Here is a 72,089-nt window from a genome sequence, read left to right on the forward strand (position 1 = left end):
CCTACCTTCTCAAGGGAGTAAGAATTTAAAGGAAATTCTCCTACAAAAGAAAAGAAAAAATGAATAATTTTTTTTTCGAAGAAGTTGGAGAAAAATGGGAGAAAAAGAGATGAAAAGAATAAAAAAAAATGGAAATGAAAGAAAAAAAAATGGAGTTTGCAAAAGAGATAAAATTCAACTTACTCCCTTATTTGAATTCCTAATCTTCATTTGTAGCCATGAGCCAAGGCCTAACATTACAAGCATTGCAAATCCTATTGACCAAGTCATAGTTGTCCAATATACTAGTGGAGAATGATTGGGAGGATCTAGCCTATGGACAATCGATAAACACTTCCATTGAGTATGAATCTTGATCAATTTTACACACACCTCATTGCATCAAATATTTATTGGATATTCCTTTCTTGAATGAAAATGGCTTTGAACCCAATCTTTACCGGAAAAGACCTCTTGATTTGTGTTTGTAAAAAAAAAAAATTTGAAATCGATTGAGAATGTTTTTAAACATGAGTTGAAGATATTAGAAGTTAAGAAAATTAACCGATTGCATGATTTTATCCGGATGAAAAATTGGTTGGATTGATTTGACTTGTTAATGCATGAAGAGTTTGTTAATTTATCTTGAGGCCAAGTTCTTTAAAATATTTCATGATTTGTTTGTTCGTGTTGTTTTGTTTTGCTTGAGACTAGCAAAATATTAAGTTTGAGGGAGTTTGATAAGTGCAATTTATTGTACTTTTATTACTTGTTTTTAACTTAGAATTTTGTGATTCTTGAGCAGGTTCTATGTGATTTGTTGTTGTTTTTGTTGTTGTAGTTTGGAAGTTTAGAATAAGAGTTTGGAGTAGTAAAATGTTGAATTGGAAAGTGCAAAAGATAAAAATTTCAGAAACTCCAGCGCACCCGCGCTAACACAGGCACCGCACCCGCGGTAATTGAAAATCGAATTTCAGAAGTTCTGCCGAAGCTGTACCGCACCCGCGGTCCTTGTTCTAGCGCACCCGCGGTCACTGAAATTCGAAAATGAAAGTTTTCCCCGAAACTCCAGCGCACCCGCGGTGACATCTTTACCGCACCCGCGGTCGTTGACAGACAAAGTCCGGAAATTCTGAAATTTGGTGTGCTGCGCATGGGAGTTGATGACTTTTGTGTTTTCCGTGCAAAGACTTGTCTAGGACTATAAAAGGCTTCTATTATTCACTATCTAGGTTATTGGGGGAGCCAAGGAAGGAGTGGAGGCTGCTGAAAAAGGATTGAAGATCAAGTTTATCAAGTTCTTGAGAAATCTTTTGCACAAATCCGGGGACGGAAACTGCACTTCAAACTCTTGTTCTAAGTTCTTCTTTCTTTTATTTTTCATTTGATATTTCTTGTTTTGTAACTATGTTTTGTTGTTTTGATTGTGTTATTATGAACTAAGTTTTATTTCTAGAGGAATGATGGAACAAAACTAGAAACCATGTGTTGGAATCTATGAAATAAGTTATTTAAGTTTTTCATCTTGTTCATTTGTATTATTCCAATCTTAATGCTTTCAATTTATTGGCCATAAGTTGAATGATTTATATGTTTACAATTTATCACACGGAAGAGGAAATTATAAACAAGAAAAGGAACAAATACATCAATAGTATTTATAGAGTTCGGGAGGCCTATAATGCTATTGAAGCCTATAGAGAATCTAGCGCTTGAAATGTTATTTATTTATAGATTGTTGATGAGAATGTCACAATTCATTTTTAGATAACCAATATATACTTATTACTTGGAAAAATGAGTAGATAATATTAGGATTCTTGGCTAATGAATAAGAAGAATTTAGAATTTTTATAACATAGCTAATAGGAATTACACATGGTGGATAGTTGCGTGAAATCAAACCTCTAGATCTTTTATTCCATTGTTATTTGCTATAAAAAAGTTTGGTGTTATATTTTACTTAAATCCATTTTTTATTTAGTTATTCTTGCAAACAAATCTTTTAAGTGATTTTTCTAAATAAAATTGAGACTATTTTAATTACAAGCATTAATATACATTTAAATACATACTCCTCGTGGGATCGACACTTGTACTCGAAAATACATTTTATTATAACTTGACGTCATGCACTTGCGAGCAATTAAGAAAACACGCAACAGTTTGTTGGAGTTATAGTATTTATTACTACTTGGGTTGAGTAAGCTTTAATTTCAATTTTATGAGATAAATGTTTATACGAAGATGTGGGTGAAATAAAAGCAAAAATGGGACCTAGTGGTGTTCAACATAGGTTACCAATGGGCGAATGTTAAGATTTCTGGAAAAAAAATAATCGAAAATCGTGATATGGTGATTCTAGAACTCTATGGGTGTTATAAGCGAAGTTGAATTGTTAGAGTAAGTTTATCGCTCACAGGGATAACTTATTAAGTTTTATATGCTAGTACTAACTTAGCACTAAGGATACGTAAGAAAGCGACATTTGTTTCAAGGAGGAAAGTCTAAGGTCTTAGGCCTAAACTATATTGTAATTAGAAAAGAAATAGTTTAAGCATGTAATTGGGGCTTGAAGGGCTTTAATATATAGGTAGAAGATCGATATTGTATAACTGGGTTTTATGGATTAACCTTACTCGAGGTTTAAGTTTTTCAACAATTTTACATTCGAGATGTACTTGTAAATAGTAAGTTACGTAAGTTTGGTGCCGTAAGATAAAGATTCGATTCAAGGATCTTAAGCTAATATTATTACGGGATTGAGATAAGGTTTGACTTTTAAGTGTATTACCGATGATAGAAGTCGATCAATAAATTTTGGTGCTAAGGTTTCCTAAGTCGAACTGCATAAATGCTAATGTAATAGGTAGATGAACATCTTGTGGATAGTATAAGGAAAGTAAGATACGATAAAGTTTGGGCACCCACCTCTAGCATGAGGAATTGCGAGATAAGTCAAATTTGAGGTCTTAGTAGAATAGAACTAAGTCTCCATAAGCCGTTTTAAGTTGCGATTCTCAATCAAGGATTTTGGTAGACAATTTAATAAGGATTGAGGAGACGTAAGGACAACTTAGCACTCATTTTATCAGAGCAGCGCAGCCGAAGTGCGGAGTATTGGGATACTAGAATTAAGGGTCTAAACTTTTTGTTTATCGAGGATGAGCGAATTTTGGGGACGAAATTCAATTTAAGGGGGGTAGATTGTAATGTCCCAAAAATTTGAAGGTCCACGTGAACCACATGCATGCAAGTTATTAAATTTCTTTGGTATTTTATTAAATTGTTTTAAAGCATTAAATGCATGTTTATTTTGTTAATTATGTATTTAATTATTTTTATGCATTTTATGCATAATTCATGTATGGTAGTAATTATTTCATGAAATTTTAAAAGTTCATGCATTAGGGTTTCTAGATGCATTTCACGTTTGATCGAGGAACGAAGACCGGGAATTTTCAGGAAAATTATTTTAATTATATGATTTATTTTTATTAACTAATATAAGGTGTTTTTAAGAGTATTTTTCAAAAATGGGATTTCATTGTGTATTTTTATCCGCACGATTTCATTTTTATCGGTACGTAAATTTTATCAAATCGGGTGACTTTTTAAGGGTTTGGCTAATATTTTCAAAATCTTTTCAACAGGAAATATTTTTCGGGAGTGTGTTTGGATGTAATGGGCCTACTTTTAAGCTTATTTGCTTAATACTCTTTTTAATCTTTAAAATAACAAATTAGGCCCATTAATTGATTTGTTAACCATTTAAATAATGCTAATCACCCCTAAACCTAAATTAAATCTTCATCAGCCACCCACACCCCTCCACTCACAAACCTCCTCGTGTATTGCTGCTGCTAAGGTTTTGGTGTCTCCATTTCCCTTGATCAAGCAAAAGCTTTTCCCTTCGGCCGTGCATTCCTCGATCGTTTGTTCAAGATTAATCACCAAGGCACGCACTGTACATTATTTCTGCATATTTCACGCTATAATACATGTTGTCTTGTGTGCCATTCATGTTGTTTCTCGGTTCCTGCATGGTTTTTACGGGTGTGCTTCGGTTGAGGAATGAACTTGTATTTACATTACACCGAACTCACGTTTTGTGATCTTTGTGTAAGGGGCATGCGTCTACTGAGACTAGAGGGCTGAGGCATGTCACGGTTTGAGGAAAATAGCACTGGAGTCGAGGCTTGAGAAGAGTTGTTGTAGATCGAAGGTGGAGTCCCTTGCATGGTTTGCCGGAACGGTCGCGGCGCGGCCGGAACGCCCGTTCTTGAACGGGAACGGGCACTGACGTTCCAAAGTTCCATGGCAAATCGATGATTGCTTTGTGTCATCGTTATGTAGATAGAAAACGCCGTGTTATCGGTGGAACGGCACGGATCAGCGGAACGGCATGGAACGGAACGTTAAAAGGAAAAAAAATAACGAAGGATAAAAAAAAAGGAATACAGGAGGGATCATTAAAAAATATATGATACATTTAAAATTTAATTAAATAAAAAAGATTTTGACTTTTTTAAATCGAGGAAGCGCTGCTTTTCACACTGTGAAGAGCTCGACCCACTCTTCTGGGTCGAGTGTCGATCTAGATGCAAAATATCTTTTCAAATAATGTGTCCAAGTGAACCTACATTTGTGAGATATCTTTTCAAATAATGTGCATTGCCTTGTCGTAAAGTAGTTTATTATTTGATTTAAAAGCACCGTGTAATGCTTAAATTTACCATTTTCTTGATTTGCATATCACACACATATCCATACTCAATTTTGTTGCTGAAATTATGCCGTATTCAGAATTATAAGGTATGAATATATTGTGTTTTATTTTGAAGTTATACATTATATTTCTTTATCTTTTGTATTTATAATTTCGAAGTTGTTGAAATTTGATAAATAATTAAATTGATTGTAAAATATTGATTTTAGAAAAGTAAGCTTTGAAGAAATTTGATTCCAATTTAGGTTAACATATGTACCTCCGATTGAAATTTTTTTCAAAAGTTTAATTGATTATAACCCAAAACTTTCTTAAAAGTATATTTCAATTTTGAGAGGGTTGTGAAAATTTCGATATAACAAAGATATGTTTTGTGATTCAATAAGGGTGAATAAAATTTAAAAGATATATTTACTATATTGTTTTAATCAAATAATCTATTTAAATGATATATATATTTTGATTTACATATTTTTAAATATTTTTTCAAAATTTTCAATTTATATTAATTTTTAAAAAATATCCGTGCCGTGACCGTTCCGCGAAATGTCATGAGAACTGGAACGGTGACCTCCGTGACGGTCTCCGCGACTGCGATTGCGAACCATGGTCCTTTGTATGTTTTGGTTTAGGGGAGATCGTGTACAAGGGTTGGGCCAGCAACTCCAGGACCATTTCGAGCCATGGACCAGACCCTGATGGGTCTGAGACAGGGCTTGGAAGGGCTCGGCACCTGCTGGAACAGCCCCCAAGCGCGATTGAGCGGTGGTAATGAAATGGTCGCGGTTGTGCTCCTTGGTGCCTAGCGGTCGTGGGCTTTGTGCAGCTTGCATGGGGTTGGAGCCGTGAGTCTAGTGTGTCAAGTAGGGTCCCAAGGTGGTCAAGGGGAGGTCGGTTCATGGCTGGTACGTCGGGTTTGGCTAGTGGCGTGAGTTTTTGGGAAAAGGAGTGCTCGAGGGTGAATATTGAGAAGGGCCGAGAGTTTTGCGTTGTGCTGGAATTTTTACCCGTGAGTTTAGGGGCCTGGTGACATTGTTCAAGGACTTTTAAGTGTTTTTAAGGTGAGATAAGAAGTTGAGAAAGTTTTGGTTAAGTTTCGGTTCGATTAGGGTTAAAACAGGGACCTCGGTGCAAGTTTTAAAACGAAACGGTTAAGTTGTGAATTTGGCTTGAATTTACGTCTAGGAATGCTTTTAAAAATGTTTTGGGACATTTTAAGGAGTTTGGTAAGCTTCTGGTCAATTTTAAAGGTCCAGGGGTGAACGGTAATTTTTGGGTTTTCAGGGGCAAAATGGTCATTTTGCACCCCGGGCAAGATTGNGTTTTGGGACATTTTAAGGAGTTTGGTAAGCTTCTGGTCAATTTTAAAGGTCCAGGGGTGAACGGTAATTTTTGGGTTTTCAGGGGCAAAATGGTCATTTTGCACCCCGGGCAAGATTGTGGTACTGGCAGCGCCCTGAGCACAAATTTATAATATTTTAAATGTTTATGTATCATGTTTACGATTTTTACGCTATTATGATAATTATGGTGCATGCTTGGTTTAAAGAAAAAATTACGTATATGCATGTTTTTATTTAAATGATGAACATGATGACACGTTGTTTAAGGAAGTGATTTAGCTGTTACTAATATGATGAACATGTAAGGCCGGGATTCAGTGGGTGGGTAATGTTGTCGCTGATGATCCTCGCCGCCGGGTACCGCGGTTACACGTAGATGGATCCATCGACTGACATGATGATACGAAAGTCACAGCTAATGAACGGAATTCAAATTAAGAAAATTAACATGTATATGTTGACACGATGATACATGCTATGATGATTATCATGTTTTGACAGGTCACGATTATGCATAAACCCTAAAAAATATTTTTAAAAATACGACGTCCAAGGACCGTTTCTATTGTTGAAACAAAAATTTTAAACTTCTGTTGCATCCTGGATGCGAGTAAACGGTGCCGCAATGTCTTTTTCCCACCCTCCCCATTTGTTTGTAGAATGCAAGGATGCAACGTATAAACTCGAATAGTATATAATAAAAAAAATTTGAAGATATTGCCCGAGAATTGTTTTTCCTGTTTCTTAATTCTAAAATAAGAAGTTTCGTCCTAGAATTTTGGATAACGATGGGATAGACAAATGAAGAAGGTAGATATAGATTTTCGGTTATAAATGCATTTGGAAAAAAAAAACAAGGAAAAAGAAAAATATTGTCTCAGTTGAGCAACAAATTAGAGTTAAATGCGTTTGACATTGCTGAAGAAGAAAAATAAATACAATTTTATGAATATTGCCCTTTAATAAATCATTTATAAAATTTGTTCATGCTTGAGTTCAACTTTAATTTTGGTTCTCTTTAATATGAGTATTTAATTAGTGATATGATGCAACAGACATTCTCCTTTATTCTCCTCCTTAGGTGACCAGCCATCTTTTTCTTAGCTCAATTGAAACTCTCCATCGACTAGTGGTCAAGTTCATTGATCAAGGACCATTCGACGCCTACTTTATTGTGTTACAAAGGAACACTACGTATTTAACATTTATAATTAAAATGGTTGAGGAGGAAGTTTGGGTAAGTTTATTTTTTTTATTTTAATTTTTTTAGAGTTTACATCTAGTTATATTTGGCTTTTTTGGAATTGTGCCTTTTTCCTAAATTTTCTTACACACGTGCAAGTGATAAATTAATATACTATTAGTTCTTGTGGTAAAATTGAAATATCATTTATTGAGAAAGAATCATTTTAAATATAAGTAAAGTTTAAACTCTCATTTCAAATGTGTATAAGATGCTATCAAGGAATGCCTCAATGATGCAGAGATGCATAATATAATTGATGGAACTCAATTTGTCCAGCCAGATTATATGGTTCTTAATGGCTAGACATTCATGTTAGACTATTAGTGATGAGTTATGGGTGGTTGCGAATCAACGACCGTTGAGATTTTCGAAAATGGAGTATTCACTAATAACTGGGCTTGATTTTTAAAAGACTTTCATGCAGTTATAGAGATGATGAAATTTCGGGATAGACATTTTGTTTGAAATGAAAATGTATAAGGGAAATGATAAAAACACTTAAAGGTAATATAAATTTGGAAAAATTGAAATTAGCAGGTTTGTACTTTGGTGGTGTTGTTCTTTGTCCAATTCGACAAAAGAATGTTCCTCAAGTTGACGATATAATTTTGCTACTGGAATTTTGTTGTTTGAAATAGGGTCAGTATTTTGACAATAATTTATTTAACATTTTAAATATGTTCGATTGTAATTAACTATTGGAATTTTGTTGTTTGAAAAATACATTTGGTAATTAATGTGTTGGCACCTAAAAAATGGAACTACAAGCCTCACACATTGTAAACGTTCAATTTCATGATTCAGACCCTAATTTATCGTATTTTCTACCATTGTTGTCAGAGAGACACTGTAGGAGCACTGTTTTCTAGTACCCAAGATGCAACAGAAGTTTAAAATTTTTTATGTTTCGACGTCGAAACGGCCCTTGGGCATCGTATGTTTAAAACCATTCATAAGGTGTTAGGATTTTATACCTATGCGTATATTATGCTTGGACTTTAAATTATTCCGAGTTTAAAGCAGAGATAGTCTTTCTTGTAAATCCTTACGAACGGAACTCCGGTTTTGACCATTTAATTGGGTCTGTTAGAGTAGATTTCCGGTAAGCCAACTTGTAGCTCGGGCTTTATTGACTCTAATGTAAAACAATCTTTATTTTAATAATATTTTACGATTTTATTCGATTATGGTATTATACTTTATCTGTATACATATGCAAGCTGCATAGATAAAGTCGTTGAATATACAATAGGTACCATGAGGTATGCGTCGCAACGTAAGATCATGGAACTCATTAGGAACTGTACCGTATATTTTATACAGGTTCCTTGTCGAATTAGCTGCCTAAAACAAGGATAAAAGTCGCTCGAGCTTGAGACTAGCATCTGTGATGTAAACGCCATGTTTCATTGGCAAGGACATTGAGATGTCTATTCACACAGATGGGTGATCATATAATGATATACTGAACAACCCTCCCTCGGACTATCCAAGTGGTTCCCACTTATCGAGTGGAATAGTCTACATTTATGGTTGTACACCATTAGTCCTTTGATCCGAGAAAATGTAGGGGCTATACGTACTAGCATGCACTTTGATCCGTTTTGTAATGCCCGAGATTCTCGTTGGAGACTTTTGAATTGTGATATATATATATGAAATGTTGCATGAAGAAGTGACCGCAACCGCGCTTAGTATTCTACCGCACCCGCGGTTGTAACTCATGAAACGTGAAGAATTACAGTAGGGTCACCGCACCCGCGGTCCAAGACATACCGCACCCGCGGTCGTCGATTTTGAAATGTTGAAGGATTGCCGTAGCTTGAGCGCCCCCGCGATGTAGAGGTAGCGCACCCGCGGTGCTCTGTGCGAGAAATCCACCTTTACTTCTCAAGTTGACACATGGCATGATATATATATAGACTTAGTGCTGATTCATTTCTTCCTCATTCAGCAGACCAGCAACGAGAGCTCCAAGCTTTTCCTCTTCTCTTCAACACTTGGTTGTGACAAATCCGTTTAACCAAATTGCGATCCGAGACTAGATTTGTGCTCCTCTCTTCAATAGCTTCGTAAGGATGTCAGTCTTGTTTATTTCCTACCTGAAGTGAAGTTTAGATGTTGGGGAAATTTTATATGATTGAGATTATGTGTTCTTATGATTATTGTGAACGTATATTCGTAACCGGATCGAAGAACAGATATAATATGCAATTTTTACAGTTTTTAGTATGTATTGAGTTGAGATATGCAGATTTTAAGATAATAATGAGTATATTGTGCTATTTATGAGTTGAGGATGTGACTTGTTGATATATGTTGAGATTTGAATTGATCGCTATTGCAAGATCACGCCGATATGCCGTCGAATTGTACTGAGATTGAATAATGATTTGTACAAGACTTGTTTGAGTTGTATATTGATAGAATACATCTATACATTGGCATTTCAGATTTGATATTGACTGATTCGACACCAAACTTTCGACTACGACAAAAACTACGACAACGAAAGGTATAATTCATGTGAATGCGGGAAGATAAAACTCGAATTAGACTTGATTTGAGTTTCTCAAAATCACATACTAGATTGTTTACTTTTTTTTATGTGTACGCTTTGTCTATTGATTTATATTCAAGCATTTAAGATAGGAGAGTCATTGGCAGAATTGTCAAATTTCTAGATGTTCGGTGGTATCGACGCATAGGAGCAGATTTCCTCCGATTGTAGACACTCGATACAGACAGGACCGAAGTCTAGGAATAAGACGTACCGCCACCACGATTGGGAGAGTAGGTGGGAGACTTGTTACGTCTTATTCACACCGGGATCCCTAGACTTAGATATGAGTCGAGTCAAAGAATAAGAGTCGAAGAGTTTTATCTGTATTCACTAATGTGTCATAATTACTGATTTATGTGTTATGATTTTGTATTTAATTGCATGACATGCATGTATACATGTTTTATACTGGGATTTGTTCTCACCGGAGTTTCCGGCTATTGTTGTGTCTGTATTTGTGCATAACAACAGGTGGGGCAGGATCAGGGTCGAGACGAGGATGATTGAGAGATGATAGCATGGTGATCACGGGCGTAGCAGAATAACTAGTTGTTGTATTAGACATGTATTAATACTTTTAAATAATAGTTTGATTGTATGAATGAAACAAGACATGTATTTGCATTTAATGAAATGCAATAAATCTTATGTATGTGTAGTATGTTAAAAGCAAATTTTTGACCCACGTTTTCTAGCAAAGATCCATTTAATCCCAAAGATAATTGAGTTAGAGCCCGGGTCCCCACACGTTTACCGACTCCATCGAGGGTCATCAGGTGGCGAGGTTGAGTGTAGTTTCGAAATACGTAGGAGCAAATGCATTGTAGTTGGGGACTCACCGTTCGCCTACGGGTGAAGATATCCTATGTGATCTGATGAGTTAATAGTGCAAGGAGTCTCTGGCCAGAGCAAAAAATGTGATTTAGTGAAAGGTGTTTTCCTAGTTGCACATACCATGACACTATTATTTCTCAAAGATAAATCACATCGTTGTCGAATTCATATGCAACTCTTGATATACCAATGGTTGCAGATTTGACCGAGATATATATGTTGAAGGGACCGTATTGTACGTTAAGACTAAAGGTTCTTTTAGGCACTATCAGTAATACCCAAGGGATCATGAGGCGATGCTACTAGACGCTCTTACCATGATCCAATGGTTGCAATCAGAAATGAGTTCTGACATTCTTGATCAAAGAGTTGATGAAAAGAATGGGAGAAACCCGAATAAGAATCAATATTTTTCTTAATCACATGGAGATGTAAACCCACAGCTAGCTGTATCTTTGAACCATTGAGGGTCACACAAGTATCGAGTTTTGTGTTCTCGTTGAGATAGTCAAATTTCAAGAAGTTATAATTTGACGACTATAGTTTGATGGAGATCAAACAAGAAGCTTATAAAGGAGTTTATGAGTTGATTCCATATGATGGAAGAAATGGAAGTTAGCATGATTGCTAAATAAGGAAGGAGAGTAGAACTGCTTGTTTTAGTAAAGGAGTTCACTAAAACTAGCAGCTACCAAATATGGTAACTGTCATATATGATAAATTTCAAATTTGGTAAATTAAAATTTTGATTTTCGAAATTTTCGATTTTCATTATATGAATAAGATTTGTATACTTGGTACATCGGTGCTCTCAGATCGTCGATCGAGGTTATAATGAGTTCGGAATCATTTTTATGTGAATTTTGAATTCACTGATTAAATGATTGTGCTAGTAGTGGTGACTAGTAACATGCACAAATTCTCATATATGTTCTAGAAGAGTCTAAAATTAAATTAACCAAAGACTTAATTTATAAATTAAATAATGGCTATTTAATTTAATTAATGTATATATTTATTTTATATGGTGATATAAAATATGTGTATATAATATTACAATATCATGTATTATTAAAAGTTAATAAATTCATTATATATATTAATTATATGAGAGTTTTTATGTAATGAAATTATTAGAGTCCTAGTGGGAGAGGGACACCTAATTGGATTAGGAGTCTCACTCTATATATACACCACTAGGACTCATAATATACACACAAGTTTTTGCACACAAAAACAACTCAAAATTTTTCTCTCCATCCTCTTTGAAAGTCACGGCAACCCCATTAAATTGTTGGAGGAATTTTGGCCACAAAAGCAAATTGGATTTGCTTAATTGTTGATTAATAGTCAATAATTAATTGTTAATAATTGGTTAATAATCAATTAGCACAAGATACATGATTTAGAATCATGAAGTCTCGGCCACCTTGAAGAAAATTGAAAGGAAATTTTCGGCCACTTGTTTCTTCTGTCGTCGTGTGCTTCCGACGTTTCATCGACTCCGGATTTTGGAAATTCGGAGGCTACAATCTCAACGCACAAATCGCTTGCGATTTCTAGTGCCATCCAAGTGAGGAACAAAGTTTTCGATCGTGGACCTAATTAGGCGATCAAAAGAGAAGAGCCGTTCGTATAGATTTACAAGAAGGACTATCTCTGCTTAATATCCGGAATAGTTTGGAGTCCAGCGTTAAAAACGCAAAGGTATAATCCTAAACGTCCTATGAATGTTTTAAACACACGACGTCTAAGAACAAAATTTTAAACTTTCGTTGCGTCTTAGGTGCGAGAATACCATAACTCAACAGGGTCCACGATCGGAAACTGTTTTTCTTGTTTGAATTGCACTAGAAATCGCATGAGATTTGTGCGTTGAGAATATGACCTGCGAATTTCCAAAATCCTGAAACGGTGCATTGACGGCGGCACGACGTTGGATGAAACGAGTTGGCTGAATTTTTCCTCAAAAATATTGGGGGTGGCCGAGAGCTTCAAGGTGGGAAGGAGAGGTTTTATGTTGTGTTTTGTGCGCAAGAGTTTCATATATCCCTTGTGTGACCCCTCATGGTGTATTTATAGAGCGTGACTCCTGATCTCATCATGAATCCCTCTCCCACAAGGACTAGGAGTCCTTCTGGTACTAAGGCTCTAAATTTCATTATATTAAATTCTCAATATATAATGTATTTATCAACTTTTAGTAATACATGTTATATTATTATCACATATATACATATATTTTATATCACCATATAAAATGTATAAATATATATAAATATATTAATTAAATTAAATAATCATTATTTAATTTATGTGATTAACTCATTAGTTAATTTAATTCTAGACTCATCTAGAACATTTATGAAAATTTGTACATGTTAATAGTCACTACTACTAGTACTACCGTAAATTATAAATTCACTAAATAAATGTTTCTGAACTAATTATAACCCTGATCGACGATCCGAGAACGTCGATGTATCAAGGATACAAGTCTTGTTCATATAATGAAAAACAAAAATTTCGAAGATCAAAATTTCTATTTACTATATTGGGCAGCTGTCAGTTTTTGTGAACTCTTTCACTAAAACAGACTATTCCACCCTCCTTCCTTATTTAGCAATTAAGCTAACTTCCATTTCTTCCAACCTATGGAATCAACTCACAAACTCCTTTATAAGCTTCATGTTTGATCTGATCTCCATCAAACTATAGTTGCCAAATTCAGCTCCTTGACTTTTGACTTTCTCAACGCGAACATAGAGTCCGATATTTGTATGATCCTCAATAGTTCAGGGATACAGCTATATGTGGGTTCACATCTATATGTGATTAAGAATAATATTTATACTTTTTCGGGCTTACTCTAGTTAGCCCCATTATTTTCATCAACTCCTTAATCAAGAATGTCAGAACTCATTTCTGATTGTATCCATCCGATCATGGTAAGAGCGTCTAGTAGCATCGCTCCATGATCTTCTAGGTATCACTGATAGTGCCAGCAATAACTTTAAATCATGGCTAGCGTACATCACGGTCCTTTCAACACATATATCCTGATCGAATCTACAACCATTGGTATATCGAGAGTTGCATATGAATTCGATAACAATGTGATTTATCATTGAGTACTAATGGGATATCTTCACCCGTAGGCAAACGGTGCATCCCCAACTACAATGCATTTGCTCTTACGTATTTTGAAATTACACCCAACCTCGTCACCTGACGACCCTCAATGGAGTCGGTAAACGGATCAAAGTACATGCTAGTACATATAGGCCCGACATTGTCCCCGGTCAAAAGACTAATGATTTACAACTATAACCACAGACTATTCCACTCGATAAGTAAGAACCACTTAGACAGTCTGAGCGAGAGTTGTTCAGTACATCATCATATGATCTCCCATCTATATGAATTGACATCTCAATGCCCTTGCCAATGAAACATGGTGTTTACATCACAGATGTTAGTTTCAAGCTCAAGCGACATTTATCTTTATTATAGGCGTCTGATTCAACTAAGAACTTGTTTAGAATATACGGTACACTTCTTAATGAGTTTCATGATTGTACGTTGAGAGGCATTCCATATGGTACTTATTGTATATTCAAGGACTTTATATATGTAGCTTGCATGGTATACAGATAAAACATAATTCTATAATTGAATAAAATTTTAAGTATTATTAAAATAAAGATTGTTTTACATTAGAGTCAATAAAAGCTCAAGCAACAAGTTGGTTTACTGAAAACCTAATCTAATAGATAAAATGTATATTACTATGCAGATAGTAGCACTGAAAAAGTAGATGCTCCCGTAGAAAGCAAAAATCTTTCGAAAATACGCAAACCTTGAAAGTGAATGCATGTGACGAACAATCACCTTCACTTCATGAAGAAAAAGGTTGACCACATACGTAGACACATTGATTCGAGTGCCTCTGTTGGAGAGGTTCCCACTGTCCCAAATTATTTTATCCAACTTTGAGATTATATCGATGAGAAGTTTACAAAATTGCAAGAATAAGTGGATGAAAGATTTACAATGTAGAGCCCAAAAATCAATACACGTAAAACATATGCATTTATTTTAGATTGTTAAATTATTTATTTAAGTTTAAAATGATTTTTTTACAATGCATGATTTATGATTTGCAATATTTTAAATTATTTATGCTTATGTGATGCACATTAAAATATTTTCTTGAGTTTAATGTTTCATGCGATTATTCGATGCGGGATCGAGGAAAAGAGACCGATGACGATTAGGCGCTTTTAAAATGTGATATTTTATTTTAAGTCAAGAAAATGACATTTTTAAAAGATTTATTAAGTTTTTAGCATTTTTAAAACCTAATTTATTTATTAGGTGATTTTAAGATTTTAAAACTTTTAAGGTTATCAATTGTGTACTTTTTTTTAATTTGAGGATTTTTGTAAAGTTATTGTGTCTTAACATTTTAATTATTAATTAAGCAATTTTATTACCCCTAATTAAACACACACACACATCCATCGGTTTTCTCCTTTGCGCACACACACACATTATTTGCTTTCATTTTTTTTGAGAAGAAAAACCTAGGCTTTTTAGTGCTTTCAGCAGCAGCCACCCTTCCCTTGTCAAAGTTCTGTAGATTCACGTTGGTTTTCTTCAAGAAATCTGTAATGCCTGAAATTTTATTACGGTAATTTGAGATTAATTATCGATAAATTGATTTGCTTATAGCCGGATCATTACGAAAGTTGAAGTGGAATAGCATGAGTATGCTTGGGTGCGTGACCAGTAGGTCTCGCGCATATGCGCGGCATGAGGGCACGCATATGCGCGAGCTGTGTGAGAACCAAGATGCGCGGAGAGAACGTTGCGCGCATATGCGCGTCGTGAGGGCGCGCATATGAGCGAGGTGGCCAGTAGCCCAAGTGCCGAGACAGAGATATTGGCGCACATGCGCATATTAGGTGCGCGCACATGCGCGAGCTGCCGAAGAGCCAAGAGTTCGGACCAGAACATTTGGCGCATATGCGCGACGAGATAGCGCGCATATGCGCGCGCAGTTGAGTTGCCCATGCGTCGAGGCAGTAGGTCTCACGCATATGCGCGGGACTTGGGCGCGCATATGCGCGAGGGGCTTTTGGCGAAAATTCAGAGGAGGACACATATGAAATGGCATGCAATATATATAAGCTTATTCCCTTCATTTCAGAAACGAGACAACCGAACAAAATTCAGGGAAAGCTTCATTTTCTTCCTTGCTTATACTCGTGATTTTGAAGATCCGTCTATCAGATTTGCAATCCGAATACAGTTCTGTACTCCTCTCGACACGAGCTACAGCTGGACGTAAGTTTTATTGAGTTCTGTTATCATTTGAAATTATGGTATTGGAGGAATTATGATTTGATTGATATATGGTGTTCTTGATATATTAGACATCATAGAATCGAAGTCAGATCGAATAACAGGCTGATTATGGAATTGTTATGATTTTTAGATTATATTGATTGAAATTGGACAGATTTGGATTATCGATTGATTATAGATTGTATCGGATATTGATTATGAGTTAAGATTGATATTAGTTGATAGTTGTATTGCTGGATATAGTGAGATTGTGCAATTATGCCGTTGAAACAAGAATTTGATTTAGTTCTGATTATATCCAGTGTTGATTTGAGTGGTGTATTGATATTATACTCCTCGATATTGTCATTGCCAGATTGAGTATTGACAGGCTTTGAGTTCGAGACTTCGACAGAGTCAGATCGACAGAAAGGAAGGTATAAATCAATGTTAATCGGGAGATTGACTTAAGTCAGATTGGACTTGAGTTTCACTAAACCACATACTTGTATGTTATTGTTTTCATATTGTTGTATTATTTAAATGAATATGCTTAGTCTATTGATTTATAGAAAAGCAGAGAATAGCAGATAGCTATTGAGTGAGAGTCGCTGACAGAGGTGCCAGATTATTACAGAGTGATCATTGGCCCATTGCACATTGTCAGAGTAGGCATTGGCAGATATGCCAAGTCTATGGCGGATATGCCAAGACAATGGGTATTTGATTTATATCGATGTTGCTTAGGAATGGATCGATTCCTATCGCGGAGATTCGGTATATTGTAATATCCAAGAACCGGGATCCCTAGATTTGAGATGAGTCGAGTCTGAGATGACGAGTCAAAGAGTTTTATCTGTATTCACTAATGTGTCATAAATTATGATTTATGTTTTGTGATACATGGTTTATGCTTTTGTATTTGAATTTATGCATTGCATGTATACATTGTTTATATTGGGATTATATTCTCACCGGAGTTATCCAGCTGTTGTCTTGTTTGTATGTGTGCATGACAACAAGTGGGACAGGATCAGGGTCAAAAAGAGGATGAGAGAGAGGACAAGTTAGCGTGGTGATCCGGATTCAGAAGTAGATAGGTTTCGACACTTGATATATAGTAGTTGAACCCTAGTTTGACTTTGTCGAACGTTGTACAAGATTTGTACTTTTATACTGATATATATATTAGAATGATTCCATTACATTCCGCATTTTAAAAAAAAAAAAATTTTTGACCATGTTTATCTTAATTGATTGAATTATTCCCAAAAAATGATTAAGAAATGAATTAGCGTCCGGGTCCCCACAGGAGGTGCTATCAGAGCTATAGATCCTTTAGATTGAAATAGAAGCTAGTGAGCGAGGTAGAATGAGTTTTCCTTCCTTGCTTTTGACTGCTAGCATGTTTACTGCTTTTATACATGTTGACCTGAATTATCTGATTTGATTGGTAAACTGTATTAATTGAGAATGAATCAGAACTGATTCTTGATCAGCAGTAAGATGATCGGAGGGGGGACTGAACTGAAACAGATTTGTTGTATTGGGTTACTAATCCTTTTGATAATCAGATATGCCTCCCCGAAGAGTACTGGAACAGGGCAGTACTTCGGCTAATCCGATGGATGTTACAGCAACTCCGATGGAAACGCTACTGAAGAGATTTCAGTATTTCAAACCACCAACCCTGAAAGGAACAGAGACTTCTGTTGACTGTGAGTGTTGGTTAGATGACATTGAGATGCTGTTTGATTCATTGGATTACACTGATGATCGCCGAGTCAAACTGATTGGATACCAATTACATGACGTTGCAAAGAATTGGTGGATCACGACAAAGAGAGCGTTGGAGCATCGAGGTACGAATATCACTTGGAATGTCTTTAAAACTGAGTTCTATCAGAGATTTTTCTTAGTGTCGTACAGGAAAGATAAAGGGGAAGAGTTTGCGAATTTGAGACAGGGTCAGTTGAATATTGAAGAATATGTGGGCAAATTCTCTACATTGTTCCGCACGTTGCTGAGAATGATGAAGCTGTTGCTGATCAGTTCATCAATGGCCTGAATCTTGAGATTTTTACATTGGTGAACACAGGGCAACCGAATAACTTTGTTGATGACCTGAACAGAGCAAAAGGAGCTGAAGCTTGTCTGATGAGACAGAAAAGAGCTTCGTATGTTCCTACAGCACCGAGACCACAACAACCTTCTCCCAGATTTGAGAGTGGTAGCAGCAGTGGTGGAAAGAAAGAATTTCTGAAAGCCAGAGGGAAGCATTTTAAGAAGTCTGGCAGCAGTTCTTCTAGCTCCAGTAGTTCACGACAGAGCTAGAGTTATACCGGAGTGTACTGCAGAACTTGTGGAGGGAGACATCCGACCGAGCAATGCTAAGGAGTGATTGGTAGTTGCCGTATCTACAAACAGCAGGGACACTTTGCCAGAGTTTGTCCACAGAGAGGTTCCCAATGATCTCAAGGAGCAGAATCAATTGGATCAGTGGCTCAGACTGATAGACGATCATCATCTGTACATTCTTTTCAGCCACCACCATCCACCCAGTCACAGCAGAGGCCAAGAGGAAGCCAGACAGTTAGCCAGCCTCCTAGACAGCAGGCCAGAGTATTTGCTTTGACAGAGGAGCAGGCTCAGAAAGCACCAAACGATGTTGTTGCAGGTAACTGTTCTTTATGTGGTTATCCTGCTTACATATTGATAGATACAGGTGCTTCTCATACTTTTATTTCTGAGCGATTTGCATTGAGTCATGCATTAACTGTCGATTCCTTAGCTGCTGTCATGTCTGTTTCTTCTTCGTTGGGGAAAGGTTTGATATCCGTGAATTCGGTTAAACATTGTACACTGCAGTATGAAGGGCATGAGATTGAGTTAGATTGTATTGTGCTTGGGTTGTCTGATTTTGATTGTATTATCGGTATTGATATGTTGACCAAGTACAGAGCTACCGTTGATTGTTTCCACAAGATTGTGATATTCAGACCTGACATGGCTGAAGAGTTGAAATTTTACGGTAAGGGTTCTAGATCTAGAATTCCTTTGATATCTGTTGTGTCTACGACTCGATTGTTACAGAAAGGAGCAGAGGGGTTCCTTGTCTATTCAGTTGATTTACTAAAATCAAGTCCATCATTGGCGGACCTGCCAGTGGTGTGTGAATTTGCTGATGTCTTCCCAGATGAGACTCCGGGATTGCCTCCAATTCGAGAGATAGATTTCAGCATTGAATTTGTACAAGGTACAGTTCCGATTTCTAGAGCTCCGTACAGAATGGCACCAATTGAATTGAAAGAATTGAAAGAGCAGTTGGAAGATTTACTGGCCAAGGGGTACATTAGACCGAGTGTTTCTCCTTGGGGTGCTCCAGTACTGTTTGTTAGGAAGAAGGATGGGTCAATGAGGCTTTGCATTGACTACCGGCAACTGAACAAGGCAACGGTAAAGAATAAATATCCTTTGCCTCGTATCGATGATTTATTTGATCAGTTGCAGGGTTCTTCTGTTTATTTCAAGATCGATCTGAGATCTGGATACCATCAGTTGAGAGTCAGAGATTCTGATATCTCGAAGACAGCGTTCAGAACCAGGTATGGACATTATGAGCTTATTGTCACACCGTTTGGGTTGACGAATGCTCCAGCTGTTTTTATGGGTCTGATGAACCGTGTGTTTCAGAAATACGTCGATGACTTCGTGATTATTTTTATTGATGATATTCTCATTTATTCGAAGAATATGATTGATCATGCTGAGCATTTGAGAATTGTCTTAAGAACTCTGAGGGCTGAGAAATTGTATGCCAAACTATCGAAATGTGAATTTTGGCTGAGACATGTTGTGTTTTTGGGACACATTATATCTGGAGATGGGATTTCTGTCTATCCTAGCAAAGTCGAGGCCGACATCAGTTAGCCGAGACCGACATCTGTACCAGAGATACGCAGTTTTATGGGTTTAACGGGCTATTATCGCAGATTCATCAAAGATTTTTCCAGCATTGCAAAGCCAATTACACAGCTAACCCAGAAGAATGCACCATTTGTATGGTCTGAAGACTGTGAGTCCAGTTTTCTTGAGTTGAAGAAAAGATTGACCAGTGCTCCAGTGTTGACTATTCCGTCAGGTACTGGTGATTTTGTTGTGTATTATGATGCTTCTCACAGAGGATTGGGTTGTGTTCTGATGCAGCGAGGCCAGGTCATTGCTTATGCCTCGAGACAGCTGAAGCCACATGAGACTCGCTATCCAATTCATGATCTTGAATTGGCCGCGATTGTATTTGCTTTGAAGATATGGCGACATTACCTCTACGGTGAGAAGCTTGAGATTTATTCTGATCACAAGAGTTTAAAGTATCTGTTTTCGTAGTCAGAATTGAATATAAGACAGAGAAGATGGCTTGATTTGCTGAAAGACTTTGACTGTGAAATCAAATATTATCGGGGAAAGTCGAATGCAGCAGCTGATTCACTGAGTCGAAAGGTATGTTCTTTATCCTTATCGACAATAGGTGTTTCCAATTTTATAGAAGATTGCTGTTTGTCTGGATTGATATTTGAGACAGATCATAGACCATTGAGATTATGTGCTGTTCAAGTCGAACCAGAGCTGATTGTAAAAATTAAAGCGGCTCAGAAAGTTGATCAGAATGTGCAGAATTCTATATCGATGGTCAGAGCAGGGCATCAATCAGAATATCAGGTACGTGACAGTGTACTGTATGTGAATAATCGATTGGTTGTGCCAGATGTTTCAGAGTTGAAACAACAGATATTGTCAGAAGCGCATAGCAGTCGATTTAGCATTCATCCTGGTGGCAGGAAGATGTATAATGACTTGAAAAGACAGTTCTGGTGGTAACAAATGAAAGCTGATATTGCAGAGTTTGTATCCAGATGTCTGAATTGCCAACATGTGAAAGCAGAAAGAAAGAAACCCGAAGGTCTACTGCAGAGTTTATCTATTCCTGAATAGAAATGGGATCACATTTCTATGGATTTTGTGACGCAGTTACCGAGATCCTCCCGAGGTTGTGATGCGATTTGGGTCGTAATTGACAGATTGACCAAATCTGCATGTTTTATTTCGTACAAGATGACGTACAGACATGACCAGATGGCAGAGATTTATGTCAGAGAAGTGGTCAGATTGCACGGAGTGCCGAAGTCAATTGTTTCAGACCGTGATCCTCGGTTTATTTTGCACTTTTGGCAGAGTTTGCAGCAAGCTCTAGGTACGAAGTTACATCTGAGTACCGCATATCATCCACAGACTGACGGACAGTCAGAGCGGACTATCCAGACACTGGAGGATATGCTGAGAGCTGTAGTGCTTGATTTTAGCACTAGTTGGCAAGATGCATTGCCACTTTGTGAGTTTTCGTACAACAACAGCTATCAGACGAGTATTGAGATGGCACTGTTTGAAGCGTTGTACGGTAAGAAATGCAGATCCCCTCTTTATTGGGACGATATCTCTGAGGTTCCTGAGATTGGACCTTATATGATCAGAGATATGACAGAGAAAGTGAAGCTGATTCAGAAGAGAATGAAGACAGCTCAAGGTAGCTAGGCCAAATATGCCAATGTTCGACGAAGACCGTTGGTATTTGAGGCAGGAGACAGAGTATTCTTGAAGATTTGACCTTTTAGAGGAGTTGTCAGATTTGGCAAGAAAGGGAAGCTGTCTCCACGTTCTATTGGGCCGTATGAGATTCTCGAGAAGATAGGAGATCGTGCCTATTGACTCGCTTTACCGCCTTCATTATCTGGGATACATGATTTTTTTCATGTATCTATGTTACGGAAGTATCTTCCCGATGATTCTCATGTTATTCAGCCAGACGAGACCGAGCTTGATGAGGCACTGAGCTATGTTGAGAAACCGGTTCAGATTATCGATCGTAAAGAAAAACAACTCAGAACGAAGACAATCCCACTTGTGAAAGTGCAGTGGACTCGTCATGGAGTTGAAGAAGCTACTTGGGAGACTGAATCAGATATGAGACAGGAATTCTCAGATTTATTTATCTGATGTAAGTATTTATTTCAGCTTCTATTAATTTTGCCTGTTTATTGTATTTGATATGATTGCCTGAGATTTCGGGGACGAAATCGTGTCTTAGAGGGGGAGAAAAATAATGCCTAAAATTTTATTACGGTAATTTGAGATTAATTATCGATAAATTGATTTGCTTATAGCCGGATCATTACGAAAGTTGAAGTGGAATAGCATGAGTATGCTTGGGTGCGTGACCAGTAGGTCTCGCGCATATGCGCGGCATGAGGGCGCGCATATGCGCGAGGTGAGTGAGAACCAAGATGCGCGGACAGAACTTTGCTCGCATATGCGCGACCTGAGGGCGCGCATATGCGCAAGGTGGCCAGTAGCCCAAGTGCTGAGACAGAGATATTGGCGCACATGCGCAGATTAGGTGCGCGCACATGCGCGAGCTGCCGAAGAGCCAAGAGTTCGGACCAGAACATTTGGCGCATATGCGCGACGAGATAGCGCGCATATGCGCGCGCAGTTGAGTTGCCCATGCGTCGAGGCAGTACGTCTCACGCATATGCGCGGGACTTGGGCGCGCATATGCGCGAGGGGCTTTTGGAGAAAATTCAGAGGAGGACACATATGAAATGGCATGCAATATATATAAGCTTATTCCCTTCATTTCAGAAACGAGACAACCGAACAAAATTCAGGGAAATCTTCATTTTCTTCCTTGCTTATACTCGTGATTTTGAAAGATCCGTCTATCAGATTTGCAATCCGAATACAGTTCTGTACTCCTCTCGACACGAGCTACAGCTGGACGTAAGTTTTATTGAGTTCTGTTATCATTTGAAATTATGGTATTGGAGGAATTATGATTTGATTGATATATGGTGTTCTTGATATATTAGACATCATAGAATCGAAGTCAGATCGAATAAAAGGCTGATTATGGAATTGTTATGATTTTTAGATTATATTGATTGAAATTGGACAGATTTGGATTATCGATTGATTATAGATTATATCGGATATTGATTATGAGTTAAGATTGATATTAGTTGATAGTTGTATTGCTGGATATAGTGAGATTGTGCAATTATGCCGTTGAAACAAGAATTTGATTTAGTTCTGATTATATCCAGTGTTGATTTGAGTGGTGTATTGATATTATACTCCTCGATATTGTCATTGCCAGATTGAGTATTGACAGGCTTTGAGTTCGAGACTTCGACAGAGTCAGATCGACAGAAAGGAAGGTACAAAACAATGTTAATCGGGAGATTGACTTAAGTCAGATTGGACTTGAGTTTCCCTAAACCACATACTTGTATGTTATTGTTTTCATACTGTTGTATTATTTGAATGAATATGTTTAGTCTATTGATTTATAGAAAAGCAGAGAATAGCAAATAGCTATTGAGTGAGAGTCGCTGACAGAGGTGCCAGATTATGACAGAGTGATCATTGGCCCATTGCACATTGTCAGAGTAGGCATTGGCGGATATGCCAAGTCTATGGCGGATATGCCAAGACAATGGATATTTGATTTATATCGATGTTGCTTAGGAATGGATCGATTCCTATCGCGGAGATTCGGTATATTGTAATATCCAGGAACCGGGATCCCTAGATTAGAGATGAGTCGAGTCTGAGATGACGAGTCAAAGAGTTTTATCTGTATTCACTAATGTGTCATAAATTATGATTTATGTTTTGTGATACATGATTTATGCTTTTGTATATGACTTTATGCATTGCATGTATACATTGTTTATACTGAGATTATATTTTCACCGGAGTTATCCGGCTGTTGTATTGTTTTATGTGTGCATGACAACAGGTGGGACAGGATCAGGGTCAAAGAGAGGATGAGAGAGAGGACAAGTTAGCGTGGTGATCCGGATTCAGAAGTAGATAGGTTTCAACACTTGATATATAGTAGTTGAACCCTAGTTTGACTTTGTCGAACGTTGTACAAGATTTGTACTTTTATACTGATATATATTAGAATGATTCCATTACATTCCGCATTTATAAAAAAAAATTTTTTGACCCTGTTTATCTTAATTGATTGAATTATTCCCAAAGAATGATTAAGAAATGAATTAGCGTCCGGGTCCCCACAAAATCGAACCACAAATCGTTATGGATCAACCCTTGTATTCTCTCCGCTTCGGTATCGTCATGTTGAGAGTTTTAAAGATCAAAGACATGTATATTATGTTGTTTTTGCATCGATCTTGTCATATTATATGTTTTAATGTTTATTATGTGTAAAAATTCATGTATGTTGTGCAAGAGTTTTGAGTAAAATTGGTTGGAATGATTTTGAAACGATTTTTAGATCTTAAAAATCGAGTTTACTGTTATTTTTATTAATGTGAAATTTTGGTTGATTTTCTGGAAACGTTTTCAACATATAAAACGTAGTACTTTTTGATATCTTCGATTTGACAGTAAATTCGTAATTTGTAGACAAGAAATGAGTGAGTTATGATCGTTTTTGTGGGACTGCTCAAACTGCGATTTCATAAAAATGTGTTCTTGGCGTGTCCTTGAAGTTGTTTGTTGCAGGCTTCGTTGGGAACCATCGGGTGATCGCTGTTGCATTTAGGTATACTGGTATTATGTTTGGTCGACTTTTAGTGCTTCGTTTCGTGTCGTTAGGCACTTGGTTGCATTAGAAGTCGTAGGAAGCTTGTTGTGTCAAATTTCGGGTTTATGGGATTGTGATGCGTCGAGGTTTAGTGTCATTGCTCTGGGACATTTGGGGCATCTTTATAGAGTCGAGTCAATGCCATAGTGTCCTAAGATGAGTCTCGATGTGTTGTTCACGGTCCGTATAATCGAGTTAGGAGAATTAAGCCTCATAGTCGCGAATTCCAGAGCACCTGGTGCCCGAGCGGTAACATCTTACCGCTCGAGCGCCACTCTCACTGTCAGGTTCCAGTAAACCTGGCACCCGAGCGGTAAGATGTTACCGCCCGAGCGCACCGCCAGTTTGAAAGAAGTTAGGTTCTTTTAGTTTTAAGTTTAAATAGTGGGTCCGTGTCTTTCGTAGCTTGGGAAATGTTCGTACTTCATATCAAGATTTTATTCGGGGTTCGATGTCATGGTTTAGTACGATGGTTAAACGAGGTCAAGTCCCGAGTGATTTAGCACGTCCCAATTGATATTTTGGTGGTGAGCACGACTATTACGTCTAAGTAATGGAAGTTAAGTGCATGGAATTGTGTTAGTATGTGCAACAGAGGCCCCAAGCGAGACCCAACGAATCCCTCAACGCAATGTAATTATGTTCGACGTGGAAAAGAAAAATGTTTTATGTTTGAGGTATGCTAAATGTCTTTTGACCAATTATGAATGGGTTTGGAAGCCAGTGAACGTGGCCGCTAACCTCTCCATCCCGGTAAAGCATGACCGGGTTTAGATCAGAATTGGAAAATAGTAAAGCATGATCAGGGACCAATCCACCCGGTAAAGTATGACCAAGGATTTTATGTATGTGGTAGAATGGACATCCCTGTGAGCCCAGTTTTATGGTTTAGTTTGATCAGCCCCATTTATGTATGGGCCAATTGCTTTGAAACATATCTCTACGCAAAATGATAATGTTATGTATGTCCAAGTATGTATGTTGCAAGTATGTTTATGGAAAGTTTTACGATATGATGGCATGTCTATGTTTATGCAAGCACGTTCAAGTTTAAGTATGTATGTCCTACTTTAAAATGCATGTGGTTTTATTATGTGTCATTTTTTATTCTCAGTTTATGCATGTTGAGTCTTTAAACTCATTAGACTTGATCGATGTAGGTGAGGACGAGTACGAGGAGATGAGGGGTGGGGAGCAATGAGCCGACTCGGTCTGCGCAGGAGGCTAAACACGAGGATCGCCTACGTTTTTAAGACTTTATGCATGTTTCAAATATTTTTATTTTCATGATATTGTTTACGATGTTTAAACGATTACTTTTTGAAAACTTCGGTTGTAGTGTTTTATCTCAAAATATTTTTAGACGAGAAGATTATCTTTATCGAAATTTGAAAGTTTATTATTTATTTAAGAAATTTTTTTTATTTTTTCGCAAATTTCAATTAGTTTAAAAATACGGTACATTACATACAAAGATCGAGGAAATGATTGAGGAGGTATCTACAAAGGTAAAAAGACAAGAAAAAATTATAGCAAAGACACCACGTCGGTCAACTAGTATACTTCTAGAAGAAAAGAGAAGAAAGATTTTCTATCTCAAATGTATTAATTAAGTCTTACCTTCAGAGGATAAGCCACACGTGTTAGTGAATATATTTCATTTACGAAAATCTTAGCGGCCGTTGATTTCCAACCATCCACGATTCATTACTAGTAGTCTTACATGATTGTCTAGTCATTAAAAACCATATAATCTGACTTGATAGTTGTAATATCCTACATGCTTAATTAAATTACCAAATTGAGCTTCATCTGTAGAGCCCAAAATCAGTACACGTAAAACTCATGCATTTATTTAAATTATTTATTTAAGTTTAAAATGATTTTTTAGCAATGCATGATTTATTTCTTTGCATTATTTAAATTATTTATGTTTTGTGATGCACGTTAAAATGTTTCTTGAGCTTCATGTTTCAGCCGATTATTCGATGCAGGATCGAGGAAAAGAGACCCACGATGATTTTGGTGATTTTAAAATATGGTATTTTATTTTAAATTATGATTGGGACATTTTAAATGTTTTATTTAGTTTTTAGCATTTTAAAAGTCTTTTTGGTTATTAGATGATTTTAAAGTTTCAGAATTTTAAAAGGTTTATCAATTCTGTATTTTATTTCAATTTTTAAGATGCTAGTATTTTGTGGAGAATTAGTATTTTGGTTAGTATATTAAGTGATTATTAGTATTTTAAATAGCATGCTAATTATCATTTAAGCCATTTTATCCCCTAATTACCCCTTAACACATGCACACACACATTTACACACACAACCTTAACCGTCCAGCACACATAACACACACATACACATTTCATTTCAATTTTTTTGAAGAAGCTTAGGGTTCTTTGAACAAGAACAGCTGCCCTTTTCCTTTGTATTCTCCCAGCACTTCCCGTTGAGTTTCTTCAAGAGAATCGAGCCATAAATCGTTACGGATCAACCCTTGTATCTTCCCCGCTTCGGTATCGTCGTTTCGGTAATTTTAAATATCAAAAGGCATGTATAATCTTTTGTTTCTGCATCGATCTTGTTATATTATATGTTCTTATGTCTATTATGTGTAAAAATTCATGTATGTTGTGCAAAGTTTGAGCAAAATTTGTTGGATCGCTTTTGAAATGATTTTTGGATCTCAAAACTCAAAATTTGCTGTTGTTTTAAATACTGCGACTTTTCGGTCGATTTTATGGAAAAACTTTCAACATAAAAAACATAGAACTTTTTGATATCTTCGGTTTGACAGTAAATTCAAAATTTTTGAATAAGAAATGAGTGAGTTATGAATGTTTTTGTGGAACTGCTCAAACTACAATTTTCTGAAAAGGTGTTCTTGAAGTTTTATTGTTGCAGGCTTCGTTGGAGATTGACGGGTGATTGCTGCTACATTTAAGTATGTTGAGTATGATGTTGGGATGGTTTTTGGTGTGTCGGTACGCGTCGATAGGCAGTTGATTGCATTAGAAGTCGTAGGATGCATTTTGGTGTCAAAATGTCGTGTTTACAGGTTGTATTGCGTTGTTTGGTGTGCGTCGTCGTTTGGGACGTTTGTACGGGTTTGAGTCAATGCCATAGTATCCTAGGATAGGTCTCGAGGTGTTGGTTCACGGACCATATGATTGAGTTAGGAGGAATAAGCCACTAATGTAGTGTTTTTCCCTTGATTTACCCTTCCCGCAGGTACACGGACCCAAAGCCGGACCCTTACACGGGGTCCATGCCCTTGTTTCTTTCGAAATGTAAATTCCAAGTGCCTACGCGGACCCGAACCCGGACCCTTACACGGGGTCCGTGTCTTCCAAAAAAAAAAGGATTGTTTTGGGGTTTGATGTCATGATTTAGTATGATGTGTAAACGAGGTCAAGTCCCGAGAGATTTAAAACGTCATAAGGAAATTTGTCATTTTGGGTATGAGCATGACTAATACGTCTAAGTTATGAAAGATAAATGTTTGAACTCATGTTAGTACGTGCAGCAGTGGCCCCAAGCGAGATCCAACGAATTCCTCAATGTCAAGAAAGTATATTCGATGTGCAAAAGAAAATATTTTAAGTTTTTAAGGTATGCTGAATGTCATGTGACCAATTATGAACGAGTTTGGAAGCCGGAGAACGTGTCCGGAGACCTCTTCAACTATGAACGGGTTTGGAAGTCGGTGAACGTGGCCGATGACCTCTCCACCTCGGTAAAGCATGACCGGGTTTAGATTAGGATTGTAAAGCGGTAAAGCATGACCAGGGACCAATCCATCCGATAAAGCATGATCGGGGATCTCATGTATGTGGCAGTGGATTTTCCCTGTCAGCCCAGTACTGTAGTTTAGTCTGATCGGGCGCATTTATATATGGGTCACTTGCTTTGAAACATATCTCTACGCAAAATGATGAAGTTTATGTATGTTCAAGTATAGTTTGTTTATGAAAAGTTTTACGTTGATGGCACGTCTATGATTATGTTACTCTAACTTACCGTATTTTGAACTACTTGAAATTTGCGGAAAAATTAAAAATTTTCTTAAACACAAAATAAACTTTCAAATTGCGTTCATCTATAAACCGTTCCACCAAAATATTTGAAACAAAAGATTACAAATAAAATCTGATAAATAAAAACACATGTTTAAATATCGTAAATCATAACATGAAATCAGATTATTGAAATTTTAATGCTTAAAATCTTAAAACATGGGCGATCCTCGGGTTTAGCCCCTCTGCACAGTCCAAGCCGCCTCATTGGTCCCCACCCCTCGTCTCTTCAACATCTTCCTCACCTGCATCGATCAAATCTAGTGAGTCTAAAGACTCAACATGTATAAACTGGAGATAACAAGTAGTACGTAATAAAGCTACATGCATCTTTAAAGTAGAGCATACATACTTGAAACATGAACATACATACAAAGGTTTGAACATGCATACATAACATAGACATGCCATTAACGTAGAACTTCTCTTAAACATGCTTGCATCATACATACTTGAACATACATAACATCATTTTACGTAGAGATATGTTTTAAAGCAAGTGACCCATACATAAATGTGCCTGATCAGACTAAACCACAGTACTGGGCTGGCAGGAAAAATCCAGTACCACATACACGAGATCGCCGGTCATGCTTTAACGAGTGGATTAGTCCCTGGTCATGCTTTACCGCTTCCCAATCCTGATCTAAACCTGGTTATGCTTTACCGGGGTGGAGAGGTCTTCGACCATGTAGAACCCGTAACTTAGACTACGTATAAGCCATGCATAATTTCTAGTATTTAAATAAAAATGATTTTCATTGCATGAGTATTTAAATTCTTTTCTTTAAATTTATTTATTTTACGTAGTAGTTAATTGTCACCTTTTCAGTTAAATAAGTGAGGCCGGACTGGAGATGGAGTATAGAGATAAGTTAATAAAGACTTATTTAAGAAATGGTAATTTAGCATGTTAGTAAATATAATTTAAAAAGTTGGCACGCATGCAAGTTATTGAATTTCCTTGGAATTTTAATTAATTTTTAAAGCATTAAATACATGTTTATTTCAGTAAATTGTGTTTAATTATTTTTATGCATTTATGCATAATTCATGCATGTTAAAATTTATTTCATGTTATTTTATAAGTTCATGCATTAAGGTTTCTAGGTGCACTTCACGCCCGAACGAGGATTGGAGACCGGAGAATTTTCACGAAAATTATTTTATTACATGATTAATTTTTATTAATTATTATAAGATGTTTTAAAGATATTTTTCAAGAATTGGGAATTTTTGGGTATTTTTACCCGCATGATTTTTAATTGTTACGGTACGCAAAGTTTATCAAATCGGAGGACTTTTTAAGAGTTCGGCTAATATTTTCAAAATCTTTCAAACACGAAATATTTTTCGGGAGTGCGTTTGGATTTAATGGGCCTAATTTTAAGCTTCTTGGACTTAAAATCATTTTTTTTCTTTTAATTAGTAACTTAGGGCTCATTAGCTAATTGTTAACTATTTAATTACTACTTAATTAACCCTAAACCTATCATTCCCCACCCCACCAGCCGACACCCCTCATTTTCAGAACCATTCCCCTCGGTTTTCACAGCAGGAAATTCAAGAAAGCTTCGGCTACCATTTTCTTGCAAAGAGAAATTCCTCCGGCCATCGTTCTTCGATATCCTCGCGTATATACATCATCAAGGCACGCTTTGTATTATCTCTTGCTGCATCATACACGTTTTTATATGCTGGAGAACGCATTCATGCATGACAATTCCGATCTAACCTAGTTCATGAAGAATTTTCGGTTCTGGCTTATGTTCTTGCACTTTCTTGATTGCTACTCACTAATTCCTTGATATTGTTGCAAGGGGGCTGTCGTGCGGTGCGCTGAGGGGTTTCTTATGCCGTGGGTATGCTGTCATTAGGTTGGGTTTGAGCTGTAGGGGCTGTACGCTAGTAGTGGTGAAGGCAGCAAGGGGTTTGTCTCGGTTTTGGGGTAGATCGCGTGCCAAGGACCGATCCAGCAACACAAGAACTGATCTAAGCCATGGATTAGATCCTTAAGGATCTGAGACAAGGCCTGAAATGGGCTCGATACTTGCTGGAAGGCGGGATCGATCGGGTGAAGGGTAGGATCGATATGTGCTTTTGGTGGCTTCTCGGTTTTTTTTTTTTTAGCTAGAGGCTTGCATGGGGGCGGTGGTTTGAGTCGGTTGGGTACCTTAGATTCTGATCTAAGTCCCTGGTGTGTGGGCTCATGATTGGTGCGTCGGGTTGAGGGTAGAGGCGTGAGTTTTGGGAAAGGGTAGTGCATGAGGTGGCGTAACAAGAAGGGCCGAGAGATTTGTTCATGTTCTGAATTAATAGCCGAGAGTTTTGGGCCAAATATTGTGGTATTTTGAGCTTCATAGTGTTTTTAAAATATAATAGTAAGTTGGGAAAATTTCGGGTAAGTTTCGAGTCGTTTCGGATTAAAACCGGGACCCCAGTCCAAGTTCTTAAACGAGTAGGTTAAGTTCTGATTTTGGCTCGAATTTACATCTAAGAATATTTAAAAAAAAAATATTTTGGGATATTTTAAGGAGTATAGTAAGCTTCGGGTAAATTTTAGAGGNGGTTAAGTTCTGATTTTGGCTCGAATTTACATCTAAGAATATTTTTAAAAAAAAAATATTTTGGGATATTTTAAGGAGTATGGTAAGCTTCGGGTGAATTTTAGAGATCCAGGGAGAAACGATGATTTTTGGGTTTATAGGGGCAAAATGGTCATTTTGCACCCGGGGTGAGATTTTAGTCCTAGCAGCGCCCTGAGCACAAATCATGATATTTTTAAATGTTCATGCATCACGTTTATGATTTTTAAGCTATTATAATAATTATGGTGCATGTTTGGTTTAAAGGAATTAAGAGAGAAAAAGTAAGAAAGTGAAGACTACTCCGTCTCCGTCGCGCCGCGTCGTTATTTCGTTTGCTTTCTGTCAAAACAAACCAAGGCATGTTTATATCTTCTTTCACTCTTCAATCAAGCCATATAGGTATTTTTAAATATCGCAAGTACATGATTTTATTGCAAGAAGATCAAAATTGTTCATATTTAATTATGTTAGTTAATTATATTACGTGCAAATATTCATTTTGAGATTTATGCGATATTGCTTGTGGTCACTTTACTATCATGCTTAAGCCCGGTCGCCAGTTACCGGTCAGTTCAGTTGTTTCACCCAGTATACTGTGGCAGTAGTCTGATCAGACATACATTATTAAGTCCGGTCGCCAGTTACCGATCAGTTCAGTTCAGTTCAGGGACCACTTGCGTAGACCATAATCTCACCAGAAAATTATTACAAGTTATTTCATTACAGGGCTCCAAGGAGCAAACATTTTCACTATGATATTTTCAGTTCAGTTATGCACGTACTATAATTACCATTGAAATGATATTTTACGTTACACCTCAGTACAGGAAATTTTCACTTGCATGCGACTTTATTATTTATTTACTTGTTATTTACGATATATGCATGCTGAGTCTTTAGGCTCACTAGACTTGATTGTTGTAGGTACTGATGATGTCGGGACCGAGGGCGGGGATCAGTGAGCCAGCTCGAGTCGGCAGTAGTGGGACCCGAGGACCTCAGTTCAGCATTGATTATTATTTTTATTTCTCAAACAATTTTTATATCGTTGGATAAACTTTTTCTGATATTTCGCAAAAAAAAAAAATGTTAATTTCTTCCGCTGCTACGTTGAACATCAAACTTTATTTATGAGTTCAATTATGAATGAGGCAATGTTACTTATTTTAAAAGAAAAATTTTAAATTTTCCGCAAATTTTCAAGTATGGATTTTCAGGCCTCTACAGACCACATTCACCGACTTCCAAACCGTTCATAATTGGTCACAAGATATTTAGCATACCTCAAAAACTTAAAATATTTTCTTTTGCACGTCGAACATACTTACAAGGCATTGAGGGATTCGTTGGATCTCGCTCGAGTTCTTGCTGCACATGCTAACGCGCTACCATGCGCCTTAAATTCCACAACTTAATCATGGCTATCGAATGAATCACCCATTGATTTACTAACTTATGACCTTCTAGAATGCTCGGGACATGACCGTAATAAACATGTTAACCCCCGACTCAACCCCGAAACAAAACTTGTCAAGAAGTATGAATTTCCCCAAACAATAGAAGACACGGACCTTGCTTAAAACACAGTTCCACGTTCCCCAATCAAACCTCATAACATCTAAATTAACTTTTAGTGTACTAGGACATAACGACTTAATAGAACCCAAAGGAAGCAAGAGCACCTAAATTCGAAGCCTAAAATTCGTCTGAAGCAGCGCCCAGCGCAGAACCGCGGCGCTGCCTGGTGCGTACCAACAGCGCTACGGTGCTACTGTGCAGCGCCTAGGCGCTGCCTGGTCTGTACTGGTAGCGCTGCGGTGCCCGCAGTGCGGCGCTGTGGCGCTAGTTCTGCGCAAATCAACCCATAATTCTGCACAAGAGCTTCCCTATGACTTCTAATGCATTATCAACCTCACCAACCCGAGACAACACCTCAAAATTCACATGATCACCCCATTGGACACTCCTAAACACAGCAAGGAACACTCGGCGATCTCCCACGAAGCCTGCAACACAAGTAACTCAAGAACAAGTCAAGAACACACTTTCAGAAAAACGAAGTTTGAGCAGTCCTACGAAAACAATCATAACTCACTCATTTCTTATCCAAATAATTCGAATTTACTGTCAAATCAAAGGTATCAAAAATTTCTACGTTTTATATGTTTAAAATTTTCAAGATAAGCGACCAAAAATTCGCAGCACACTAAATGATAGTAGAATTCGAGTTTTAGACCTAAAAATTATTTTAAAATCGATTCAACAAATTTCTGCTCAAACTTTGTACATCATACATGAATTTTTACACATAATAAACATCACAACACATATTATGACGAGATCGATGTAGGAACAATAGAATATACATGTCTTTTGATATTTAAAATTACCGAACTGACAATACCGAAGCGGGGAAGATGCGAGGGTTGATCCGGGACAAACGTGACACTATTTTCTTGAAGAAAAACCAACGAAAATTGCTGAAATTCTTGAAGGGAGAGGGGCGGCTGCTCTTGCTCTCCAAGAACCCTAATATTTTCTTTAAAAATGAAATGAAGAGAGAAATGAAATGTGTGTGTAGGTGATAGCCGAAGTGTGTTGATAAACATAAAAATTGTACAATAATTAAATGTTTTATAATATAATTATATTGTTTTTTTTATTAAATGTTTAAATATTATATGTTTTATAATAAATTGTATAAAATATAAGTTGTTGTGTAATTACAAGTTTTTACTATTTTTTACAGGTTCGATAAAACAAGAATAAACTTGGCGTTGCAAATGGGATTAAGATGATTCTTGGACCTGTAGAAAGTTGATTATAATATCTACAATATTGTTGACAAGCATGAGATAAAAATCCTCTCACAATTGGGATCAAATTAAGCAACAAATAAAGTTACCAAAGGAGTGGTAGTTTTACCATGCTCTAGTATTTTGACCATATCTCTCAAATTACTTGGTCAAATGGTTTGAAAAAAATACCACAACTAGACAACTCAATTATCCACATGTTTCTTTTTATGTGAAGAAGCAAATTCGGAGAAGAAGATTTTCAAAAGTGATGTGTAATATAATATAATATCTTGGAACACCAATGAAGACTTATGTGTAAAAAAATAATATTTTATTTGTGGTTGTCTCCCCAAATTTGGCTATAAATAGGGGTGCATTGTAATGTATTGAGATATCCCTCATTCTATGAACAAACCTTTGAGTTCATAATATTTCTCTCTATATTTTTCCTTTATTTCTTCATTTAAATACAATTAGCATGTTAATTTCATATTCAAAGTTTTACACTTTGAATAATGAATAGCTAACTTCCTAAAGTTGAGATGATAAGGTGAAACTCTTGGCATGATAATAAGGTTATTAAAAGGTAAGAATCTATGTTTTATATTATTTAATCATTATTTATTGTTTATGTTATATTTATTTCTTTAAGCATTTTTATACCCTACTTATAAGTGGGAGTTTTGATTTATTGTTGCTATATGTTACACTAAATTCTTGGAACCATTTAAATGTTTGTTTGGTTTTACCAACCATTTAAAGTGGGAACCTTGATTTAGTGTTTACAAATATATATATAGCACAATAAATACTTGACCACATTTATAAGTTTTGGTATATATTATATACTTATAAGATAATAATTTATAACATAATATAAATATGATTATTTAATATATTGGAACCATTTTATTAAGTGGATTTCAATATTGTTCGTTAATGTTAACTTTATTAAAATACCAAGAGTGGATCCTTTAATCTCAACTACTTAAAATAAAATTTGAACAATTAAAATTTACCCATTAAAGATTCAAACACTTAAAATTAAAAAGAAACAAAAACAAAAACAAAACAAAAAGACATTGTAGTGGACTTGTAATTACCTTAGCTTCCCTGTGGATACAATATCGGACTCACCGAACTATACTTTTTATGGACAACCTGCTCTTGGGAGTGCAACAATCAAATTGACAACAAGTTTTTGGCGCCGTTGCCGGGAAAGTATAATTTAATTTCAAGTCTATTTAATTTTGTTTATAGTTTATTTTTTTTTATTTGAATTTGTATTGCTTTTGTGTTTTTATTCTTTTGCATTTGCATTTGCATGAACATTATTTGGTCACGTACACTTAGTGGTCGACTCATTCGAAATAACCCTTTATTTTCACAAAACATGGCGGAAGAACCCATTCAAGAAAATGAAGATGAAATTCAATCTCATCATTTTCCAGGTAGCCGCGGCCCACGAGATCTTCACTCGTATCCTACACGTACTAGTGCACCTTCATGTCTAGTTTTTCCACCCGATGCATCACATTTCAATTTTAAGCCTGGTATTATCCAACTTTTACCCAATTTTCGTGGCTTAGATTTTGAAAATCCATACATGCATTTACGAGAGTTTGAAGAAATGTACAACACATATAATGATCTAAATTGTAGCATGAACACCATTCGACTTAAGATTTTTCCTTTTTCTTTAAAAGATAAAGCTAAAACTTGGCTACAAAATCTTAGATCGGGATCCATTCGAACATGGGATGAATTGCAACAACAATTTTTGAAAAAGTTTTTTCCATCTCATAGAACAAATTCTTTCAAAAGGCAAATCATCACTTTCATTCAAAAACAAGGAGAAACTTTTTATCAGTGTTGGGATAGATATAAAGAATTGATTAATCTTTGTCCTCATCATGGTTTTGAAATTTGGAGAGTTGTTTCTCCATTTTATGAAGGCTTAACACCTAAAGATAGGCAAATGGTTGAATTTATGTGTAATGGAACATTTGAAGATAGAGATCCAAATGAGGCAATTGAATATCTTGATTCATTAGCTGAAAATACTCAAAATTGGGACACTATAGGTACAATCGAACCATCAAACAAGATTCAATCTCCTACATCTGGTGGAGGTATGTACACACTCAAAGATGAACATGATCTTCAATCTAGATTTACCTCTTTGGCAAGAAAAGTTGAGGCACTTGAATTGAAAAAGAATGGTCAATTAAAAACTGTTCAAGAAATTGCATGTCACATCTGTGATACAAGTGATCATTCTACCAAAGATTGTCCCACTTTGCCTTCTTTTAAAGAATGTCTCTATGAACAAGCCAATGTTTTAAACAATCTCAAAAGGCCAAATTTTGAACCATTTTCTCAAAGTTACCATCCAGGTTGGCGAAATCATCCAAATTTTAGTTGGAGGAATGATAATGCTGCACAATTTTCACAACCACATTTCCAAAATCAACAAAATTTTCAAAATTATGCACCTTATGTTCCTCCACCTAAAAGGAATTTAGAAGATATATTGAATGCTTTCATTGCAAAGCAAGAGTCTATCAATACTCAAACTGCTCAAACCATGACAGATTTGAAAGATACTCTTGTTGAATTTTCATCTGCACTTAATGTTCATGAAAAAGGTAAATTTCCTTCACAACCTCTGCCTAATGCCAATGATCATCATTCACAAACTGGCACTTCTGGAACTTAACCGATGGATCAGGTAAAATCTGTTATTACCCTTCGAAGTGGTAAGGTTGGTGAAAAATTCATTCTTGAACCTTGTGAAGATGATGATAACTCAACTCCAAAGGGTAAGGAAGTGGAACCCATAACTTGCGAAGAGGAGGATCAACATATAGTGCCACCACCATTCCCTCATGCATTAAAAAATACAAAAAAATCAAATTTGAATTCTGATATATATGATATTTTTAAACAAGTAAAAGTTAATATTCCTTTATTAGATGCAATAAAGCAGGTACCATCATATGCCAAATTTTTGAAAGACTTGTGCACTGTGAAAAGAAAATTGAATGTGAAAAAGAAAGCATTTTTAGCCGAACAAGTAAGTGCAATCATTCAAAATAATAATGCTTTGAAATACAAAGACCCTGGTTGTCCTACTATTTCTTGTATTATTGGAGAACGAAAGATTAAAAAACCCTTGCTTGACCTTGGAGCTAGTGTGAATTTACTTCCATATTCAGTGTATCAAGAACTCAATCTAGGCGAGTTAAAACCTACTTCGGTAACACTTTTACTTGCTGATAGATCTGTTAAAGTGCCAAGAGGTATGGTAGAAGACGTGTTGGTCCAAGTTGATAACTTTGTATATCCTGTCGATTTCATAGTTTTAGATACACAACCTATTGAAGCTTGTAATGCAATTCCTGTAATTTTAGGTTGTCCATTTTTAGCAACTTCTAATGCTCTTATAAATTACAGGAATGGAATAATGAAGTTGTCATTTGGTAACATGACCTTGGAGCTTAATGTGTTTAATCTTTGTAAGCAACCACATGACAAAGGAGATGAAAGTGAAGATGAAAATCTTATTGAAACTCTTGTGGAAGAAAACATTCAAGAAGGGAGTACTCGTAATCAATTAGATATTTGTTCAATTGAAACTGTTAAAGAAAATATTGAAATTGATCTTGATGAGTTTATCAGGTATCACTCGTTACGAGGATCAGAGAAAGAATTTGATGCAAAATATGAGAACAAAGACGAACCACCCATATTGGAGTTAAAACCCTTACCAGAAAAATTTAAGTATGCATTTATTGGAGAAGATGAAACATATCCGGTGGTAATTTCTTCCAAACTAGCAAGTGATGAAGAAGGTAAATTAGTTGATATGCTTAAAAGACATAAAAATGCAATTAGTTGGACACTAAAAGATCTCAAGGGCATTAATCCACTAATTTGCACTCACAAAATTCACTTAGAAGAAAATGCAAAAACATCTCAACAACCACAAACGAGAATAAATTCACACATGAAAGATGTTGTGAAAACTGAAGTTCTCAAACTACTTGTTGTTGGGATTATCTACCCTATTTCTGATAGTAAGTGGGCAAGACCAACACAAGTAGTTCCGAAAAAATCTGGCATCACAGTGATAAAAAATGAAAAAGGTGAATTGTTAACAAGTCGAGTCCCATCTAGTTGGCGGATGTGTATTGATTATAGAAAATTAAATGACGCCACTAGAAAATATCATTTTCCATTACCATTTTTGGATCAAATTTTAGAAAGAGTAGCAAGTCATCCATACTACTGTTTTCTTGATGGATATTCAGGTTATTATCAAATTCCTATTGCACTCGAAGATCAAGATAAAACTACATTCACATGTCTCTTTGGAACATTTGCATTTAGAAGGATGCCATTTGGATTATGCAATGCCCCAGCAACATTTCAAAGATGCATGCTAAGCATTTTTTGCGACATCATTGAAAATTGTTTGGAAATTTTCATGGATGATTTAACTGTCTTTGGGAATACATTTGATAATTGTCTTGAAAATTTGGAAAAAGTTTTAAAAAGATGCGAGGAAAAAGGTCTTATTTTAAATTGGGAAAAATGTCCTTACATGATTACTTCTGGAATTTTTTTGGGACATGTCGTGTCATCTCATGGAATTGAAGTTGATAAAGCAAAAGTTGATGTCATTGCCAATTTACCCCCTCCAAAAACCATTAAAGAAATTCGCTCATTTTTTGGACATGCTGGATTTTATAGGAGGTTTATAAAGGACTTTAGTTTAATCTCTAAACCCATTTGTAACTTATTAACAAAAGACAGTGCATTTGAGTGGACTCAAGAATGTCAAAATGCTTTTAATAAAATCATTCGACATTTAACATCAGCTCCTATCATGCAACCTCCTGATTGGTCTTTACCATTTGAAATCATGTGCGATGCGAGTGATTATGCAGTCGGTGCAGTATTGGGTCAAAGAAGAAACGGTAAGCCTTATGTGATATATTATGCAAGTAGAACTTTAAACAATGCTCAAATGAATTACTCCACAACTGAAAGAGAACTACTTGCTGTAATATTTGCATTAGATAAATTTCGTTCTTATTTGATTGGATCAACAACTATCGTGTTTACTGATCATTCTGCTATTAGATATTTGTTGACCAAATAGGATGCAAAGCCACGAATGATACGATGGATTTTGTTGCTCCAAGAATTTGACATTGTGATCAAAGATAAAAAAAGAAAGCCGATCATTTATCGAGACTAGTAACATGATCATCTTGTGAAATGACACCAATTAACGATAATTTTCCTGATGAACATCTATTTTCAGTTACTACTACACCTTGGTTTGCTAACATAGTAAATTTTCTTGTGACAGGAAAAATGCCACCGCAATGGAGTTCTCAAGATAAAAGAAAATTTTTGAATGAGGTAAAAAACTTTTATTGGGATGATCCGTATCTGTTCAAGTATTGTCCGGATCAAATTTTTCGAAGTTGCATACCCGACAATGAGGTAAGTAGTGTCATTAAATTTTATCATTCAGAAGCATGCGGAGGACATTTTTCTTCAAAGAAAACAGCTGCAAAAATCTTGCAGTGTGGATTTTATTGGCCCACTTTGTTTAAAGACACCCACGAAATCTGCAAGATCTGTGAAAATTGTCAAAAATTGGGTGCAATTTCAAAAAGAAACATGATGCCTTTGAATCCTATTATTGAAATTGAAATCTTTGATTGTTGGGGAATAGATTTTATGGGACCTTTTCCACCGTCGTTTGGATACTTGTATATTTTAGTTGCAGTTGATTATGTTTCAAAATGGATAGAGGCAATTCCATGTCGAACAAATGATCATAAAATCGTCATCAAATTTTTAAAAGAAAATATTTTTAGTAGATTTAAAATTCCTCGAGCCATGTAAAGTGATGGGGGAACTCACTTTGTTAATAAACTATTTGCTTCATTAATGAAAAAATATGGTATTACTCATAAAGTAACTACTCCTTATCATCCTCAAACAAATGGACAAGTTGAATTAGCTAATAGGGAAATAAAGCAAATTTTGAAAAAAAACCGTTAACTCAAATAGAAAAGATTGGTCTCTGCGACTTAATGATGCACTTTGGGCATATCGAACAGCTTTTAAAACATCATTGAATATGTCTCCCTATAGGTTGGTTTACGAAAAACATTGTTATTTGCTTGTGGAATTGGAACATAAAGCTTATTGGGCGATCAAAACTTTAAATTCAAGTATGGATGATGCCAACAAATTGCGTAAATTGCAACTTAATGCTTGATGAACTCAGAAATGACGCGTATGAGAATTCAAGGATTTATAAAGCAAAAATCAAATCATTTCATGATAAAACAATTCTTAGAAAATCTTTTGAGATTGGTAAAAAAGTTTTGCTTTATAATTCTCGACTTCACATATTCCCAGGAAAATTACGATCAAGATGGACAGGCCCATATGTTGTAAAGCATGTGTATACTTATGGAGCTGTGGATATTGAAAATCATAAAAATGGTGATGTTTTTAAAGTAAATGGACAAAGGCTTAAACCATTTTTAGAAAATGAAATTTTTCAAGAAGAGTTTATTTCCCTTTCCGATCCTTGATTTTTTTGTGTTGCTTTTAATTTTGTTTTTTTTTATTTCAGGTTTCCTTAATCTTTTTATTTTCCCGGTTAAATGGCGGATAACGGTACTCCGTGACTCTCATAGTTGGTTTATTCAGTTTCCCATAATTGCTGATACAAAAATAAAAAAAATCATTTCTTTTCTTTTCAAAATGTATGAAATTCTCTCAAAAATTTGTAAATATTTTCCCTCTGTTTCTGAAAATGTTCTAAGAAAAATTTATGCAGGAAGGTGTGAAAGATTGAGATTGCTAATGCCAAAAGGAATTCCAGATGATATTCGTCTTGTAATAGAAGCTAAGGTCCGATTAGGAGGAGAAGTTCCACAATCACTGCTCATTCGGTATTTGCCTGGATTAGGAAAAAGCACTTATGCGAAAAAACGAAGGGCCAAAAGTTTAGGGGTTTGTCATAAGTGTACAAGATGGACTTGTGACAAACGATGCAGATCTTTGGGATGTGTTTCCAATAACAGAGAAGATAAAATTGGTTTCATTAAGAATGGGCTGAGTAAGGAGTCTTTAGATAACATCTTATTGACTCTTGAGACGCATTCTAGTGGACATGTGCATATTGAACTTCTCCATTTATGGAAACAATTCCAAGATGAGCGTCATAGTCTTGGGAATCCGACTAAAAAAGACCCTATTTGCCAATTTATAAGAAAATTGGATGGGAAGCATATCCTCGACTCATAGAAGGCGTTGAGCCGATTCTGGACGTACAACCAGAGGAAAATTGTGAGCTACAATCACACTACTGTTTACATGCATGTGTGTCATTATTGTTTTTACTGTTTATTCTGTTTACAATTGTTACCCATAGTTTTGTCCTGATAACATATTACACCTATAAAATCTCTCATCTTTCTCTCTATTTTCGCAGAAAAAAAAGAAGAAAGTAAAAAAAAAAAAACATGGCTGGAACCTCTGCACAATCATTGAAAAATATTTGTGTATTTTGTGGGTCGAGTCTTGGAAAAAATGAAGTGTTTGTAGAAGCAGCGAATAATCTTGGAAAGATATTGGCTGAAACAAAATTCACTTGGTATATGGGGGAGGTAATATTGGGATAATGGGATCTGTTTCAACATCTGCTCATCTTCGAGGTAGTCAGGTTTTGGGTATTATTCCTACAGCTTTAGCTGAAGGAAATATTACAGGTGTTACGATTGGTGAGGAATTAAAAGTTTCTTCTATGTATGAACAACTCACAAAAATGATTGAAAATTCTGATGCTTTTATCGCACTACCAGGTGGTTTTGGTACATTAGAAGAAATTTTACACACTGTTTCTTGGGCACAACTTAATATCCATAATAAACATGTGGACTTGTTGAATATCAATAATTATTATAACAGTTTGTTGACATTTCTTGATAAAGCTGTGGAACAGAATTTCATTTCAGAAAATTCACGACGGATGCTCATCTGTGCTTCGACTGCCGACCAATTAATTGATGATTTGGAAGCTTTTGTTCATAAGCCTGATCCGATGATAACAAAGATCAATTGGTCGCAATCAAGTAATAAGAAACGGAAGTTAGATCATTGATTCAAAAGTCGTGGATTGGTTTGCGTTTGTTATATTCAATAAAATTCCAGGTGATATCTCTTTCATTATGTACTCTTTATTAATAGTTATTTTGACATTAGGGACAATGTCATATTCTGATTGGGGGGAGAACAAACTTATAAAAAAAATTAAAAAATATATATATATATATATTATTTTAAAATAAAATCATGTTTATTGTTTGTATCTTAGTAATTTTTGCAAAAATGTCATACATTACATGTTTAAAAGATTTAAATTAGAATATGCATTCATCTATTTAAGAATGTTTAAATTTTTATTTGAAAAAATAAGTCAATTTTAATATTATGATCAATATAAAAATAAGATTTATGAAATCTTTTTGAGTGATTAACCATTGTGATAAAATCAGGTATTAAAGTATATGGCCCAAGATATACCTTATAAGAGTGCCTAAAATTTTAAACTCACACATATTTTGTGAGTGAGTGGAGAGGACTGAGAAAACAGCTTTCGAGCCTTTATTGATCATGAGAGAGACTATCTATTGTTTAGATCTTGAGTTCTTATTTTGAAAAAAAAAATGATATTTCCTGAAAAAAAAAAGGAGAAAAATACAAAAAGAAAGATATTGAAGATCTATGTAATTTTTAAGTTATATGCTACGACCCATATATCTATCATAATAAAAAAAATATAAAAAAAAAGAAAGAAAGAGAGAAATTTATTGTACAAATTAAATAAATATGTGGTCAAGAAGCATAAACTTAGTCTGATTCCATGATGTTATGAAAAAAAAAAAAAACAGGAAAAAATATATAATAAGAACAACTAGATTTTGAATCAATGGATTTTCTATCTTTTGATTAGTTTGGCTCGTTTGTCTGTCTGCATTCTGTAAACCATTTTTCTGAGCATTTATCTGTATTCCAACTCCATGAGAGAAATCGTTGCCATAAATTGAAACATTTATTAACCTGTGAGGATATGGAGTTGAGACTCTTACTAGGAATTTCTGAAGGCCGTGTACATTTAACTACCTGAAATAAGCTTTGAATTGATCATCTCAAATTATTTCATAAATTATAATTATGATGATCTTGATATAACTTTGACAGTTTTCAAATTTAATTTAAACACTTAGATAGTTTTGATTACATTTCTATTTAAATTAATCAATATGTTTTGTATTGCTATTAACGCTTAAATTGCTAGGGACTAGCAATAAGCTGGTTGGGAGGTGTGATAAACATAAAAATTGTACATTAATTAAATGTTTTATAATATAATTATATAGTTTTTGTTTTATTAAATGTTTAAATATTATATGTTTTATAATAAATTGTAGAAAATATAAGTTGTTGTGTAATTACAAGTTTTTACTATTTTTTACAGGTTCGAGAAAACAAGAATAAACTTGGCGTTGCAAATGGGATTAAGATGATTCTTGGACCTGTAGAAAGTTGATTATAATATCTACAATATTGTTGAGAAGCAGAGATAAAAATTGTAGTGCCCAAATTCTGTACACGTATAACCAATACATTTATTTAATTATTAAATTATTTAATTAATTTTAAAGCGAGTCCTAGTAGTGCATGATTTATTTAAATACATTATTTTAAATTATTCATGTTTATGTGATGCACATTAAAATATTTTTCGAGTTTCATGTTTCAGGCGATTATTCGATGCAGGATCGAGGAAGAGACCGGTGACGATTTTGGCAATTTAAAATGTGTTATTTATTTTAAGTTGAAGATGTGGTATTTTTAAATAATTTATTCAGTTTTGTATTTTAAAAGTCTAGTTTATTGATTTTAGTGATTTTAGAATCTTAAAACTTTTAAAGTCTAGCACTGATACATATCATTTTTTTTAATTAAGAGATTTTAGTGAAGTTAGTCTTTGACTAAGATTTTTCTATTAGCATTTTATTTGCATTGTGATTAGCAACTTTTAATTAGCCTTATTAACTCCTAATTAAACAATATTCCCCCTTTATTGTATTAATATACACGACACACATACATATATCCCACAATACACACACATACACATCTATTCATTCATACTTTTTTTGAAAAGAAACCTAGGGTTCATATCAATACAGCAGCCGCCCCTTTTCTCTCAAATTCCAGCAAGGTTTTGTTGTGTTTACTTCAAAGAAAATCGAGCCACCATCGTCCCGGATCAAGCCTCGCTTCCTTCCCGCTTCGGTATCGTCGTCACGGTATTTCTAATTATCAAAAGGCACGTATATTCTGTTATTTCTGCATCGATCTTGTCGTAGTATGCGTTGTGTTTTTATTTATGTGTAAAATATATGTGTGACATGTAGAAGTTTGAGCAATCATGTTTAGATAAATTTTGAAACGATTTTAGATCACAAATTTTACCTTTTTTCTATCAATTCAAATACTGTGATTTGTCGGTCGCTTTTCTGGAAAAACTTTCAACGCAAAAATTGTAGAACTTTTTGATACCTTCGGTTTGATATAAAATTTGAGTTATTTTGATAACAATTGAGTGAGTTATGGTGTTTTTTGTGGGACTGCTCAAACTACGTTTTCAGAAAATTACGATGTTGATGCGTTCTTGAAGTTTATTTGTTGCAGGCTTCGTTGGAAATCGACGGGTGATCGTTGTTGCGTCTAGGTATGTTTAGTTCGATGTTGGGATGATTTTTGGTGTCTCTTTTTGTGTCGTTAGGCACCAAGTTAAATCAAGAGTCGAGGAAGAAAATGGTGTCGAACTTCGAGTTGTGTCGTTAGTTGTTGATTATCACACTTGGGAACAATTATAATGGCTTACTTGGGTTTGGTACAATGTCGTGACGTCCTAGGACGGGTCTCGTGGTGTCGATTCATGGTCCGTTCGATCGAGTCTAGACTGTTAAGCAAAACCTATTCAGAGTTTTCGTATGTTGGCTTGTCCCGCAGGTACACAGACCCATGGACGGACCGTGGCACGGGGTCCGTGCCTTTGTTTCCTCGTCAGTGTCATTTTTTCGTGCCGACACGGACCCCCACACGGACCAGGGCACGGGGTCCGTGCCTTTGTTTCTTTTCGGTGTCAAAATTTGCGAGGCTACCCGAACCCCTACACGGACCCAGACACGGGGTCCGTGTCTACCCTTCTTTTCGAAGTCCTTCTTACCCGAACCTACACGGACCCATACACGGATGTAGGCACGGGGTCCGTGTCCTTCACATTTTGGGAAAAATTTATAGTATGCTTTGAGGGTGATGTGATGGTTTAGTACGATGCTTTATAAGGTCGAATCATGGGAATTTTAGACCGTCCTAAGAAATTGAATGAGCTTGTAAGTAAGCATAATACTTACGTCTAAGTTATACAAGTTAAGCTTTGAATTCACGTTAGTATGTGCAGTAACGACCCTAATCGAAGTCCAACGAATCCCTCAACGCCAAGTAAGTATGTTGACGTGCAAAGAAAATATTTTCAAGTTTTTGAGGTATGCTAAATGTCTTGTGACCAAATTATGTGGAGGATTGGAAAGCGTTAAATTATGAACGGAGACCAATCCGCCCGTTAAATTATGAACGGGTTTAGATCGAGATTGGAAAGTGTTAAATTATGAACGAGGACCAATCAGCCCGTTAAATTATGAACGGGGATCTCATGTATGTGGTAGTGGATACGTCCCTGTCAGCCCAGTACTGTGGTTTAGTCTGATCAGGCGAATTATGTTATGGGTCACTTCATGCCTCTACGAAAAATGATGAAGTTATGTATGTTCAAGTATGCAAGCATGTTAAGAAAGTTTATGTTGACGGCACGTCTAATTATGTACGTACGTATGTTCAAGTTCATTTTGCAAGTTCAAGTTTCAAGTATGTATGTCCTATTTTAAAGTTGCATGTGGTTTTATTATGTATTACTTGCTATTCCAGTTTATACGTGTTGAGTCTTTAGACTCACTAGACTTGATCGATGCAGATGAGGATGTCTATGAGGAGACAGGAGGTGGCGACCAAGGAGCAGGCTTGGACTGAGCGGGAGGCTAAACCCGAGGACCGCCCACGTCATTTTAATATTTTTATGCAAGTTTAAATTTACTCTGATTTTATGTTTTGATGTTTTGAACAATCTTTTCTTTTAACAAAATTTTTATTGGTGATGGATGATTCCAAAGATATTTTTATGAACGATGAGTTGACGACCGTATGGATGTTTATATTTAAGAAAATTTTTAATTCTTCCGCAAATTTTAAGTAGAAAAAGTACGGTACGTCAAAGTTGGTATCAGAGCGGTGTTCTTGTAAAGGGTTATGCCTACTGCCAGTCGCAAGAAGCTCTCGAAGTCACACCTCAAGTTTGTGAGTTTTAAAATTTTGCATTATGTATGTAGTTAGCATTGAATCATGATTTCAGCATGTCCATGTTTTAAGTTAAATTTTGTGCATCTTAGAATATTGTTATTATATTCATGCATATTGGGTTTACGTGTTGGGTAAATTGTTGGAGTAGTATGCCTCCTAGACGTCTGATTAACCGGGAAGTTAGGGATGAGAACATAGAGCATCGCGATGAGGAGAGGGTCACTCCTCCTCGTCCACCTCCGGATATGCAGGCGCAGATGCTTGCAGGTATGACGCAGTTCTTCGCGTAGTTTGCGGGGAACCAGGCTGCAGCAGTGGGTGCAGGGGAGAGGCCCAGGCCTGAGGCTGTCTACGAGAGGTTCAGAAGGATGAGTCCAAAGGAGTTCTCGGGTACCACTGACCCGTTGATAGCGGAAAGATGGATTAAGTCCATCGAGGTAATCTTTGATTTTATGGAACTGACCGATGCTGATAGGGTCAGGTGTGCCACGTTCATTCTGTCAGGGGACGCTAGACTATGGTGGGAGAGTGCGTCAGTGTGGGGACCCGAGCTCTAACTCAATTATCTTTGGAATTAAATAGATCTTTGCTAGAAAACGTGGGTCAAAAATTTACTTTTAACATACTACACATACATAAGATTTATTGCATTTCATTAAAAGCAAATACATGTCTTGTTTCATTCATACAATCAAACTAGTATTTAAAAAGTATTAATACATGTCTAATACAACAACTAGTTATTCTGCTACGCCCGTGATCATCACGCTATCATCTCTCAATCATCCTCGTCTCAACCCTGATCCTGCCCCACCTGTTGTTATGCACACATACAGACACAACAACAGTCGGAAACTCCGGTGAGAACAAATCCCAGTATAAAACATGTATACATGCATGTCATGCAATTAAATACAAAATCATAACACATAAATCAGTAATTATGACACATTAGTGAATACAGATAAAACTCTTCGACTCTTATTCTTTGACTCGACTCATATCTAAGTCTAGGGATCTCGGTGTGAATAAGACGTAACAAGTCTCCCACCTACTCTCCCAATCGTGGTGGCGGTACGTCTTATTCCTAGACTTCGGTCCTGTCTGTATCGAGTGTCTACAATCGGAGGAAATCTGCTCCTATGCGTCGATACCACCGAACATCTAGAAATTTGACAATTCTGCCAATGACTCTCCTATCTTAAATGCTTGAATATAAATCAATAGACAAAGCGTAAACATAAAAAAAAAAAAAATCTAGTATGTGATTTTGGGAAACTCAAATCAAGTCTAATTCGAGTTGTATCTTCCCGCATTCACATGAATTATACCTTTCGTTGTCGTAGTTCTTGTCGTAGTCGAAAGTTTGGTGTCGAATCAGTCAATATCAAATCTGAAATGCCAATGTATAGATGTAGTCTATCAATATACAACTCAAACAAGTCTTGTACAAATCATTATTCAATCTCGGTACAATTCGACGGCATATCGGCGTGATCTTGCAATACCGATCAATTCAAATCTCAACATATATCAACAAGTCAAATCCTCAACTCATAAACAGCACAATATACTCATTATTATCTTAAAATCTGCATATCTCAACTCAATACATGCTAAAAACTGTAAAAATTGCATATTATATCTGTTCTTCGATCCGGTTGCGAATATACGTTCACAATAATCATAAGAACACATAATCTCAATCATATCAAATTTCCCCAACATCTAAACTTCACTTCAGGTAGGAAATAAACAAGACTTACATCTTTACGAAGCTATTGAAGAGAGGAGCACAAATCTAGTCTCGGATCGCAATTTGGTTAAACGGATTTGTCACAACCAAGTGTTGAAGAGAAGAGGAAAAGCTTGGAGCTCTCGTTGCTGGTCTGCTGAATGAGGAAGAAATGAATCAGCACTAAGTCTATATATATATATATCATGCCATGTGTCAACTTGAGAAGTAAAGGTGGATTTCTGGCACAGAGCACCGCGGGTGCGCTACCTCTACACCGCGGGTGCGCTCAAGCTACGGCAATCCTTCAACATTTCAAAATCGACGACCGCGGGTGCGGTATGTCTTGGACCGCGGGTGCGGTGACCCTACTGTAATTCTTCACGTTTCATGAGTTACAACCGCGGGTGCGGTAGAATACTTGGCGCGGTTGCGGTCACTTCTTCATGCAACATTTCATATATATATATATATCACAATTCAAAAGTCTCCAACGAGAATCTCGGGCATTACAGTCGGTGGCAGTTAACTCACAGACCTTGTCTTGGACTGGATTCAAGGAAGTGTTCTTCGCCAAGTACTTCACTGAGGAAGTACGATCTAGACTGACTAGGGAATTTATGACGCTGCGACAAGGAGACAGCAGTGTTGCAGAGTTTGTTAAGAGGTTTGAGAGGAGGTGTTACTTCGTACCCCTCATTTCGAATGATGTTCAGGCAAAGCTGAGACATTTCATGGATGGATTGCGGACAATATTGCGCCGTGATGTGAGGGTAGCTAGCCCGCCCCACTTCTTATGCAGTCGCCGTATCTAGGGCTTTGGCGACAGAACAAGACCAGCGGGATATTGATGCTGACAGGCCGGGCAAGAGGCCCTACCAGGCTCCACCGCACCAACAGCCGCAGCATCAGCATCAGCATCAGCGACCCCAGCACAAGAGGCCATACCAAGGGCCACCAGGGAAGAAACCTTATCAGGGACCGCCGAAGGACAAGGGTCCAATTCAGCAGCAAGGGGCACCTCAGAAGCCCGTTATTTTCCCAATATGTCCTAAGTGCAACCGCCAGCATCCAGGGCAATGATTATATGGACCAGGCAAGTTCTTCAAGTGTGGAGCCAGTGACCACATGCTAAAGGAGTGCCCACAGTGGAAGCAGCCGACTCAAGGCAGAGTATTCGCCATGCATGTACAGGAGGCGAATCCAGACACGACTTTGCTGACTGGTAAACTCTTCTACCCAAGTTCAGTATTATTTTGCCTTGCATGTGGATTTTATTTGGGATTGTTAAGGTGCTAGTAATATTTTGAGTGATTTGGGATAGTAATTTTCTGCTATGTTTGAGGTTAATATTAGAATTTTTGGGAATGTAAGTTTTGCGTGTGCTAACGTCTCTCAAGAAATATTTTCATTAAGAGAATAGCCACTCAGGCCTTGATAGATTCAGGAGCCACCCACTCATTCATATCATAGACATTCGCTAGTCATTTGGACATCAAGTCCATAGGACTCGATGTGAATTATTCAGTAACAGTCCCATCAGGGGAAGAGCTGTCAGCTACTAGTGTGGTCAGAGACATTGATCTGGAATTGCACGGCCACCTAGTATATGCCGACTTGATCGTCTTGCCGATGCCGGAATTCGACATTATTTTGGGAATGGACTGGTTGACAAAGAACAGAGTCTTGATCGAATTTCAGAAGAGCTCAGTTTTGGTTAGACCAGTGGGCCTGGAGCAGTTTCTGTTTGAACCAGCCAGATGGAGGAGTTTTCCACGCATGATCTCTTGCATGCAGGCAGGGAGACTCATTTCCAAGGGGTGTCAGGCCTTCTTGGCCAGCATTATTTCTGCACCTGACATACCTACTCCGTCTTTATCAGAGGTGCCAGTAGTCAGAGACTTCCCAGACATCTTTCCTGATGACGTCACAGGCCTTCCACCAGAGAGAGAGGTGGAGTTTGCAATTGAGCTCATTCCAGGCATAGTGCCAATCTCTAAGGCACCGCATCGATTAGCTCCAGCTGAGATGTTAGAACTCAAGAAACAGATTCAGGAGCTTCTCGACAAGGAATTTATCCGCCCTAGTTGCTCGCCTTGGGGCGCACCAGTGCTTTTTGTAAAAAAGAAGGATGGGAGTATGAGGCTGTGCATCGATTACCGAGAATTGAACAAGGTAACGATCAAGAACAAATACCCACTTCCTAGAATCGAAGACTTGTTCGACCAGTTGCAGGGAGCTACAGTGTTCTGATCAGGCGAATTATGTTATGGGTCACTTCATGCCTCTACGAAAAATGATGAAGTTATGTATGTTCAAGTATGCAAGCATGTTAAGAAAGTTTATGTTGACGGCACGTCTAATTATGTACGTACGTATGTTCAAGTTCATTTTGCAAGTTCAAGTTTCAAGTATGTATGTCCTATTTTAAAGTTACATGTGGTTTTATTATGTATTACTTGCTATTCCAGTTTATACGTGTTGAGTCTTTAGACTCACTAGACTTGATCGATGCAGATGAGGATGTCTATGAGGAGACAGGAGGTGGCGACCAAGGAGCAGGCTTGGACTGAGCGGGAGGCTAAACCCGAGGACCGCCCACGTCATTTTAATATTTTTATGCAAGTTTAAATTTACTCTGATTTTATGTTTTGATGTTTTGAACAATCTTTTCTTTTAACAAAATTTTTATTGGTGATGGATGATTCCAAAGATATTTTTATGAACGATGAGTTGACGACCGTATGGATGTTTATATTTAAGAAAATTTTTAATTCTTCCGCAAATTTTAAGTAGAAAAAGTACGGTACGTCAAAGTTGGTATCAGAGCGGTGTTCTTGTAAAGGGTTATGCCTACTGCCAGTCGCAAGAAGCTCTCGAAGTCACACCTCAAGTTTGTGAGTTTTAAAATTTTGCATTATGTATGTAGTTAGCATTGAATCATGATTTCAGCATGTCCATGTTTTAAGTTAAATTTTGTGCATCTTAGAATATTGTTATTATATTCATGCATATTTGCTAGACCGTATCCGTCAAGGATAGTCTTCAGATGAACAGTTACAGAAGTGGAGACTGAAAGAAGAAGCCAAGGGCAGTATGCTCTACTCAGTGTCAGACGGTATTGTGAGATACAAGGGAAGAATGTGGGTGCCTAATGTAGATTTGATCAGAGAAGATATCTTAACAGAGGCACATGCATCTCCGTATTCAATCCACCCAGGAGGTACCAAGATGTACAAAGACCTGCAGATCTTGTATTGGTGGTCAGGGATGAAGAGAGACATCCGCAGATTTGTGTCTGAATGCCTCACTTGCCAGCAGGTGAAGGCAAAGCATCAGAGGCCAGCAGGAATGCTTAAGCCACTCCCTATCCCCGAGTGGAAATGGGAGAATATCACTATGGACTTCGTCGTTGGGTTGCCAAAGTCAATTAGAGGTTTTAATGCTATTTGGGTCACAGTGACCCGACAGGGACCCGAGTTTTACATCTTCATTCTGGAAGAGCCTACATGCAGCTATGGGGACGAAGCTGCAATTCAGTACAACTTTTCACCCGCAGACAGATGGCTAGTCGGAGCGAGTGATTCATATCTTGGAGGATCTATTGCGAGCATGTATGATCGATTTCCAAGGGACGTGGGAATCGAAACTACCTCTAGTGGAGTTTACATACAACAACAGTTTTCAAGCATCCATTGGTATGGCTCCCTATGAGGCATTGTATGGAAGGAAGTGCAGATCACCGATTCATGGGATGAATTCGGTGAGAGAGCAGAACTTGGTCCAGAGATAGTTCAGCAGACTGCAGATGTGGTGGTCAAGATTCGTGACTAGATGAAGACCGCCCAGAGCCGTCAGAAGAGTTATGCTGACAAAAGGAGGAGAGATCTCGAGTTTGCCGTAGGTGATCACGTTTTTGTAAAGATAGCACCTATGAAGGGTGTTATGAGATTTGGGAAGAGTGGCAAGCTGAGTCCGAGATTTATTGGACCGTTTGAGATTCTTGACAGAGTTGGGACACTAGCTTGTCGTGTAGCCCTTCCGCCGAATCTGGCCGAGGTACACAACGTGTTCCACGTCTCGATGCTGAGGAAGTATCTAGCTAATCCTTCGCATATTCTGAGCTATGAGCCGCAACAGCTTACTCCAGACCTGTCTTATGAGGAGAAGCCGATTCAAATCCTAGACAGGAAGGAGCGCAGACTCCGGAACAAAGTGACCAAGTTTGTCAAAGTCCGGTGGCTAAACCAATCCGTGGAGGAAGCCACTTTGGAGTCCGAAGTGGACATGAGGATTCGCTACCCGGAGTTGTTCGGTAAGATTTACTTTCGGGGACGAAATTTTTATAAGTGGAGGAGAAACTGTAGTGCCCAAATTCTGTACACATATAACCCATGCATTTATTTAATTATTAAATCATTTAATTAATTTTAAAGCGAGTCCTAGTAGTGAATGATTTATTTAAATACATTATTTTAAATTATTCATGTTTATGTGATGCACGTTAAAATATTTTTCGAGTTTCAGGTTTCAGGCGATTATTCGATGCGGGATCGAGGAAGAGACCTGTGACGATTTTGGCAATTTAAAATGTGTTATTTATTTTAAGTTGAAGATATGGCATTTTTAAATAATTTATTTAGTTTAGTATTTTAAAAGTCTAGTTTATTGATTTTAGTGATTTTAGAATCTTAAAACTTTTAAAGTCTAGCACTGATGCATATCATTTTTTTTAATTAAGGGATTTTAGTGAAGTTAGTCTTTGACTAAGATTTTTCTATTAGCAATTTATTTGCATTGTGATTAGCAACTTTTAATTAGCCTTATTAACTCCTAATTAAACAATATTCCCCCTTTATTGTATTAATATACACGACACACACACATATATCCCACAATACACACACATACACATCTATTCATTCATACTTTTTTTGAGAAGAAACCTAGGGTTCATATCAATACAGCAGCCGCCCCTTTTCTCTGAAATTCCAGCAAGGTTTTGTTGTGTTTTCTTCATTGAAAATCGAGCCACCCTCGTCCCGGATCAAGCCTCGCTTCTTTCCCGCTTCGGTATCGTCGTCACAGTATTTCTAATTATCAAAAGGCACGTATATTCTGTTATTTATGCATCGATCTTGTCGTAGTATGCGTTGTGTTGTTATTATGTGTAAAATATTTGTGTGACATGTAGAAGTTTGAGCAATCATGTTTAGATAAATTTTGAAACGATTTTGGATCACAAATTTTACGTTTTTGCTATCAATTCAAATATTGGGATTTTTCGATCGCTTTTCTGGAAAACTTTCCACGCAAAAATTGTAGAAATTTTTGATACCTTCGGTTTGATATAAAATTCGAGTTATTTGGATAAACATTGAGTGAGTTATGATGTTTTTCGTGGGACTGCTCAAACTGCGTTTTCAGAAAATTACGATGTTGATCATTCTTGAATTTTATTTGTTGCAGGCTTCGTTGGGAATCAACGGGTGATCGTTGTTGCGTCTAGGTATGTTTAGTTCGATGTTGGGATGATTTTTGGTGTCTCTTTTCGTGTAGTTAGGCACCAAGTTGAATCAAGAGTCGAGGATTGAATTTTCGTATGTTGGCTTGTCCCGCAGGTACACGGACCCATGGACGGACACTGGCACGGGGTCCATGCCTTTGTTTCCTCGTCAGTGTCATTTTTGCGTTCCGACACGGACTCCCACACGGACCAGGGCACGGGGTCCGTGCCTTTGTTTCTTTTCGGTGTCAAAATTTGCGAGGCTACCCGTACCCCTACACAGACCAAGACACGGGGTCCGTGTCCACCCTTCTTTTCAAAGTCCTTCTTATCCGAACCTACACGGACCCATACACAGATGTAGGCACGGGGTCCGTGTCCTTCACATTGTGGGAAAAATTTATAGTATGCTTTGAGGGTGATGTCATGGTTTAGTACGATGCTTTATAAGGTTAAATCATGGGAATTTTAGAACGTCCTAAGAAATTGAATGAACTCGTAAGTAAGCATAATACTTACGTCTAAGTTATACAAGTTAAGCTTTGAATTCACATTAGTATATGCAGCAACGGCCCTAATCGAAGTCTAACGAATCCCTCAACGCCAAGTAAGTATGTTGACGTGCAAAGAAAATATTTTCAAGTTTTTGAGGTATGCTAAATGTCTTGTGACCAAATTATGTGTAGGATTGGAAAGCGTTAAATTATGAACGGAGACCAATCCGCCCGTAAAATTATGAACGGGTTTAGATCGAGATTGGAAAGCGTTAAATTATGAACGAGGACCAAGCAGCCCGTTAAATTATGAACGGGAATCTCATGTATGTGGTAGTGGATACGTCCCTGTCAGCCCAGTACTGTGGTTTAGCCTGATTAGGCGAATTATGTTATGGGTCACTTCATGCCTCTACGAAAAATGATGAAGTTATGTATGTTCAAGTATGCAAGCATGTTAAGAAAGTTTATGTTGACGGCACGCCTAAGTATGTACGCACTTATGTTCAATTTCATTTTGCAAGTTCAATTTTCAAGTATGTATGTCCTATTTTAAAGTTGCATGTGGTTTTATTATAAATTACTTGCTATTCCAGTTTATACGTGTTGACTCTTTAGACTCACTAGACTTGATCGATGCTGGTGAGGATGTCTATGAGGAGACAGGAGGTGGCGACCAAGGAGCAGGCTTGGACTGAGCGGGAGGCTAAACCCGAGGACCGCCCACGGCATTTTTAATATTTTTATGCAAGTTTAAATTTACTCTGATTTTATGTTTTGATGCGAGTTGTTTTGAACAAGCTTTTCTTTTAACAAAATTTTTATTTGTCATGTATGATTCCAAAGATATTTTTATGAACGATGAGTTGACGACCGTATGGATGTTTATATTTAAGAAAATTTTTAATTCTTCCGCAAATTTTAAGTAGATAAAGTACGGTACGTCATAAAAATCCTCTCACAATTGGGATCAAATTAAGCAACAAATAAAGTTACCAAAGGAGTGGCAGTTTTACCATGCTCTAGTATTTTGACCATATCTCTCAAATTACATGGTCAAATGATTTAAAAAAAATACCACAACTAGACAACTCAATTATCCACATGTTTCTTTTTATGTAAAGAAGCAAATTCGGAGAAGAAGATTTTCAAAAGTGATGTTTAATATAATATAATATCTTGGAACACCAATGAAGACTTATATGTAAAAAAATAATATTTTATTTGTGGTTGTCTCCTCAAATTTGGCTATAAATAGGGGTGCATTGTAATGTATTGAGATATCCCTCATTCTATGAACAAACCTTTGAGTTCATAATATTTCTCTCTATATTTTTCCTTTATTTCTTCATTTAAATACAATTAGCATGTTAATTTCATATTCAAAGTTTTACACTTTGAATAATGAATAGCTAACTTCCTAAAGTTGAGATGATAAGGTGAAACTCTTGGCATGATAATAAGGTTATTAAAAGGTAAGAATCTATGTTTTATATTATTTAATCATTATTTATTGTTTATGTTATATTTATTTCTTTAAGCATTTTTATACCCTACTTATAAGTGGGAGTTTTGATTTATTGTTGCTATATGTTAAACTAAATTCTTGGAACCATTTAAATGTTTGTTTGGTATTACCAACCATTTAAAGTGGATGTCTTGATTTATTATATATGAATATATTATAATATTAATTTCTTGGAACCATTTAAATGTTTGTTTGGTTTTACCAACCATTTAAAGTGGGAACCTTGATTTACTATATATAAATAGATCATAATATTAATTTCTTGGTACCATTTAAATGTTAGTTTGGTTTTACCAACCATTTAAAGTAGGAACCTTGATTTAGTGTTTACAAATATATATAGCACAATAAATACTTGACCACATTTATAAGTTTTGGTATATATTATTTACTTATAAGATAATAATTTATAACGTAATATAAATATGATTATTTAATATATTGGAACCATTTTATTAAGTGGATTTCAATATTGTTCGTTAATGTTAACTTTATTAAAATACCAAGAGTGGATCCTTTAATCTCAACTACTTAAATTAAAATTTGAACAATTAAAATTTACCCATTAAAGATTCAAATAATTAAAATTAAAAAGAAACAAAAACAAAAACAAAACAAAAAGACATTGTAGTGGACTTGTAATTACCTTAGCTTCCCTGTAGATACGATATCGGAGTCACCGAATTATACTACTTGTGGACAACCTGCTCTTGAGAGTGCAACAATCAAAGTGACAACATGTGTGTGTGTAGTTGTGGGTGTGCGCGTGAGTTTGGTAGTTGGGGAGGTAATTAGTGAGTTAATTGACTAATTAAAAATATTAATAACAAATAAACCTACTACATAAAATACTAATATGTCACTAAAATACTAGCATCATTAAATTTAAAATAAAGCACACAAGTGTTTAACTTTAAAATTTTTTTAAAAAAATTATAAACTTACATAGTAAATTAAGTTAGGCTGTAAAATGCTAAAAACTTAATAATTTATTTAAAATGCCCCAAACCCAACCTAAAATAAAATACCACATTTTAAACTGCAAAAATCGTCGTTGGTCTCTTTTCCTCGATCCCGCATCGAGTAATCGCTTGAAATATGAAATTCAAGAAAATACTTTAACGTGCATCATATAAACATAAATAATTTAAAATAATACAATTTCATAAATCACGCATCTCAAAAATCAATTTAAGTTTTATTAAATAATTTAACAATTAAATAAATACATGGATTTTACGTGTACTGAATTTGGGCTCCACAGTTATTACGTTCAAGTTTCAAGTATGTACGTTTTACTTTAAGGATGCATGTGGTTTTATTATGTAGTACTTGTTATCTCCAGTTTATACGTGTTGAGTCTTTACACTCACTAAACTTGATCGATGCAGGTAAGGATGACTTTGAGGAAACGAGGGGGTGGAATCGTGGAGACCAATGAGCCGGCTTGGACTGAGCAGGAGGCTAAACCCGAGGACCGCCCATGTTTTAAGACTTTATGCATGTTCAAATACTCTGATTTCACGTTTTTGTTTACGATATTTAAACAAGTATTTTTAGAAAACTTTATTTGTGATATTTTGTTGCAAATATTTTGATGAACGGTTTAGTGTTATCGCAATTTGAATATTGATTTCTTATTTAAGAAAATTTTTATTTTTTCTAAAATTTTAAAGTCGTTCAAAATACGGTACATTACATCATCAATCATATTCCACATCTCTGCATCATTGAAGCATTCCTTGATAGTCTCTTATATGCTTTTGAAATGAGATTTTAAACTTAACTTATATTCAAAGTGCTTATTTCTCAATAACAGAGGTTTCAATTTTACATCAGTGCAAACAAAAGAAACAATGTAAATGAAAAACAAACATAAGTATTTACAAACATAAATAACAAATAAAATATTAAACACAAATTCTCAACACAAGCACAAATATATTATATATTATATATTATATAAATATATCACTTATAGATGTATAAGAAAATTTAGGAAGAAGCCAAAATTATACACAAAAAAATTTAACTAAAAGTTTATAAAAATTATATAAAAATATAAACTTATACAAACTTCTTCCTCAACCATTTTAATTATAGTTTGTCTTTATAACAAAATGAAGTAGACGTTCAAATGGTTATTGATCGATGATCTCGACCACTGATTGATGGAGAATTTCAATGGGACTAAGCAAAAGATGACAGGCCACCTAAGGAGGAGAACGAATGATAATGTTATTTCAAGGGCAAATTTGAAAAAAATACATCTGTCCATCTTTGATTTAAAATTCAGTATCTAGATGATTTTTTTTACAAATTAATACCTGACAACATTACAAACTTAGTTTTAGCTACTTACAAAAATAAATTTACATTTTTGACCTTTTATTATTTAAATAAATATATTATTTTATCGACCAAATTAATTGTGTGTTTTCCATCTACCAAAGTATTAGTACCTATTATGGTGTTTCAAATACTTGATTTTGTTATTTGAATACTCCAAATGTGTACAAAAATACTATATTTTCGAACAATCACCATAAATTCAATCATTGTTGGTTTTTCATTAAAAATAAATTATGATGACTTATTCATTTCATTTTATTTTTAAAAAAATATAGTTCATCACTCATCATGAAATAAGATTAAGTACTTATTTTGACATATAAAATATCTATTTTGAAGTTTCAGATATTTGATTTGGCTCTTTAAATACTCCAAATATGTAAGAAAATACTGGATCTTCGAACGATCCCTATAAATTCAGTCATTGTTTGTCTTTTCATGAAAGGTGTATTTGGATGACATATTCATCTCATTTAATATTTTTTTGTAAAAAAATCAAATTCCAAACTAAGCATGTAAATTTAAAAGTACTTAGTTTTACCTGAGAAATACCTATTTTGAGTTTGCAAATACTTGATTTCGTAAATGAGATACTCACAATATGCATTAAAATACTGGATATTCGAATAGATAACGTAAATTCACCAAGTATTGGTATTTCAATGTAAAATACATTTGGGTGACATATTCACCTCATTTAATATTTTTTTTATAAAAAAATAAACAAATTCTCAAATAAGAATGAAAGTTTTAAAGTACTTAATTTTACTTGAGAAGTACCTAATTTGAGTTGGCAAATATTTGATTTCGTAAATGAGATACCCACAATATGTATTACCATATTGGATATTCGAATAGGCAACGTAAGTTCTCCAAGAGTCCAAGTGTTGATATTTCCATGGAATATGCATTTGGATGAGAAGTACCTAATTTGAGTTTGTAAAAAATTGATTTGATATAGGAGATTCTCATAATATGTAATAGAAAACAGGATATTCAAATATGCAACGTAAGTTAACCAAGTGTTGGATTTTCATGGAAGATGCATTTGGATGATATATTCATCTCATTTAATATATTTTTTGTAAAAAAAATCAAATTCCCAAATAAGCATGAAAATTTTAAAGTACTTAGTTTTATTTGAGAAGTACCTAATTTGAGTTGGAAAATACTTGATTTCGTAAATGAGATCCTCACAATATGTATTAAATATTGGATATTCGAATATACAACGTAAATTTTCCAAGTGTTGGTATTTCCATGGAATATGCATTTGGATGAGAAGTACCTAATTTGAGTTTGCAAATACTCGATTTGGTGCAAGAGATACTCATAATATGTAATAGAATACTGGATATTCGAATGTAAATTCACCAAGTGTTGGCTTTCCATGGAAGATTCGTTTGGATGACATATTTATCTAATTTAATATATTTTTTGTAAAAAAAAAAAAAAAACAATTCCCAAATAAAAATGAAAATTTTAAAATACTTTGTTTTATTTGAAAATTATTCATATTACAAAGACTTGATTTGGTACATGATATACTCATAATATGTAATAGACTACTAGATATTTGAATATGCAACGTAAGTTCACCAAGTGTTGGTCTTTCTGTGGAAGATGCATTTGGATGACATATTCATTTCATTTAATATTTTTTTGTAAAAGAAAAAACAAATTCTCAAATAAGAATGAATATTTAAAAATACTTGATTTTACTTGAAAAATACCTAATTTCAAATTGCAAATACTTGATTTGGTACATGAGATACTCATAATATGTAATAGACTACTGGATATTCGAATATGAAACGTAAGTTCATCAAGTATTGGTCTTTCCATGAAAGATGCATTTGGATTATATATTCATCTTATTTAATATTTTTTTGGTAAAAAAATTCTCAAATAGGTATGAAAATTTTAAAGTACTTCGTTTTACTTGAGAAGTACCTAATATGATTTTGCAAATACTTGATTTCGCAAATGAGATACTCACAATATGCATTAAAATACTAGATATTCGAATAGGCAATATTTCCATGGAAAATTCATTAGGATACTTATTCATGTCATTTAAATAAATAAACATAGTTCATTATTCATCATGGACTAATTGGGAGATACATTATGAACATAGTTCGTAAATGAGCTTGAAGTTTGCACTTTAAGCATATCTTGTATTAATGATTTATAAAATACTCATCAATATTAATTGACAATACTTTTTGATATTCATTGAATGACTTATTTTAAAATTATACTTATTTGTAATTATTCATTATACTTGTTAGTATTTTTTCTTTATAATTATGAGTATTAATTTATAATATCATTAATATTCATTCACAATACTTGTTGGTATTCATTAAATGACAAAGCAATACTTTATTTGATATAATCATCATCAGTATTCTTTCATAATATTTATCGGTAATCATTCATTATATGTATCAATATTCATTATACTTGTTATCAAATTTGAGTTTTCAAATGGTAAAATCAATTATCAGTTGAATCTAATTATGTTCAATTATCAGTTGAATCTAATTATGTAATACTTGTAACAATTTAGGTATCATATTTTTATTTCACGGATCTCATCATCAAATGCCACTCAATATTGACTTGAAATTATATATTTTGACATCATCAAATAATGGAATTTGAGTACTTAAATGGTAAAATCAAGTATTTTTGGACTCGTATTAGGTATAATTTGTATTAATTTAGGTATCACATTTTTACTTCACGAATGTCATCATCAAAGACCACTCAATATTAACTTCAAATTATATAATTCGAAATCCCCAAATAGTTGGATATAAGTATTTTGGGAGTAAAATCAAATATTTGCGAACTCGCATTAGATACTCTTTGTACCGGTTTAGCTATAATAATTTAACTTCACCAATTTAGATACTCTTCATATCAATGCATCATCCATGAAAAAATCAACACTTGATGAACTTACGTTGCCTATTCGAATATCCAGTATTTTAATAAATATTGTGAGTATCTCATTCACGATATCATGTATTTGCAAACTCAAATTAGATACTTCTCAAGTAAAACTAAGTATTTTAAAATTTCAATACTAAGTTGGGAATTTGTTTTGTTTTGTTTTGTTTTGTTTCTACAAAAAAATATTAAACTAAATGAATATGTTATCCAAATGCATCTTCCAAGGAAAGATAAACACTTGGTGAGCTTACGTTTCATATTCGAATATCCAGTATTCAATTACATATTATGAGTATCTCATGTACCAAATCAAATATTTGCAATCTCAAATTAGGTACTTCTCAAATAAAAATAAGTACTTTAAAATTTTTATGCTTAGTTAGGAATTCGTTTTTTCTTTCACAGGAAAAAAATTAAATGAGATGAATATGTCATCCAAATGCTTATTCCATTGAAATATCAAAACTTGGTGAACTAATGTTGCCTATTCGAATATCTAGTATTTTAATACATATTGTGAGTATCTCATTTACGAAATCAAGTATTTGCAAACTCAAATTAGGTACTTATCAAGTAAAACTAAGTACTTTAAAATTTTCATGCTTAGTTGAGAGTTTTTTTTTTTTTTAAAAAAAATATTAAATGAGATGAATATGTCATCCAAATGTATCTTCCATAAAAATACCAACAATTGGTGAACTTACGTTGCTTATTCGAATATCCAGTTATTTAATACATATTGTGAGTATCTCATTTACGAAATCAGGTATTTGCAAACTCAAATTAAAGTTTTTCTCATTTAGGGTGGAAAATTAAGTATTGGTAGATTCGAATTATATATATTTTGTACTAATTTAGGTATTAAAGAGTTAAAATGACAAATCAAAAGTCACTAAATATTACTTGAAACTATATTTTTTTGTATCCCAAAATAATCAAAATTGAGTCTTAAAAGGATAAAATCTAGTATATGTCAAATCAAATTAGGTACCATTTGTATCAATTTAGGTAACACGTTTTTTATTCACAAATCTCATCATCAAAGAGCATTCAATATTATTTTCAAACTATATATTTTGACATACTCAATAGAATCTGAGTATTTAAAAGTTAAAATCAAGTGTTTGTGGACTCGAATTATGTATTATTTGTATTAATTTAGGATCACATTTTTACTTCACGAATATCATCATCGGTGTCACTTAATATTAACTTCAAATTATATTTTGGCATCCTCAAATAATTGAATATGAGTATTTACGGGGTAAAATCATGTATTTATAGACTCTAATTAGATATTCTTTGTACCAATTTAAGTATGACATTTTAAATTCACAAATGACATCATCAAAAGTCACTTAATATTACTTGAAACTTAAGTATTTTCTTACACATTTGAAGTATTCAAATAGCCAAATCAAATATTTGGAACTCCAAAATAGATATTTTATCGATTAAAATAAGTTCTTTTTCTAATTCAACAATGAGTGAGAAACTGTGTTTTTTCAAAAATTAGATGACATAAATAAGTCATCTTAATGCATTTTCAATGAAAAGACCAACAATTATTGAATTTATTGTGATAGCTCGAAGATCCAGTATTTTCTTACACACTTGTAGTATTCAAAGAGTCAAATCAAGCATTTGGAACTCCAAAATAGGTATTTTGTAGGTGTAAATAAATACTTAATCTTATTTCATGATGAGTGATGACCTATGTTTTTTTTTAAAAAAATAAAATGACATGAATAAGAAATCCTAATGCATTTTTCATGAAAAGATTAACAATGACTTAATTTTTGGTGAATGCTCGAAAATATAGTATTTTCTTATATATTTGGAGTATTCAAAGAGTGAAATCAAGTATCTGAAACACCATAATATGTACTTTTTATGTCAAAATAAGTATTTATTTTTATTCATGATAATTTAGAAACAATAAATGGAGAAAAATGATATAATTTTTGTGGATAAAATAATATATTTATTTAAATAATAAAGGGTAAAAATGAAAAGTTTGCTTTATGGGTAGTTAAAACTAAATGTATAGATTTGTCAGGTACTGATTTCTAAAAAATTATGGCCAGGTACTGAATTTTAATTGAAACATTAGCAGAGGTATTTTTTTTGAAATTTACCGTTATTTCAACATCACTTATAAAATACTCATACTAAAGATAATCAAATTAAGAAATGAATTCAAGCACAAGCAATTTTATAAATGATTATTAAAGAGAAATAAATCAATAAGAAGAAGATATTTTAGATGATATAAGCTAATTTATAAGCTACTAGATCAAATAGGCCATGAGAAATAACTAACCCAAGAAAAATTTAACTAAGAATGAGTATGGGAAAAAAAATGTACAAGAACTCAATCGTGCAACCTTAATCTATTGAAGACCACCAAGAAATAATATTCCGATATAAACTCAACTTCAATATCCTCACGAAAATACAAAAATACATGATTCTAAAATGAATATGATACAATTGGTGTAAAAAACATAATTAATATTTGTGCATAACAAGATAAGATTCTATATGTCCGTATTACAAAAAAATCCCATAAACAGCACCAAAAATAGCCAAAACAGTGGTTCCCAACACTTCTAACCTCACAAATCCCTTAACCGAACCACCCTTACAATATTGCCTGAACAAATACGAAAAATAAACCGGCGCAGCCACCGCAAAAGATGCTTGAAATAGAGCTGTGATTTTGTGGCTGGAGGTGGAGGATGAAGATTGCAGAGATTACCCATCAAGGAGTTTTCAACGTCTAATTGGCATAAAAAGACCAAAGCCAAAAGAAAAGCTAATGAAGAACACTTAAAAGACCTTTACACCATGGCCAAATGTAGTGCGAAAATGGTGGTTGTGATAGAGAATGCTAAGGTCCATCGACAATGGTCCGTTGACAAAGCCAAAAGAAAAGATAATTAAGAAAACTTGAAGGACCTCCACCATGGCCAAATGTAGTGAGAAAATGGTTGCTATGATGGAGAATACTGAAATCCATCGACAATAACTCATTAATGTTGAGAAACAAATGGATGTGATAGGAACAAAACGGCCTGTTATTAATGGAATTCCTTGGCGTCTATCTGTGAAATATTCGTTTGGCCGAGGGCTTCCAAATACATCGTAAGCCAAACCGGTACTCACAAATAACCAATCGGCAATGAATAGGGAAGGTATAGTAATGACTTTTAAGGAAGAAAATAAAATACTAAAGATGAACCACATATATGTTGATGAATAAGTCTGTGAATACTTGGTCAAATAACATCCAAAAATTTGGCAGAAAAGAGTAGCGAAGGGGGGTTGCTCGGACGGGACTTCTACACCATTTGGACAATTCTTCAGAGGAACTTATCTATTTAGGTTCGACCTTCCAGAGTGCTTGTGTATTGTCATGATGCAATGAACTAAAAATATGTTTATTTTTATTGTTGTGTGCACTTTTTTTTATTTGTTGGTGTACGTCATTTAGTATTTTCTATTTTCTATGTCCAAAAAATCGAATGTTTATCAAGTTAAATTAAGTCGATAGTAACTGTTTGTAATAAATTGTGTTATGTATTTTTTAGTCGTGATCTTGTTCATTATTTTCATTTGGTGTTTAATATAAATAGTAAAATTACAATTAATTAATGAAAATCATAAAACAATTGAAATAAATTAAAAAGAGATAAAAAAAATTTAACATTAAAATTAATTAAAAAATTCAAAATAAAAAAAATATGAAATGGACAAAATAAAAAAAGGCCATTTTGCAATTTTCAGTTATGTCATTTTTGTAATTTATATTTGTTGTGAATAATCCCAGAAGCTTCTTCTCCCGTAATGTTCAAGAACTCAACTCCCAGTAAGCATATGCTCTCAAGCACATTCAAACAAGATTCAACAAACAACACACGTATATAGAAAAGCAAGAATCACGAACGATAAACACAAGAATTATCGTAGTTCGGCTTTCTTCGCCTACATCCACTTGGAACTCAGAGCAATATTTTATTAGAATTTCAGAAGAAGATCGATCACTAAAACAAAAATCTTATTTAACAACACATCAAAGACAACGGTTTTAACAAAAACCGTTGTCTTTTTTACTTTTAACAACGGTTTTAACAAAAACCGTTGTCGTAGCCTAAAAAAATCCGCTCAAAGACAACAGTTTCTTTAAAACCGTTGTCTATGAGCGTTTTTTTTTGCCTACGACAACGTTTTTTAAAAACCGTTATCTATGAGCGTTTTTTTTGGACTACGACAACGGTTTTTAAACTGTTGCCGTATAAGCGTTTTTATTCAAGCTACGACAACGGTTTGTAAAAAACTGTTGTCTTTCAACTGGTTTTTCTACAAATTTTGTTGTCAATATTAGATTTCGCGACGGCCTAAGTAAAATCTGTCGCTAATTTTAGCGACGGTTACACTATACCGTCGCTAATTTAAATATTGCGACGGTTTATGTATACCCGTCGCTAAACTTTGCGACGGTTTTAAGTAAACTGTCGCCGATGTAGATATAGCGACGGTTTTCCAAAAACGGTCGCTAAATTTAGCGACGGTTGTTGTATAACCGCCGCTAAATGTAGCGACGGTTTTATTAAACCGTCGCCGATCTATAATTAGCGACGGTTTATATTTAACCGTCGCTAAATAAAGCGACAGTTCTTATAAAAGCGTCGCTAATTTTAAATCGGCGACAGTTGAAAAAATAACTGTCGCTAATTGCGACGGTTTAATCAAAATCGTCGCAAACTGTCTATAAATATCCCAACCCTCAGTCCATTTTCTACCCTACCACGTCACAACACTTAAAATTTTTCTCACTTACACAATTTTCATTTCGTTTTTCTCTTTAAAGATTAATAAATTTTTACCACTTCACAACACTTAAAATTTTTCTCCCTTACACAATTTTAATTTTGTTTTTTTTTAAGTTTAATAAATTTTTAAAATCAAGAATATAATATTTTGGACTTAAATTTTTTTTTATTTTACTGACAAAAATAGCGACGGAAAGCATAAAACACCGTCGCTAATATTAGCGACGAAATTGAATTAATACGGTCGCTAAATTTAGCGACGGTGTATAAAACCGTCGCTCTTTAGCGACTATTTTAATTACGACCGTCGCTAATTTTAGCCACGGGTAACGATGATTTCCGTCGCAAATTTATTTGTGACAGTTGTTTAAAAACCGTCGCAAATTGTAACTACAACAACACTTTAGAACCGCTGTCTTTTAGCGAATTCTTTAACCACATGACCTTTAACAACAGTTTTGTATACCTACGACAACGGTTTTTCACCGTCATCTTTAGACGTCTACGACAACGGTTTTTCACCGTTGTCTTTGAGCACACCCTTTAACCACAGGGCTTCTAACAACGGTTTTAAAAGGCCGACAACAACGGGGAAAAACCGTTGTCGTAGGCCTTTTTTCTTGTAGTGGATACACAGAGGACGTGAAAGTAAAACAAGGAAGAGCACTACAAGTCTAACTTGGATATTAGTCACCTAGTTAGTTATTAGTAGCTCATCAATAAACACCTAAGAACGACTTTTGCAGACCGCATCTTCAGGGGTGAACTCGATACTGAATAAGTTGATCTACTTTGCTTACAAATCTCCACCATATCAGCATATCAGTATCCCTTGCTCTTTATTGTTCCCATTTCCTCCTACCTAAGGAGGCTTTCCCAATTTGATAAGTGACATACAATGCTAGAGTTTTGTCCCTGTCACCACTTTGGTCAGCATATCAGAAGGATTGTCATCATCTTCTTTATCTTCACTCTACCTTGAGATACCATATCCCTTATGAAATAAAGCCTTACATATATATGATTTGTCCTATCATGATGCACTAGATTTTTCATCAGTTGCACAGCTCCCTGACTATCATAGTACACCACGGTTTCAGCTTGACACCCTTCTAATTCTTCAACCAAACCTTTTATCCATAAAGCTTCCTTAAACGCCTCTGTAGCAGCAACATACTCAGCCTCGGTCGTGGATAAAGTTACAATATGTTGAAGAGTAAACTTCCAGCTGACCGTATTTCCATATAGAGTAAACACATATCCTGTTTGTGACTTCCTATTATTTATGTCACCAGAAAAGTCTGAATCTACATAACCTGCAATTTTCTCATTGTTTTTCCACTTATTATCGTATTTCAAACCAGCCTCTTTTGACCTTTTAAGATACCTTAGCACTCACTTCATGGCTTTCCAATGTTTAGGACCAAGATTTGACATAAACCTGCTAACTAGGCTTGATGCGAAAGCTATATCAGGTCTCGTACACACCATACCGTACATAATACTCCATGTAGCACTGGAGTATGGTACTTTAAGCACTTCTTCAACTTCCTCTTCACTCTCCGGGCTTTGTTCTGAAGACAGTTTAAAATGTGCTCCAATTGGTGTTGTCACGGGCTTCGCATTTTGCATATTGTACCTTGTGAGGACTTTACTCAGGTATGCTTGTTGTGTGATATATAACTGGCCCATAGATCTATCTCTTATTATATCCACACCTAAGATTCTTGATGCTTGGCCCATTTGTTTCATTTCGAACTCTGTTCCCAGCAGCTATTTTAGTTTATTGACTTCCTTGATTTCTTTTCTTGCAATGAGCATATCATCCACATATAATATCAAGTATAATCTGCTGCCTTTTCCTAGTTTTTAAAATAGAAACAACTATCATAGCTGCTTCTTTGATATACATTTCTGATCATGAATCCATCGAACCTCAGATACCACTGGCGGGGTGATTGTTTCAGGCCATATAATGATCTCTTTAAGTGACAAACTTTGTGTTCCTCACCGGCTGATACATAGCCTTCCGGTTGGGCCATATAAATGGTTTCCTCCAACTCCCCATGTAAGAGAGGCATCTTAACATCCATTTGCTCTAATTCCATATCATAATGAGTCACCAAAGACAATAGTATTCTAATGGAGAAGTGTCTTACTACTGGTGAAAAGATCTCATTGTAATATATTCCCTCTTTTCCTATCTCTTACTAGTTGGTACTGACTTAAATTAGTTTTCTCAGTAATATCTTTTACTTCTTCTTCTTGAGTTTGGATCTAAACGGTTTCTGGTTCACTCTCCACCTTAGACTGATAGCTGCTTTTTTCTGTTCCATTTGAACAGTTTAAGCCCCACTATCTTCTAGGCTATGCATATCATTTTTTAGTATCTCCTGCTCGTTGAAGATCACATCCCTACTGGTGATTGACTTATATTTGTTTCCTTCATTAAGCCAACATCTGAATCCCTTCACTCTATCGAAATACCCAAAAAAATAAACATTTTTTAATCTATGCTCAAGTTTTCCTTCATTAACATGCACATATGCTAGGCATCCAAAAATTCTTAAGTTTGACTAGTTCACTAGCTTTCCAGACCATATTTATTCAGGTACCTTAAAATCCAATGATATAGAAGGGCTTATATTAATTAAGTGAACTGTAGTGGACACAGCTTCCCTGCAAAATTGCTTGCCCAAGTTAGCATGGTTAAGCATGCATCGAACCCTTTCAAGTATTTTTCAATTCATGTGTTCTGTGACTCCGTTTTGTTGAGGCGTGTATCTCACCGTCTTATATCTTTCTATCCCTTGATCTTTATAAAATTTTGTAAACTCGTGTGCAAGGTATTCAAGTCCATTATCAGTTCTTAGTCTCTTAATCCTCTTCCCGGCTTGGTTTTCTACCAAAGCTTTCCATTGTTTGAAGCTTTTAAATGCCTCATTCTTTTGCTTAAATATGTAGACCCAAACCTTTCTAGAAAAATCATCAATGAAGGTTATGAAATATCTAGCTCCACCTAGTGTCTTAACCTTAGCTAGTCCCCAAATATTAGAATGAACGAAATCCAAAGTTCCCTTAGTGGTATGCTGTGCCAGACTGAACTTGACTATATTTTGTTTACCGAAGATACAATGTTCACAAAAGTCTATTTTGTGAACAAGGTCAGAACCAAAGATCCCTTGTAACGTCCCGAAAATTTAAATGCCCACGCAAACCACATGCATGCAATTATTAAATTTTCTTCTATTTTAATTAAATTTTTTAATTGCATGAATTAATTATGTTGTGCATATTTACATGTTTAAAATATAATTTTCTACATTGTTGCATTAAAATGTATTTTTAAAGGTTATTCGAGTTGCGATCGAGGAACGGAGACCGATGGCTGAAAAATAGAAAAATTTTTATTGGATAATTATTTTAATGATTTAAAATATGAGTGATATTTTTCGTATTTTTGAAAATAAGTATTTTTGAGGTGATTTTATACGCCGGGACGTAATTTTATCGGTGTTGGTTTTTCAAAAAAAATACGAACGTTTTGACAACCCGACTAATAAATTCACAACTTTATTTAAAAAAATATTTTAATTAAGCACTAATGGGCTAAGTGGGCCTAATTAACATTGTTAATGGGCCTAAGCTAGCAATTAGTGTTTGGTTAGGATTTTATTTATTATTTAAACCAAAGTCCTACCCCATACCCCATTACAAACCCATGCCCCAATCCCCTAAAACTTTAAAACTCCTTCTTTCATAAACAACTCACGGCCCACTAAAAGCAAGAAAGGAAAAGTTTCGAAATTCAAGGGAAAAAATCAAGTCATCGTCTCGTCGTCGTCGTTTTTCAATCGCCAATGTTTTCGTGCGTTTAAAATACAAAGACACGCCATATTTATTTCCTTCAAAACATCATCACACCATAATATGTTTTGTGTATGAATAATATGGAAAACAAGTGACACTTTTGATTATTTTCGTTTTTGGACATAACATGAAATTTCAAGCATGGTTTTTGATTCCAAATTCATGGTATATTGTGTTTAAGAAGGATGCCATGTTAGAAGTGTAATTAAGGATGTTTACACGAAGCTTTAGGTTCATAAAACTCAACCAAAACGTTTAACAAACATGAATAATACAAGCTGGAACCGAAACATGTGGTGGTGTGTTTTGAGGGCTCGGTTTTTGGGAAATAAGAGGCTAGGCCTTGCATGGCTCGTCTGGGGTCAGGGCTGGGTAATGGTCTGAGTCAGGGAAGAGTCCTAGCCACGCTAGTACTCGAAAACCATGGGCTGGGAGGAGTCTTTGCCAACAAGGACTCCACCCGAGAAGCATAGGAGTGCAGGCTGGATATGTTGTTGGGCAGATGGTTAAGGGGCTCGGTCAGAGGTCTTTGGCTGGGCTAGGTCAAGGGATTAGGGTCCTAGAAGGGTGCTTGAGGGATTGGTTCAAGGGGTGGCTCGGTGGTTGGGGCCCTAGGAGCAAAAAACGTGGAAGTACACTTGATGTGCAACTCACGCGAGCAGGTTTCGGGAGTTGCTGATGAGAGGGGCTCGGGGCTGGCCTTGGGGCAAGCCAGGTGGGTCCTATAGGGTCCAAGAGAGTTGGGTAAGGTCTGGGCTAGGGGCTGGTGCGGCTGGGTTGCTTCTGGCTCGAGGAGAAAGAGGGAACCGTGAGGGAAAGCCATCAAGCGCGCTGGCTACTGTCATCTGGTTAAGTGCTTCGTGCGTGGGTTCTTTGGGCTGAGCTAGTCTGGGCTTGGTCTGGGCGTGGTCCAGGGTGGTTAGGGTTGTAGAGGCCTAGAAATTCTTACTTGAAAATTTGCGGAAAAATTAAAAATTTTCTTTTAAACTATATGAAATATCCAGTTCATAAAATAAACTGTTAAATAATGTATCATGTTTAAAAAATAGCAGCGGAAGAAATTAATGTTGTAAAAATAACTGTAAAAATTTTATCCAACGGTAGGTAAAAATGTTTGAGCGATAACAATAATAAATGCTGAAAAGTGAGGTCCTCGGGTCCCACTACTGCCGACTCGAGCTGGCTCACTGATCCCCTGCCACAGTATACTGGGTGAAACAACTGAACTGACCGGTAACTGACGATCGGACCGGTAACTGGCGACCGGGTTTAATCATGATAGTAGAGTGACCACAAGCAATATCGCATAAATCTCAAAATTAATATTTTTGCACGTAATATAAATAAATCACATCATTAAATATGAACAATTTCGATCTTCTTGCATTAAAATCATGTACTTGCGATATTTAAAAATACCTATATGGCTTGATTGAAGAGTGAAAGAAGATATAAACATGCCTTGGTTTGTTTTGACAGAAAACAAACGAAATAACTGTTAGAGTAGGTGCACGTCGAGCCAAGTGTTGGCCGAGTGTTCACAATGAAACTCTATGTATAAGCAATCTTTATTTTAATAATATTTGAAATTATTGTTTTGGCACATCTTTATCTGTATACCCATGCTAGTTGCATAGATAAAGCCCTTGAATATACAAATAGTAGAAAGAATATGAGATGCTCATATGATGAGTATCATGAAACTCATATTTGGAATACTGTATATTCTAAACGGTTCCTAGTCGATTCAGCCGCCGCTAAGAAGGATATAGGCCGCTCGAGCTTGAGACTAGTATCTGCGATGTGAGTACCATGTTTCATTGGTAGGGGACATTGTGATGTCCGAGCATGCAGATAGGTGCTCCTGGTAGAGTGCACTGAACAACCCTCCATTAAAGGACTTTCCAAGTGGTTCTCACTTATCGAGTGGAAAAGTCCTAGTTTATGGTTGTACACCATTAGTCCTTATGACCCGGGACAACATTGAGACTCTATGTGCTAGAATTACACTTTGACTTGTTTACCGACTCTCATGGGGTCATCAGGTGGCAAGGTTGGGTGTTCTGTCGAAACATATAGGAGTCGATGCATTGTAG

The 72,089-nt window shown here is 35.5% G+C and overlaps 1 non-coding gene and 1 pseudogene across 1 annotated transcript; one reads left to right on the forward strand and one right to left on the reverse strand.

The window, feature by feature from the left end:
• The first annotated feature begins 35,599 nt into the window (after positions 1-35,599).
• LOC140981581 (uncharacterized) lies at positions 35,600-40,265 on the forward strand (annotated as a pseudogene).
• Positions 35,993-36,101, reverse strand: LOC140981916 (small nucleolar RNA R71). The gene has a single exon (XR_012176189.1). It is a non-coding gene; the product is annotated as a small nucleolar RNA R71 (small nucleolar RNA).
• Positions 40,266-72,089: the final 31,824 nt, after the last annotated feature.

This window comes from Primulina huaijiensis, chromosome 7 (assembly GCF_012295235.1).
Source record: "Primulina huaijiensis isolate GDHJ02 chromosome 7, ASM1229523v2, whole genome shotgun sequence".
In the NCBI taxonomy this organism is placed as follows: Eukaryota; Viridiplantae; Streptophyta; class Magnoliopsida; order Lamiales; family Gesneriaceae; genus Primulina; species Primulina huaijiensis.